Below are 72,089 nucleotides of genomic sequence, written 5' to 3'. Positions count from 1 at the left end.
TTGAGCTTTTGTTTTAAAATTGAATCCACTAACTTTTGGAAGATTTTAGCCGAACTACGGCGTTTTGATCCTTACCTTTGATGGAAGGTACGTAGGCAACGGGTTCATCCGTTCGAACACAAAAATAATTAATTTGTACATTCTTTCCTCATCATCCCAATCATGTTTGCACAATACTTATGTCAGGACAAATAATAATTTTTCAAACAACAAAGTGTGAAAAGGGCTCCCTAGGAGTACCTAGGACATGATGGGTGCCTAACACCTTCCCATTGCGTAATTTACCCCTTACCCCGATCTCTGATCTTTTCATTAGTTTTCTACGTGTAAAACTTCTTAGGTTTTTGTTCGCTTTTTAACCAGTCCTTAGGATAAATAAAAGTGCGGTGGCGACTCTATGTTTATTGTATACTTTGCTTATGATTTAATTGATAGATCATATAGTAACGAATACACCGCTACAGTGTCCCACTAGCAGGATAGCTGACTCAGGCATTCACCGATACGGTACCCGAAGGAATCAACAGAGATTAATGGAAAGCCTACAAGCAGAGCTCGCCGAGATGAAGATTCGCATGAATCAGTTCATGGATTTGGTTCAAGGGGTGGCTCAAGGACAGCAGGAGCTTAGATTGTTGGTGCAGAGGGATCCTCCTATTACTCAACCGGAGACGTTGGTTGATCCTCCAGCTGGAGAGGCTAATGGTCCCAATGGACCGGGGCCTATCCCGATCCCGCATGTCAACCTAGATCAACAACCTATTCAGGATGGTCAGGATGATCAGTTCCCCTTGCTTCAGGAAGACTTTGGCATGGACCCCATGTTTAAAAGATTGGAAGAGAGGCTGAAAGCAGTGGAAGGACAGAATCTTCTGGGAGTAGATGTTGCTGACTTAGGGCTGGTCCCAGGTGTGAGAGTGCCACCGAAATTCAAGGTCCCGATATTTGACAAATACCATGGCAGTTCTTGCCCCAAAACTCACGTGCAAGCCTATTTCCGTAAAATGGTTGCATACTCTGATGACGAGAAGCTACTTATGTACTTCTTCCAGGATAGCCTAGCTGGGGCATCCTTGGAATGGTATATGAGGCTGGACAGAGCCCACATCCGTTGCTGGAGGGATTTGGCGGAGGCTTTCGTGAAGCAGTATCAGTATAATGCAGACATGGCTCCGGACAGAACTCAACTTCAGAATCTGTCTCTTAAAAGCAATGAGTGCTTCAGGGAATACGCTCAACGATGGAGGGATATAGCTTCCCGTGTTCAGCCTCCTATGTTGGAAAAGGAAATGGCCAACATGTTCATGAATACGCTGCCTGGACCTTATCTGGAGCGTCTGGTGGGGTGTAATGCTTCCAACTTTGCTGATGTGGTCTCTACTGGAGAAAGGGTGGAGAATTACCTAAAGACCTGTAAGAGCCAGAGTGGAGGTGGATCCTCATCAGGGGTGAAGAAGCCGTTCATTCAGGGACAGAAGAGGAGAGAAGGGGATGCAAATGCCATATCTTCTTATCAGAACAGGGATAACCGGAGGAATAACTTTCAGAATTATCATCAGCAACCGTATGTTGCGGCTGTGACCATTCCAGCTGCAGCACCTGTAGGTGCTTAATTGGCTGCATTATATGGTAAAACACTAGCTGGTTACTAATGTCTTGACTGATGTCATGACATGTATGTGTGACTACATTGTAGTTACTGCAGGACTAGCTAACACAGGAATTATTGAATGTCAAACTGGATGCTGTGACATTCATACCTGTCAACAAATACTAAGGAATAGAACAGCTAGTGTTCTGTTAGAACTTAGTATGTATTTCCAGTCTGGTTATCAAGGGAAGACCAGACCTGGCATAAGGCCTACTGACTGAATGTCAAATTGGATGTTATGACATTCATCATTAACAGCAGCTACTGAACATTAAACAGAGTGGTGTTCTGCTATGCTTCAGCATGTAACTTAGTTTGTTCTTCGAGAGAATAACAGAACTAACGTAAGGCCAAATGTGTAAATGTTAAGTTGGACACTTTAACATTTATTAATGTAAGCTGTTACTGTAGTATGGTCATTTTGATCATGTACAGGTCAGCAAAATTGTACAGTCTGTTTTCTGAAAAAACAGACTCAGCATATGGACCTTGATGTCAAGTTGAATGTCGTGACATTCATTCCTGACAGCATATGCTATATTGTAGGTTGTTCAGTTTTCTGTTTCAGCTTTTCTTGGGCTATTCTTCAGGAAGTCAACAGCTTAGAGAAAATCCAGGAAATCAACAACCAAGTTACATTTAATGAACCTAACAAATAGCCTATTTGTTAGTAACCTAAATGTTGAATTTATGGGAACTCGTGTGACCTTAAATTCAGGAGAATACAGGTGCAAAAGCCCAGGTACTGCAATATAAAAAGGAAGGCGTTCCTTCATTCAGTTTCGGGGATTTTGAGGCGTGAAGATTAAGTGTGTCCATCATACTTCACTGCTGTATTTTTGTGAGTCTTGTATTAGACATATCTTGTAAGCCAAGCCATTATCACGTTGATGATTGTTTTGGTATAGGGTGTTCATTGAGTTGTAAGTGTCGTGTCACTCAAAGCTTTTAAGCGTGAGTGCTGTGTATCTTGATTAAAGTTGTGAAGCACAATCAAGAGTTGTTTGAAGTGTGACTTCAAATTGTCTTTAATATTGATTAAAGATAGTAATCACTGAGGTGATTGAGGGGGAGTGAGTAGGAACTCTGATCTTAGTGTAAGATTGAAATTGCATTGGGTAGGGATTAAGTGATAAGTTGTAAACGGGTGAGTTTAGCTTTGAATTGATACTACTAATAGTGGATTTCCTCCTTGGCTTGGTAGCCCCCAGATGTAGGTCATGTTGGACTGAACTGGGTAAACAATTACTTGTGTTATTTACTGCACTTACGTTTAAGTTCTGCATAATTCCTGTCTGTGCAGAATTGGATGTCATAACAACCCGTGTGACATCTAAAGTCTGATAACTAGAATTTCAATTGGTATCAGAGCAGGCACCCTGCCTGTGAATTCTGGGTGAGATCTAGGGAAGTTACTTTCTAGTACCATGGACAAGGATATAGGACACTCAAATAGACCACCCATGTTGGATGGCTCTAATTATGATGACTGGAAGCCTCGTATGATAGCCTTCTTAAGGTCTCTAGATAGCAAAGTCTGGAGAGCTGTCAACAAAGGATGGGAACATCCAATGAGGACAGGTGAAGATGGAGGCAGTGAGCAGATTCCTGAAGAAGAGTGGGACAAGGAGCAAGAGGCACTAGCTCTTGGAAATTCCAAGGCCTTGAATGCATTGTTCAATGGAATCAGTAAGAACATCTTCAGGCTGGTGCACCACTGTGAACTAGCTAAGGAAGTTTGGGATACCCTCAAGGTAACTCATGAAGGTACTTCCAAGGTGAAGATGTCCAAACTTCAGATGCTGACCACCAAGTTTGAAAATCTGAGGATGAAAGAGGATGAGACTATTCATGACTTTCACATGAATATTCTTGAAATTGCAAACACCTCTGGTGGACTAGGTGAGAAAATGGCTGAAGAGAAACTTGTAAGAAAGATTCTCAGGTCCTTGCCTAAAAGGTTTGCTATGAAGGTCACAGCCATAGAGGAGGCACAGGACATCTGCAATATAAAGGTAGATGAGCTCATTGGTTCTCTCCAAACCTTTGAAATGGGCTTGTGTGAGAATACTGAAAAGAAGAACAAAAGCGTAGCTTTTGTATCTAATGCTGAAGAAGAGTCAGAAGCAGGATATACTGAAGGTGATGACAGTATATCAGAAGCCTTAGCCATGCTTGGAAGGCAGTTCAACAAGTTCGTGAAGAAGATTGATCAAAGAGGGAGACCTAATGTCAAGAACATCCCGTCTGACATCAGGAAAAGATCAACTTCTGATGAAAAGTTCAACCAAGGCAAGGGAATCCAGTGTCATGGCTGTGAAGGGTATGGACACGTCAGAGCTGAATGTCCTACTTATCTCAAGATGCAAAAGAAGGGGCTAACTATCACATGGTCTGAAGGAGATTCTGAGAGTGAATCTGAAGGAGAATCTGCCAAACATGTCACTGCACTAACTAGTGTTTGTGCATCTGATGATGACTCAAGTGCAGATGAACTGACCTTTGATGAACTTGCTGCAGCCTATAAGAAGCTGTGTACCACCAGTGCAGAAGTGCGTGCATAAGGAGAAAAGCAGAAGAAACTCATCAAGGAACTGGAAGATGAGAGACAGAAGCAACTGTCTGTCATAGAGGGTCTAAATGGTGAGATAGCCCTGCTGACTTCAAAGCTGAATCAGATGACTAAGTCCATCAGAATGATGAATAAGGGAACTGACACCTTGGAAGAGATTCTAAAGGTGGGACAGCAGTCTGGAACCAAATCTGGCCTAGGATTTGGGAAAAGATCCTCAACTGAACACAAACGCCCAAAGGCTAAAGTTCAGAAGGTCAAGCGGAAGTCAAAGCCAATGTCTCAACATCGAGGAACTAGGATGAATGATCATCAAAAGAGGAAATACCAGGCGTGGAGGTGTCACCACTATGGTAGACTTGGTCATATAAAAGCCTTCTGCTATTGGATTCGTGGTTTCCCTAACCAAGCCTCGCATGTCAGGCCTAAGCATAAACCATATAAGCACTATGTTCCCATCAAGAAGTAACAATGGTATGCTAGGATAGCACACACTGCTCTAAGGGCTTCTACCAGAGAAGACTGGTACTTTGACAGTGGATGCCCAAGACATATGACTGGTATGGAAAACCTACTGGTAGATATTCAACCTCACACTACCAGCTATGTGACCTTTGGTGATGGTGCCAAAGGAAAAATAAAAGGTGTGGGTAAGCTGGACTGCTCTGGAGTTCCAAGACTGAATAACGTGCTCTTAGTAAGAGGACTAACTGCAAACCTCATCAGCATAAGCCAGCTGTGTGATCAAGGGTTTCATGTTCAGTTTACTAAGGAGCTATGCATTGTGACAAATGGTGACAATCAGGAAGTTATGAGAGGAACCAGGTCCAAAGATAACTGTTATTTGTGGGAACCTAAAGTCTCTAACTTTTCCACAATATGCTCCTCAGCCAAGGAAGAACAAGAGGTGAAGCTGTGGCATAGACGACTTGGACATCTCCACTTACGGGGAATGATGAAGATTATATCCAAGGAAGCAGTCAGAGGGATCCCAAAGCTGCTTATTGACGAAGGAAGAGTCTGTGGAGAATGCCAGGTGGGCAAGCAAACCAAGATGTCACATCCGAAGCTGGGACATCCTACAACTTCCAGAGTTCTGGAACTGTTGCATATGGATTTAATGGGACCTATGCAGGTTGAAAGTCTTGGTGGAAAGAGATATGCCTACGTGGTGGTTGATGACCATTCTAGATACACGTGGATAAGCTTCATTAGAGAGAAGTCAGATACATTTGATGTCTTCAAAGACCTGTGCATAAGACTTCAAAGGGAAAAGGCCAGTTGTGTGGTCCGGATTAGAAGTGATCATGGTACGGAGTTCAAGAATTCCAAGTTTGATGAGTTTTGCTCATCTGAAGGAATAAGTCATGAGTTCTCCTCCCCTATAACCCCTCAGCAGAATGGAATAGTTGAAAGAAAAAATAGAACTATTCAAGAATCTTCCAGGGTAATGATTCATGCAAAGAAGCTCCCCATGCACTTTTGGGCTGAAGCAATGAATACCGCGTGCTATGTTGACAACAGAGTCACCTTGAGAAAAGGAACCTCCTCCACTCTGTATGAAATATGGAAAGGCAGAAAACCCACTGTGAAGTACTTTCATATCTTTGGAAGTAAATGCTACATTCTCACAGATCGTGAACAGAGAAGGAAGCTGGATCCCAAAAGTGATGAGGGTATATTTCTAGGATACTCCACCAACAGCAGAGCCTATAGAGTGTTCAACTACAGGACCAATGTCCTGATGGAATCCATAAATGTTATTGTGGATGATAAAGAGGAAGGGATCGATGTCATAAAGGATGTTGAAACATTCCTTGACAGTTCAACTGACATTCAAGTCAAGTCTGAAGAAGTACAGGAACCTCCTCCTGAATGTGAAGTAGATGCAGCCACCAAAATGCCATCTATCAGAATTCAGAAAGACCATCCTAAGGATCTTATCATAGGGGATCCTAACAGTGGTGTGACTACCAGGTCACGGGGAATAAGCTCAAATTCCTGCTTTGTATCCAAGGATGAACCAAAGAATGTGAAAGAAGCCCTGACTGACGAGAACTGGATCAATGCCATGCAAGAGGAACTTGAGCAGTTCAAAAGGAATGAAGTATGGGAGCTAGTTCCAAGACCTGAAGGGACCAACATCATTGGTACCAAGTGGATCTACAAAAACAAATCTGATGAGAAAGGAGTAATTACTAGGAATAAAGCAAGACTAGTAGCTCAAGGATACACTCAAGTTGAAGGGGTAGATTTTGATGAAACATTTGCTCCTGTGGCTAGGCTTGAGTCCATCAGATTGCTGTTAGGGGTATCATGCATCCTGAAGTTTAAGCTATTCCAAATGGATGTGAAGAGTGCATTCTTGAATGGCTACTTGAATGAAGAAGTCTTTGTGGAACAACCTAAAGGGTTCTGTGATCCCAACCAACCTAAGCATGTATACAAGCTGAGGAAAGCCTTGTATGGGTTGAAACAAGCACCTAGAGCTTGGTATGAAAGGTTGACCGAATTTCTGACCTCAAATGGATACAGAAAAGTTGGAATAGATAAAACCTTATTTGTGAAGGATGAAGACGGCAAAATCATGATAGCTCAAATCTATGTGGATGATATAGTCTTTGGTGGAATGTCAGAACAAATGGTTCAACAATTTGTTCACCAGATGCAATCCGAGTTTGAAATGAGTTTAGTTGGAGAACTGACCTATTTCCTTGGAATGCAAGTAAACCAAATGGAGGACTCTATGTTTCTCTCCCAAAGCAAGTATGCCAAGAACATAGTTAAGAAGTTTGGTATGGATAATGCTAGGCACAAGAGGACTCTTGCGCCTACTCATCTGAAGTTAACCAAAGACGAAGGAGGCCCTGGTGTTGATCAATGCTTGTATAGAAGCATGATAGGAAGCCTACTTTACCTAACTGCAAGTAGACCTGACATTTCTTATGCAGTTGGAGTATGTGTTAGATACCAAGCAGAGCCTAAGGTGAGCCACTTGAATCAAGTCAAAAGGATTCTCAAGTACATCAATGGGACTTGTGACTATGGGATGCTGTATTCACATGGTTCTGAGCCTGTCCTATCTGGGTACTGTGATGCTGACTGGGCTGGGAGTGCTGATGACAGAAAAAGCACATCAGGTGGATGTTTCTTCTTAGGAGACAACCTCATATCTTGGTTCAGCAAGAAGCAGAATTGTGTCTCTCTGTCCACTGCAGAGGCTGAATACATAGCTGCTGGTAGCAGTTGTTCCCAACTGGTTTGGATGAAACAGATGCTCACTGAGTACAATGTCACTCAAAATGTCATGACATTGTTCTGTGATAATCTCAGTGCCATCAATATCTCCAAGAATCCCATCCAACACAGCCGGACCAAACATATTGACATTAGGCACCACTTCATCAGAGATCTGGTGGAAGACAAGGTGATCACTTTGGAACATGTAGCCACGGACCTTCAACTGGCTGACATATTTACAAAGGCTCTGGATGCTGCTCAGTTTGAAAACTTAAGGAGCAAACTGGGAATATGTCTCTCTGAGACCTTATAGCAACCACTGATGATTGGGATAAATTGTTTAATATCTCTGTCTATTAAACAATTTGTACTAGGCTATGATTGGTCAACAGATCATAGCTATGCTACTTGCAACAAGGGTGGATACAAGAGGGTAAGGAGACACCCTACTGTGAGAAGGCCAATGTACCTGCAGGAGTTCAAGGATGCTGTCCATGCAGGAGTGGTTCTGGATGTCAGAAACAAAATCATGGCATCTGATATGGTGGTACCTACTGTGAAGCAAAAGTGGGTGATTACTTGATCAAAGCTGTGAAGCAAGATCAAGTGGATGCTAACTTGGTTGAAACTGTGAAGTAAAACCAAGTCTGTAACTCTGTCATTATTCTCTGGTTATGTTGTTGGCTTTGGCAACATTTTTGACAAAAAGGGGGAGTAATAACCCCTGACAAACAGAGTGGGTCTCTACAACAGACTCTCATGACAGATTCCCTCCCCTGCAGCTGCTGTGTGTTGAAGTTTAGATGTAACTTCTGTATGTGTGCTGCTTTGTGAAGTTTTTATTTAACTTCCATGTGTGTGAGTGTGCTGCCACTCTGAGTGTATTAGCTAGGCTTATTTCCTGCTAGGTGTGTGATTCCGCTGCTATGAACTCTGTTATGGGGATCAAAGTGTTTTAGCCAAAAATTTGCCAAAGGGGGAGTTTGTAGGTGCTTAATTGGCTGCATTATATGGTAAAACACTAGCTGGTTACTAATGTCTTGACTGATGTCATGACATGTATGTGTGACTACATTGTAGTTACTGCAGGACTAGCTAACACAGGAATTATTGAATGTCAAACTGGATGCTGTGACATTCATACCTGTCAACAAATACTAAGGAATAGAACAGCTGGTGTTCTGTTAGAACTTAGTATGTATTTCCAGTCTGGTTATCAAGGGAAGACCAGACCTGGCATAAGGCCTACTGACTGAATGTCAAATTGGATGTTATGACATTCATCATTAACAGCAGCTACTGAACATTAAACAGAGTGGTGTTCTGCTATGCTTCAGCATGTAACTTAGTTTGGTCTTCGAGAGAATAACAGAACTAACGTAAGGCCAAATGTGTAAATGTTAAGTTGGATACTTTAACATTTATTAATGTAAGCTGTTACTGTAGTATGGTCATTTTGATCATGTACAGGTCAGCAAAATTGTACAGTCTGTTTTCTGAAAAAACAGACTCAGCATATGGACCTTGATGTCAAGTTGAATGCCGTGACATTCATTCCTGACAGCATATGCTATATTGTAGGTTGTTCAGTTTTCTGTTTCATCTTTTCTTGGGCTATTCTTCAGGAAGTCAACAGATTAGAGAAAATCCAGGAAATCAACAACCAAGTTACATTTAATGAACCTAACAAATAGCCTATTTGTTAGTAACCTAAATGTTGAATTTATGGGAACTCGTGTGACCTTAAATTTAGGAGAATACAGGTACAAAAGCCCAGGTACTGCAATATAAAAAGGAAGGCGTTCCTTCATTCAGTTTCGGGGACTTTGAGGCGTGAAGATTAAGTGTGTCCATCATACTTCACTGCTGTATTTTTGTGAGTCTTGTATTAGACATATCTTGTAAGCCAAGCCATTATCACGTTGATGATTGTTTTGGTATAGGGTGTTCATTGAGTTGTAAGTGTTGTGTCACTCAAAGCTTTTAAGCGTGAGTGCTGTGTATCTTGATTAAAGCTGTGAAGCACAATCAAGAGTTGTTTGAAGTGTGACTTCAAATTGTCTTTAATATTGATTAAAGATAGTAATCACTGAGGTGATTGAGGGGGAGTGAGTAGGAACTCTGATCTTAGTGTAAGATTGAAATTGCATTGGGTAGGGATTAAGTGATAAGTTGTAAACGGGTGAGTTTAGCTTTGAATTGATACTACTAATAGTGGATTTCCTCCCTGGCTTGGTAGCCCCCAGATGTAGGTCATGTTGGACTGAACTGGGTAAACAATTACTTGTGTTATTTACTGCACTTACGTTTAAGTTCTGCATAATTCCTGTCTGTGCAGAATTGGATGTCATAACAACCCGTGTGACATCTAAAGTCTGATAACTAGAATTTCAGCACCACTACAACAACAACAACCACAACGTCAACCAGCTCAGTATCAACAGCAGCAACAACCGGGTAACAGACCCGCTTATCAACAGAGGCAAAGGATGATGGACCGGCGTTTCGACACCCTTCCAATGTCGTGCGCTCAGATGCTTTCTAGTCTTCAACAACTACAACTTGTGCAACTGCGCACTCTGGCTCCTCCTGTTGGTAGACTTCCGGTGGGTTACGACGCCAACGCTAGGTGTAGCTTCCACTCTGGGGCACCTGGCCATAATATTGAGAACTGCAAAGCTTTTAAGCACGTAGTTCAGGACCTCATAGATTCAAAGGCCGTCGACCTTGCACCGGCTCCGAATGTCGTTAACAATCCCATGCCCCAGCATGGTGGTGCGAACGTTAATATGATAGAGGGAAAAGCCAAGTCCATTAAGGATGTGTTGAAGTTGAAGACTCCATTGTTGGATATCAAAGGATGCTTGCTGAAGGCCGATGTTTTCCCCGGTTGTGGGAAGGGTTGTTTGGATTGTGCCACTCAGAGTAGAGGTTGTTTGAAGCTACAGCAAGGTATCCAGGCCTTGCTCGACAAAGGTATCCTCCAGGTTGAGGATTTGTCTGTCCAAGAGTTTGTGGAAGGGGTTGAGAAAGAAGGGTTTGAAGATGCTGCTGATGAATTCACAGATGTTGTTCCTACCGTTTCTGTAATCCATAATGATGTAATTGAACTTAATTCCGATGTCTCGGATGCTTGCATTTCAATGAATGAGATTTCTGAGTACGACTGTGATATTGCTACTATCACTATTTTCTACCCAACTAATCAGATCAGTGTGCCAGAAGCACAACCCGTGCCACCAGTGCGACGATCTACTATGACCATCACAACCCCTGGTCCTTTACCTTTCACCAGTGAAAGGGCCATTCCGTGGCATTATGGGGGAAGCGTGTATACGCACGATCATAGGGTGGAACGGCCACTGAAAGTAGAAGAGGGTCAGAAGCCTTAACTTGACGGTCCCACAGTGGATAATATTGGAGGAATCGGGCGATTCACCAGGAGTGGTAGACTGTTCTCACCACCGGTTACCCAAGCTGATAATGCTGATGCTGTGGCAAAAGCCAAGGGCAAGCAAGCCATGAATGGGGGTACCTCTGCACCCCAGGGAGGTTCTGAGCCCACTTTTGCAAAGGATGTGGATGAGCTTCTGAGAATCATAAAGAAGAGCGATTACAAGGTAGTCGATCAGTTGATTCGGACTTCGTCCAAGATATCCATTCTCTCACTCCTATTGTGCTCGGAGGCACACAGGGAGGCACTTCTGAAGGTTCTTGATGCTGCCTATGTACCTCAAGAAATCTCGGTAAACCAACTAGAAGGGATCGTCGCCAATGTGCATGCCGGCAACGGGTTGGGTTTCACTGATTCTGACTTGACGCCAGCCGGACGCAATCATAACAAGGCTCTGCACATCTCGATGGAATGCAGAGACACCGTGCTATCGCATGTTCTGGTGGATACAGGCTCCTCTCTCAATGTGCTACCCAAGAGAGCCCTGTCGAAGTTAGAAGCAGAGGGTTTGGTCTTGAAACCTTCAGATCTTATTGTGAGAGCCTTCGATGGCTCTAAGAGATCGGTGTTTGGAGAGGTAGAATTGCCAATTCTGATTGGATCGCAAACCTTCAACACTGTCTTCTACGTGATGGATATCAGTCCTTCCTACAGTTGCCTGCTGGGTCGTCCTTGGATCCATAATGCTGGGGCAGTCTCTTCAACTCTACACCATAAGATTAAGTTTCTGGTCAACGGACGAATTATCACCGTCTGTGGTGAGGAAGACATCCTGGTCAGTAACCTGTCTACATTCAAGTATGTAGAGGTAGAAGGTGAAATTCATGAGACTCTGTGTCAGGCTTTTGAATCAGTTCAAATCAAGGATGCAGCTCCGGTGGAAGAGGTTAAAGCGGGTGCCTCTATCTCATCCTTTAAACAGGCACGGGCCGTGGTGGATTCAAGTGTTGCTCCCGGTTGGGGGCGTCTGTTGGAATTACCAGTGAAAGAAGATAGATTCGAGATTGGATATCAGCCAGCTCTGACTTCTACAACACTTCAGGGGCCGATCACTTTCTCTAGTGCTGGCATCGTTCAGTATGGTCAAGTCTCTGCAGTCAACGAAGAAGATGGGGATAGTGATTGTGACATTGACAACTGGGTGCGTCCGAGGATCCCGGGTGAAGTCATCAACAATCGGTCTTCTGAAGAGATTATCCAAGTCACTCTTCTTGAAGAGTAATTTTCTTTGTTTATTCATGCATATCCAAGTCTTACGTTCCGCCCAGGGCGTAATGACTCATTGTAGGGCCCGTCTATGTGACACTTGCATTTTTATCATAAATAAAGGACGTCTTTTTGCATTCAAATATTTCGTTCACTGTCTTTCTATTTTTGTAGTTTTTCAAAATAAAAAAAATGGCAATGTTTTGTTTAGTTTTCACTTCTTGTTCACACTCATAAGCACATACCATCACTCATGCAGATGCACGTCACCGGATCCTATTGATAACGGTTCTGCTACGGCTCGCTTCGACTTTGAAAATCCAATCTTTCAAGCTGAAGAAGAGGATGATGAAGACTGTGAACTCCCTGAAGAGCTTACTAGGTTATTAAAACAAGAGGAAAGGGTTATTCAACCGCATCGAGAGTCTGTTGAAGTGATTAATCTCGGCACCGAGGACGCCAAGAGAGAAATCAAGATAGGGGCTGTTTTGAGAGATGATGTGAAGAAAGGGTTGATTGAACTACTGCAAGAATACGTTGACATCTTCGCCTGGTCTTATCATGGATGGCTTTTCTGGCTATAACCAAATCAAGATGGCACCAGAGTACATGGAAAAGACAACTTTCATAACCCCATGGGGAACCTTCTGCTACAAGGTGATGTCGTTTGGTCTGAAAAATGTCGGAGCAACATATCAACGGGCTATGGTAACTCTGTTCCATGATATGATTCATCATGAAATTGAGGTTTATGTGGATGATATGATTGCCAAATCTCAGACAGAAGAAGAACATTTGGTGAATCTGCAAAAATTGTTTGAACGGTTAAGGAAATTCAAACTGAGGCTTAATCCGTACAAGTGTACTTTCGGGGTGAGATCGGGAAAATTGCTGGGTTTTATTGTTAGCGGAAAAGGGATTGAGGTGGATCCCGACAAAGTAAAAGCGATACAGGAAATGCTAGAGCCAAGAACAAAGAAGCAAGTCCGTAGTTTCTTAGGGAGGTTGAACTACATTGCAAGGTTCATCTCTCACCTAACAACCACGTGTGAGCCAATTTTCAAATTGCTGAGGAAAGATCAGGCTATCCGGTGGAATGAAGATTGTCAAAGGGCTTTCGAGAAGATAAAAGAGTATCTACAGAAACCTCCGATCCTTATACCTCCAGTTCCTGGGAGACCTCTGATAATGTACCTGTCAGTGACCGAGAACTCGATGGGGTGTGTATTGGGACAGCATGACGAGTCTAGTCGAAAAGAGCATGCCATATACTACCTTAGCAAAAAGTTTACCGACTGTGAAGTCAAATATTCGCAGCTTGAGAAAACTTGCTGTGCTTTGGCCTGGGCTGCTCGCCGACTGAGGCAGTATATGATGAACCATACTACCTTGTTGATTTCTAAGATGGATCCAGTGAAATACATATTCGAGAAGCCAGCTCTCACCGGACGTGTTGCCCATTGGCAGATGATTTTAACAGAGTATGATATTCAGTACACGTCACAGAAGGCCATCAAAGGTAGTATTCTGTCAGACTACCTTGCCGAGCAGCCGATTGATGATTATGAGCCGATGAAGTTTGAATTCCCTGATGAAGACATCATGTCCCTCAAGATGAAAGACTGTGAAGAGCCAGTTGTTGAGGAGGGACCTGATCCAAACGAAAAGTGGACTTTGTTGTTTGATGGGGCTGTCAATGCTAGAGGAAGTGGAATTGGTGCTGTCATTACAACTCCGAAAGGTGCCCACATACCTTTCACCGCTCGTTTGACTTTTGAGTGCACAAATAATGAAGCTGAGTACGAGGCCTGTATTTTGGGTATTGAGCAAGCCATTGATTTGAGAATCAAGACTCTGGACATCTTCGGAGATTCAGCTCTGGTGATCAATCAAGTGAATGGTGATTGGAATACTCTCCAGCCCACTCTGGTCCCCTACAGAGACTACACGAGAAGACTGTTGACTTTCTTCACAATAGTAAAATTGTATCATATACCTCGTGATAAGAACCAGATGGCAGACGCACTTGCTACTCTATCCTCCATGATCAAGGTAATTCGTTGGAACCATGCTCCCAGGATCGATGTGATGCGCCTTGACAGGGCCGCGTATGTATTTGCTGCTGAACTGGTAGTCGACAACAAGCCCTGGTATCACGATATCAAGTGCTTTCTGAAGAACCAAGAGTACCCTGCAGGGGCATCCAACAATGACAGAAAGACTTTGAGAAGATTGGCAGACAGTTTTTTCTTGAACAAAGACGATGTGTTGTATAAGAGGAACTTCGACATGGTTTTGCTCAGATGCGTGGACAGACACGAGGCGGACATGTTAATGCAGGAAGTTCATGAAGGTTCCTTCGGTACTCATGCCGGCGGACATGTAATGGCTAGGAAATTGTTGAGAGCGGGTTATTATTGGATGACCATGGAGTCAGATTGTTTCAAGTATGCTTGGAAGTGTCATAGATGCCAGATTTATGCTGATAAGGTGCATGTACCGCAGAATCCTCTGAATGTGATGTCTTCGCCGTGGCCGTTTGCTATGTGGGGTATTGATATGATTGGAAAGATTGAGCCGACAACTTCCAATGGGCATCGCTTCATCCTTGTTGCCCCGACTATTTCACCAAGTGGGTCGAGGCAGCGTCGTTCGCAAATGTCACCAGACATGTGGTTGCCCGTTTCATCAAGAAATAAATCATTTGTCGCTATGGGATTCCCGAAAGAATCATTACTGATAATGGTTCTAATCTCAACAACAAAATGATGAAGGAGTTGTGTCAGAACTTCAACATTCAGCATCACAATTCTTCCCCTTACCGCCCTAAGATGAACGACGCTGTTGAGGCGGCAAATAAGAACATAAAGAAGATTGTGCAGAAGATGGTCGTCACATACAGAGATTGGCATGAGATGCTACCTTTCGCCTTGCATGGGTACCGCACTTCAGTACGTACATCGATCGGGGCAACCCCTTACTCCCTTGTGTATGGTATGGAAGCAGTCCTACCTGTTGAAGTGGAGATTCCTTCTCTAAGAGTCTTGTTGGATGTCAAGCTAGACGAAGCTGAATGGATTCTGACAAGGTTCAATGAGTTGAGTCTTATCGAAGAGAAGCGAACGGCAGCCATTTGTCATGGGCAGTTGTATCAAAGTCGGATGAAGAGAGCCTTTGATCAGAAAGTGCGTCCTCGTTGTTTCCAAGTTGGAGATTTAGTTTTGAAAAGGATCCTTCCTCCTCAGACAGATCACAGGGGCAAGTGGACTCCTAACTATGATGGACCGTATATTGTCACCAAGGTTTTTGATGGTGGGGCCTTAATGCTTGCAACTATGGATGGTGAAAACTTCACTTCCCCTGTGAACTCAGACGCAGTTAAAAAATACTTCGCATAAAATAGACCCGCTGGACAGTAAAAAGAATAGTCCAGGCAAAAATGGGCATCCCGACGAACCAAGAAAATGAAAAGGTTCGGGCAAAAATTAGGGATTAAAAATGAAAAGATCGTACACCCGGTAAGTTGAAAACCTGAAAAGGCAACTTAGGCAAAAATGGGTATCCCGGTGGATTGAAAACCCGAAAAGGGCGATCCAGGCAAAAGTTAGGGATTAAGCGAATGACTGCGTTCTGAGTTAGTTCTGAATCTCATCTCATGCCAATGACTGGAAATTTTCGAAAGGTAGGAAACAGTCCAATCACCTTCTCAGAAGGCTGGTCATCTGGAGGATCTTGAAGACGAGCAAGTCATAGCAGAATTGGAACCCAATAGAAATCCATTTCACATTGCCATTAGATTAATTTCTGTTTTTATCTTTTGTGCGGTTACCTCTTTCCAGGGATTGCTTCCTGATGTAAATGCCTATTCAGAGGCCATTCAATCAATAAAATCATGTTATTCAGTATATCTCTGTTTTCATTTTCATTTTACTGTTTTGTTTGTAAAAATGACGTCCGAATTTTTGATAAACATTGCATCATGACACATAAGGGCTTTACAGGTACATGCTTAATAAACATTTAAAATTGCTGTAAATTTTAAGTGCTTTGGATCGTCTATTCAGAACAGATACCCTCGGGGCATTTCCTTAAAATCCCCTGCGGATGATCGTGAATACCTTCCCCAGTGAAGTCGCCAACAGACGAATCTGGTGTCTTATCCCTGCAGAGCTGATCAGAGCATTGGATTCCTCAATCCCCAGCAGGTTCTCACCACTGTACTTCCCCAAGCGTTTGTTTCAGGACATACACTCCCCAGCGGAGTTGACAGTGCCAGACTGTATCTTCCCAGCAGAAGTGGCTGCTCCTTAGAGTTCGAGGTCAGATCGATAATCCCAATGCCAGATCCATGGTTTCTTTCCTTGAAGCAGAACCTCGGTACCGTATCAGTGTTTGCTCCCCCTGCTGAGTCATCTCTCGCAAATCGTGGTTGCCAGAATCATTGTAGCTTTCCTCAGCAGCAGGCTTCCAATGTCATTCTTTCCCCAGTCAGAATCTCGGTATTTCGTCATTGCTAGAACACCGTATGGCGGGTCATTTCCCCACAGAATTCTTTGCGCTGTGCATCTCCAACAGCCTTGCCAGAGTCCAGAAGATGGTGATCATTTCCCCAGCGGATCCCCCTGCCTCAACTTGGCATTCTACCCAGCATTTCGCATCCCTGCATGTAGAATCATATTGCATTGCATCCTCCCAAATCGCGTAGCATTTCCATTTTCATGGAGCATTACGCCATTTAAAAATTCAAACATACGCATTGTAAGCATAAAACATTCTCGGTATCCCAAGTGATAAGCTAGAAGTTGTTTCCAGTACTCAGACTGAAGATTGTTCATGACTTACCTTTGTTATCCCCAACAAGTGTCATTGGCCCATGCGCCAACTCTATCATCATTCTCTATTTCTGCCGATACTGACAGGCATGAATGTTCCGGTATCCAGATCGAAGTGGCGTTCAGGCCAGTTTTTCGATATTCAGATCGAAGAAGTTTCCGACGATCAGGTCGACGCAACTTATGGCATTCAGGCCAGTTTTCCCGGTATCCAGACCAAAGTGGCGTTCAGGCCAGTTTTCCGATATTCAGATCGAAGAAGTTTCCGACGATCAGGTCGACGCAACTTATGGCATTCAGGCCAGTTTTCCCGGTATCCATACCGAAGTGGCGTTCAGGCCAGTTTTCCGATATTCAGATCGAAGAAGTTTCCGACGATCAGGTCGACGCAACTTATGGCATTCAGGCCAGTTTTCCCGGTATCCAGACCGAAGTGGCGTTCAGGCCAGTTTTCCCGATGTTCAGATCGAAGTCATTTCCAGTATTCAGATTGATGAGCGGCATTTAGGCCATGGTTATTTTTGTGTTACCATTTATTTTGGTATCCAGGTTAGCATTCTTTTTCGGTATTCGGACTGACTCTCACCGTACCAGACGGATTCTTCTTTCAAGGAATTGTTACTTCACTTCACTTCAGTGCAAATTTTTGGGCTTTTATTGTATTCAATCCCTTGATACCACGAAAGTGCGAAAGCCGCCGCTATCTTCTTTTCGGGTCCCCAGTTGATTGAATAGGGGCAGCTGTAACACCCCAAAATTTGCCCTCCTCATTTCATGCATTCACTTTTTAGGTCATTTAGCATTTCATGCCATATTGCATCACGTCAATCAGAATTAGCTCCAAGAAGCTCGAACATCATCCAGGACACTTTGAGGGTTCTACTTAGACGGTCAATCAACGCAAGGAATAGACTTGAGGTACTACCAACAGGTCTAATTGGGGCCTATTCACCGTGAAAATTGCCAGACTTGAAGAAGCAAGAATCGGCTGGTGAGCCGTCGTGCTCGCTAGGCGAGCAGATGCTTCGCCTAGCGAAGAACACTGTCATGCTCGCTAGGCGAGCAGATCCTTCGCTGGGCGAAGGGCGCGCATTTCAGAAAAATCAGAAAGCTTTGGGCCTTAGTTGACCTCATTCCAAGCCCATTACCCACGAAATCAGTCTATAAATACTGAAGTTTCAGTAGAGGAGTTACACTTGGAGTTACACTGGGAGAACCACGGGAGAAAGATCTTGAGAGAAGGAGACCTAGGGATTACTCTGCAGCAACCTTCAGGCAGCTCTGAGGAGTTCACTCCGATTCACACGCTCTTTTGCCTCCGCCTCACGCAAACCTAACAGATCTTTACAAATCCAGCCGCGTCGTTCGATCGATCTCTCTCATCAGGTATGCCTTTGTTCCTACTACTTTACGCCTCGAATTTGAATATTATGAATGTATGAGGTAACATCAGGTGTTGCCCACGGGTTTATGTTTGTGTACAAATATATGAACAATGCATCGAATGTTTTAATAATTTTGTTTCTGAGATGAATTCCATAGGGTTTGGAGTCCTTAACATCGTGCAGGTATCAACGAAAAATCCAAAACCCGCAGGCCCTCACTAGCCGCTTCGCTAAGCCTTCGCTAGGCGAAGCAGTCGCGAACGTGACAGTATTCGTTTTTTTTTTGTTCTCTTTATTCTAACTTGTCTTGTGTTTCCATGGCATTGTTTTCTCTTGATTTCATCCTGCTGCTCTAACCCTTTGTCGAGTTTTGTGAGGGCTCATATGGCTTTTGCAGAGACACTCGCGTGGTTTCCCACTTTATTTGTGGGATACCCCCTGAAGTTTTATTCTGATTATTCGTGTTGACTGATTTCCTTTGACGGTCCAGCTTGAGAGATTTCAGGGTTTCTTGCTCCTTTAACTGCTATAGCTTCAGATCTTTATCCGTGTGGTAATTTTTTCCCTTTTTCGTACTTTATCGCTTTCTTAGCTTGAAGACCTCGATATGAGGCAATGTTTGAGCCCCTTGGTGGCATTTTACTTTGAGATACATGTTTTGTGTTTTGTGTTCGTATCCCCATATGTAGCGCGGTTCCTTCGTCAAGGACTGCCTGTTTGCCCTCGAGCATCCCAAACCCTAAAACCCATAACACACGTTTACTCCTTCTACTACAGGCGAGTAAGTCTCCAAAGGTCGAGCATCCGGTAGATTGCGTAGTGACGTTGTTCGTCCAAAACCCAATCCATAACCCCGTAGTTAGCCGAACTAAGGTTTGCTCTGATTCTCATTCCAGATGAGATACGTAGGCATAAGACGCGATGTCTTAGCGAGCACAATTACCCCCAACCCATAGGTCAGCCGAGCTACGAAGACTCTGATTCTCATATTCAGATGAGATACGTATGCAGTGGATGCGACATCCGCGCGAGTCATTTCTCTTAACCTTTTTTAGTAAATAAACACATTAGGTAAACCCACACCCTTTAGACGAAAACCACAAAAGTGGATCCCGTAGAGTACTATGGATGCGTAGGGGTGCTAATACCTTCCCTTCGCATAACCGACTCCCGAACCCAAGATTTGGTTGCGAGACCTTGTCTTTTCCTTTCCTTTTTTTCCAGGTTTACTTCGAGCGTTTCCTTTCCCTCCTTTGGGATGAATAACGCACGGTGGCGATTCTTCTGTCTTTTTCTTTCGCCGGTTGTTTTTTCGCGCACTGTATTTTCCTGGTTGCGACGCGTTGAAACTCATTAAATTGATGGCAAAGATTTGTTTAAGGACGATGAAGAAACTAAATAAACACGCTTATATTTTACCTCGGTTATTACTCAAAACCGAGGTAAAATGTGTTTCTTTTAAAATAAAATAAAAACAATAAAATATGTTCCAACCCAAACGTCACATACCTCCAGATTTATGTTAAAAACCGAGGGGAAAAGTCTCTCTCTCTCTCTCTCTCTCTCTCTCTCTCTCTCTCTCTCTCCACTACAACAAACAAGACCTTAGACAGCGCTTTTTTTAGCCTTAGACAGCGCTTTAAAGTGCTGTCTAAACCTCCGCTGCTAAAGGTTTAGACAGCGCTTTTTTTAAATCTTAAAAGCGCTGTCTAAGCCCCCCCCCCCCCCCTTAGACAGCGCTTTGGCCAAAAGCGCTTTATAAGACCCTCTTATTTTAAAATTTTTAGGTATACCTTAGACAGCGCTTTTGAAAAGCGCTGTCTAAGCCCCACCCCCTTAGACAGCGCTTTGGCCAAAAGCGCTTTCTAAGACCCTCCTATTTTAATTTTTTTAGGTATACCTTAGACAGCGCTTTTCAAAAAGCGCTGTCTAAGCCCCCCCCCCCCCCCCCCCCCTTAGACAGCGCTTTTGCCTAAAGCGCTTTCTAATCCCCCCCTTAGACAGCGCTTTTTACAAAAGCGCTGTCTAAGGTATACGAAAATTTTTGAAGCTTTTGTTTTAAACCACATTTTTTCCGGGTTTGTAAACCAGAATTTCTACCTGTTTTCAACCAGATTTTGACAGACAATTATCACATTTTATATATGCCATTTTGGCCTTTTTTCTACCAATTTTTGACGGTATCCGGTCTACTTAAGATTAAACCTAAGTTGACGGTCGCGGGTGCTAAGAATCCGAATGACACGTCCAAACCATTGGGGCGCATCAATTTGTCATACAAAAACCTAATATAAAAACATCATTAACATAAAGTAAACATCATTCACAATCAAAATAACATCTTCATTGTATATATCTTAATGTCAATTATCATTTATAATCAAAATAACATCTTTAAAATGACCATCATCTATTAAAAAAAATTAAAAATTTAATCTCTTCATCTTCAATGGATTGAAAATCTTCATCAATATCATCATTCATAATCTGCAAAATAAAAGTAATATAATTGAAATAATATTATTATTTGAAGACTATAAAATAATTAGAATGTAAAGCATAAAACAATTCAACCTTACATGATTATTATTTGGAGCATATATTGATGATTCTCTCTTTCATGACCAATACTTGTAGCAAAATGTAGAAAGATCTTCAATACTACATAGCCATCACAGGAGCAACATATCTCATATTTCTTACTTAGTTCTTTTGAGCTTTCTAATAGAATAATATACTAGAGTTGAAGTTGAATATGTCTTCCAATACAACAGGCATAACGGTTACCAAATACATACTAAGAACATTCATCCATATAAGAGTAACACATTGCATCAAAAGGAATTTAGCTAGTTGAAAAGCAAATTATCATTCCCTACAGACTAGTGACCAACCATCAAGTAAATAGTGAATTGGATTATAGGATCATATACCTTAAGTTGCTTCCTTATGACATAAGCATTCTCCTCCTCAGCATCATTGTTGTACCGTAATTTCTTTGTGAAGAAATGAAAAGTTGCAGTGTTGCTCTTGGGGACATGCACTGCCATGTACTCAAAATTAAACTCATCCGACTAACACAATAAAAATACACATAATTAGAATAGAATAGTAAACCCAAGAACATGTGATCAATAAATAGAATCTAAAAAATGCACTACCATGTACTTAGTACCAAAGACCTCTTATGGGTATCAACCACGCTGAGGGAAGTGATAGTAGCATGACACTTACACAATAAAACTAGAGCAGTCCCAAATTTATTTATTCCTATAAGACCAAGGGCAAGCATTCAGCCGTTATTGACATTAAAAATCAAAATTTAATTATACACAATATTTGAAACACATTATTTTAAAAACAAATAAGCCATCATGACTCTAACGAACTCCTCATAGTTGATCTGACCATCACCGTCAACATCAACTTCGCGAATCATCTCGTCAACCTCTTCATATTTCAGCTTTTAGCTGAGATTTGTCATAACATGACAGAGCTCAGCTGCAGTGATGAAACCATTTTGATCCTTGTCGAACACACAGATTAGTATCATGTCATAAGAAATACCAAAAGCTTCTCATCTTGGCATTCTATATAATGAAAACCTCTAACCACCCAAATTTAAAACCAATTTAACACTCATTTTATGTTTCATCCCCTGCATTCAAAACGAAAATATCATGGAAAGAATAGGGAAAGTAGTACCAATTAGCAAGGTAGAGCAAAATTTAAAATAGAAGAAGAAAAATTTATTAAATAAGAAACTAGAGTAGAAATAACCATTTTTTGTTAGGAATAACATTACCGAATGGAAAAAAATAACTTACTAGTAATGAAAGGTTCAAAAATTCTTTGAGGTTTGAGAAATTTTGAACAAACAAAGTCTTTAATAGTTAGGGTTTAAGACCTGCGAAAAAGAAAGGGTTAGATTCATACAGAGAGAACAAATAAAGTTGAAGGAGAGTTTTTACAAGTTGAAGGAAGCTCGTCCGGGGAAGGAGAGCTCGTAATAGAAGGAAGCATGTTTATGAAGCGAGCTATACACAGATTTCAGTAAAGATTAAGAAAGCATTTAGCATGCTTACCATAAAACTTCAGCACCACTTTTAAAATAAGTGTTGCAAGTTCCCCAACTAAACCGAACCAATGTTGGAAAACCGAAGATAGAATGTTTGTGATTTTCTAGCCAAGACTTGGTTGCGGGATCTACATTAACAAAGAAACAAAACCATATTTATTATAATTACAATGTAAATCAATATAATACTCAATATCATATGCGATGTACTCATGACACTCTCACCTGCAGGATATCCAGAACCAAAGTTCCTGTGTATATTATCAGCAGTCTCATCGAGCACCCAATCTCTTACAGCTCGGTCCCTCGTAACCTGAAAGGTTGGATTAAAGATTTTAAGTAAACAATAAAACATTATAGTATACTGATGTAGTTTTAGAAGAGAGTTAAATACCTTTGCAGCTATACTTGCACCACTGACAACAGGATAAAGACTATCAGCTTTCTTAGCAACCACAAATTTGATAGATGGGAAATTTTTAGACATTTTTGCCTCATATTTCCCTGGATCTCCGACCGTATCAATATAAACCTGAAAAGCACAAATCATACATTACATTACATCTCTAATAATTCAATTATCTGCTTAACATTACTACCCAAGTACTTTAACAATAAAAGTTACAAAAGCCTCAATTTTCTCTTTCAGTAGCCGATTTTACCTCGGTTAAAAGCATATGCCAAATTATTAAAACACTTGGGCCTTATTTACTGCATTAACTAAATAAGTTCCTAAAATTCACCAAAGAAAAATAAATATGGGGATGTGAAATTACAATACAGGTTCAAGCAGGGCATTCAGAACAGTTTCTTTTGTGGGCAATGCAGGTATTGCACCTCTCTCAGTCACAGTCAATGCACCACAAGCATTGGCAAACTTGAGAGAATCTCTCAGTTGTTCCTCTTTCTGCAATTTTAAACCACATGATGTTTAGAAAGTTATGTACAAAGAAGAAAAAAATAATGTATATTGAATAAAAATAACCAGGAAGATATCATAGAAATAGTAAGCTAAAATTTTAAGACAGTAAAATGCAATGAAAACTTTTTAAATTGAACACTTCTTTGAGACAGAAAAACAATGCTCACGTGAAGTAATGAAAGATCTGTAGCTAATTGTGATAATATTCCGGCCACAAACGCGTCACCAGCTCCGGTTGTGTCAACTGCATCCACCTTCATTCCCTTCACTCTACCACTAAACTCCTGCAAAGAAATAGATAGGACAGATGTTATTAACGGTGGATATGGGCAAGCTTAAAATCCTTCATAGCAATATGGCAGATGGAAAAGGTTTAAAATCATGGTTGTCGTCTTGTCGATAATACACTATAACTAGAAGCATAAGTGTTATTAGAATTTCAAACTAATAATTTTCACTGCATGATTTTTTTTGTTAGTAATTAATTTCTTAAACATAGATGTCAAACAATGCAGATTGATTAATAACAAAGATAATTAATTACTTTTGCTTAATTGAGGCCGGAAGGAGTAGGGTTTTGGAAGGCATACCTTGGTGTAATATATGCAGCCTTCTGAACCTTCAGTAACAAGCAGTAGCTTGAGGTTTGGATGGAAAAGTTTTCGTACAACGGCGTCATCGTATGGATTTTCACCATTTGTAAGAAATGAAATCTCTTCTTCACTTATCTGAAAATACAATTATCAGATTGGTTTTGTTAGAGAAGGTATTGACATAACCCTGTAATTCGTATTCTAAACAATGGAACGGAACAAGAAAATGGAAACTAAAGAATAAAAGAACCTTGATGATATCTGCAGTCTCCCATATACTCAGAATCCCTTCTCTAGCACTATCTGCAGAAGGCCATAAAGGAAGCCGCAGGTTAGGGTCATAAGACAGAAATACGCCGGCATCTTTTGCTGCCTTTGCAGCAGCTATATGTGCCGATTTGCATGGTTCTGTTATAAGACTGATCGACCCGTAATGAAAGATCTTGGCCTGCCAGAAATAAATAACAGAAGAATTTTACAACAATAATATATGAATTAGGTAGAGTTAAAGTGGAAAACGTTGGAAGAACATAGACTCGACCAATGTTTTGAAGTTTTAATTTTCACCTTTCTGATTAAGTCCAAGTCTAGTTCATCTTCTTGGAGCAGCATATCAGCACTGGGATTACGATAAAACATGAACTCTCGCTCTCCGTCACTCCTTAGTGTAACAAATGCTAAGGCAGTACGTGCACCAGGGTCAAAACGCATCCCTTGGTTGTTTACATTACTTTCCTTGAGTATATCAGCAAGCATATATCCAAATTCATCCTCACCAACCTATTTATGTTGAAAATGAGTTTGGAAGAGAACTTTAAGATTTCTGATTCATGAAACTAAAATACAGTAATGCCAAACAACAAAAATTACTTACTTAGGGGCACCGTCGAAGATTGGTTGTAACCAAAACCAAATATTTACTTACGATTAAATAACACAAAATATCATTGGTGCCAATTTAATTGATTATAAAATAATCAGAAAAAAAAGAGAATGAAGTTGATTGAGAAAGTACCGGCGAAACTCAAAGTAGCTAGGGTTTTCTTGTAGGAGAGAGGACAGTATAAACAGCCATAGACCATAGGACCAAGAACGGGACCTCTTCCGGCTTCGTCGATTCCCATTATGCAAGGCTCCGATGCCCATTCTGGAACCATAGCTTCGGATCCCATTTTCGCACATATAATGGGGTTTAGGGGAAGAATCTTTCACACAGGATAAACAAGCTCTGATTGAGGGTTGGAAGAAGGGGGAGTGGATTTGGGAGAAAGAGAAGCAAGCTCTGATTGAGGGTTTGGGAGAAGAATGTAGGATTTTTAGGATTTGGGAGGGAATAACTTTTTTTTCGTGACATGGAGGGAATAAAGACTTTAGACAGCGCTTTTGGTTTAATTTTTTTTTAATTTAAAGACTTTAGACAGCGCTTTATCAAAAGCGCTGACTAAGGTCTATATTTAAAAGCGCTTTCTAAAAGCGCTGTCTAAGGGGGGGTCTTAGACAGCGCTTTTAGAAAGCGCTGTCTAAGACCCCCCCTTAGACAGCGCTTTCATTATTTTTTTGGAACATTTTCCGTGTTTTATTTTAATTTTAACCTTAGACAGCGCTTTCTTTTAAAAGCGCTGTCTAAGATGCGCTGTTAAAAGTCATTTTGGCGTAGTGCTCTCTCTCTCTCTCTCTCTCTCTCTCTCTCTCTCTCTCTCTCTCTCTCTCTCTCTCTTCTCTCTCTCTCTCCTCTCTCTCTCTCTCTCTCTCTCTCTCTCTCTCTCTCTCTCTCTCTCTATATAATATTATATATATATATATATATATATATTATATATATATTATATATTATATAATATATTATTATATATATATATATTATATATATATATATATATATATATATATATATATAATATATATATATATATATATATATATATATATATATTGTTTACACATAATATTAAAATAAATTGTTTAAATAAATCAAGAGTTTGGCAATGGATTTTTGTAGAACAACTTATCATTTCAAATTTCTGATAAGTTATTTATTCCAAATAAGAAGAAAAAAAATGTACTTGCAATCCATCTCAGGGATATTTTATTATCTTGAGCAAATGTTTTCACGACAAATGCTTTCACATGAAAGAGAACATGAAAGAGAACGTGAAAGAGAAATGAATGATTTGTTTTTATGAATAAATTTTTCAATATTGTCAACCGAGAAAAGCAATAAATTTCTCGATGTTTTCTTAGATTGACAACATAAGAAGGTTATTACAAAAATTTAACAAAAACAACAGTATCATTATGTGAGATAGATTGCAAGGGCAGAACAAATGTTTTGTTCAATATTAAAGATACTTTTTATCCTGCAATCCATCCCATAGAATGATGCATAAGACTTTGGAGCAGCTACATATAAGTTAGGTTTAGGATAAAATCTGATTAACGAGTGTTTTTATAATAAAATATGATAATTTAATTCTTCTATTATTACATATAACCGAAGGAATAAGTCATTAATTTAAAAATTAAAAATAAAACAAAAAGAAAAACCCACTTTTTAAGAAATAAAAACATAAATTGTTGATGTTTGGATTCGAAGCATCTCCTGAAGTATTTTTCCCTCGATTTTATTTAAAAAACAAGAAAATATATGATATTTATTAAAAAATAATATAAAACATGACACTTCTTGACCTTTTACTTCAATTTTAGATAGAATGAGATGAAAGTTTTATCATAAAATATATTATCTATAGTAGTATTTGAACTTAACAATAAACTACCAAGTGTCGGACAATTGCAAAAGATAAATCCGATCATTCTTATTCAACATGAAGTGTGTAAGATATATAATGCATACTCAAATATCTCCTAATAGAATGTTTGTGGTCTTGCCTTGCTACTAACTCAGTCTCAAGTTCCAAATCTTACATGCTTTCAAACTACATTTTAATTTTGAAGATTAGATGCAAATATGGTCCCGAAGAATTGGGAATCTTAATTTTTGAAAATATAATTAGAAAACATGTTTTATTTTTATTTTTTTTAACATTTTTTTGAAATAGATTTTAAAAATAAATAAATAAAAGTTCAAATGACTCCTAGGACATTACTCTTATAATCTAACATTATACTAATTCATAGGCAAAATTAAACTTAAAGACTCACGCTTGAATTCAATAATATTCCCCACAAATATAAATTCTCACATCATATAAAAGGATCCAACATAGGATCTAGCTCTCTCTCCCAAACAAACAAAATTGAGACTCAAATACTACTTATTGAGTGGTTCGAAAAATACGGAAGCACTAACGTGTCCAATACTTTAGTACCAAAAGAGACGCAAGATCTCCATTCAAAACTTTAAAACATTAGAAATATAATTCAATCGTATGAACTAAATTATTTCATTAGAACTAAAAACTCAATTGTCTTCCAAAGGTTTATGCATAGAATTAAAAGAAACTATTAAATTTCAAAAAATTTATGTCCCCTAAATCTACTGGATAACAATATTTATCCCTCAAATAAAAGATATCCGGTGGCATTCTTTTCATTAAAAAAACAACATAGAAACAGCACAACTACACCAAACAAAATTAAATTTTTAAATAAAAAAGTAAAATCGAAAACTTGGAGTTTAAAGATAAAGCATGGTCAATATAAAGAAATATTACAAAGTTATCCAATCATAATATTTGATATTATCAAATTATAACGGTATTTAAAAATAAAAATAAGATGTCAAGAGGTACATGTCACTCATTGGTTCACCGGGTGTGTAAGTATTTCTGGATTCACTTTCTCAAGATTGAATAGCTAAAGCTAAAAGTTTTGGGAATTTAGGAGTAAGAATACTTGAAAATGATATATACCAAAGTGAAGAGATTGAGATTATCAATAAAAGAAGAAGGCTCTAGTTTTTTCGATCACGGATAGATAATAGACAAACAAGCCACTTCAAATGTTTTGAGTTTCAGTTAGGAATTTCATCAAACATGTTACGTGCATCACTTTATACAATAACGCGAAGAAGAAAACTAACATACCAAACTAACAACTAATTCCAACTAACTTGTAACTACCATAAACAATATTCAATTCCTATATACTTCTGTTTTTCTATATGGACACAGAAATTGCTTTCTCAAGATTCCTAAAAGCTTTCTCATATTTTAAAAATCCCATAAACCAAAATTCAGAATCCTCTTGAGTTACAATTTCTATATACTTTTGTTCCTCTTGATCCACATTCTGTCCTTCATTAACTTCTTTTATCTTCCCAACCGGAATCAAAACCTGCATAACAAAACAAACCTAATCGAATCCCTTAACTACATGATTATTCGACACGGGACTCTTAACGATTACATACCTTATACGGTACTTTCCGCCACTCTCCTGTTGCTGCAGAAGAGAAAGTAATTGGTCTTTCACTGCAAAATGCAACTTTTTCTGTAGAGATATAGAGAATTCCGGCAATAGGACCAGCTGTGGTGTGTAAATAGCATTGTGAAGCTTTCAAAACTTTCTCTCCTTCTTGCATTCCAAAAATGTTTTTGAAAATGTTCCTTCTTCCACCTTCTTGTATTATCTTCGCACCCAAACTCAATTTACCCTTCAGAGTTTCCGATAGTTTATGGCCGAGTTTTACTGCAATCCAATATATATATTTATTTCCGACAGATTCATTGAATAACTAATATATCATAACGTTTATGATAGTTTATACCAAATTTTACTGCAATCCAATATACATATTTACTACTGTTATAATATATATATATATATATATATATTATATATATATATATATATATATATATATATATATATATATAATATATATATATATTAATTATTATAAATAAATATTTTATTTATCAGATTCATTGAATAACTAATATATTATGACGTACTATGTTCATGAACTCTAAATGCGAAATTTCCATTTTTTCTGTTTGTTGCTTTTTTGTGCTCCATGTTTGGAGTTGTGGATTCTTTAGCTGAAGTGACAAGAATCATATTAGTATATAGCTTGATATAGATGTTGAAAAGAAGAAATTTGAATTTGAACTTTGAAGATTATCGATGAGAAATTAATAAATTACCTGCAGAAGAATTCACCAGTAGATGGAAATTTCTTGATTTGGTTCTTGAAAACTATGAAGATTTATTTGTTTTGTTTTTGTTAATAGCTGTCCAATGAAAGCTTACAATGAAAATACCAAGATAGAGATGGATTTTCCAAGTTTGATTTATTCCAGGCAAACGCGCTTTTTTGTTTTGGAAATTTCCATATATAAGAAGACAAATTTAATTTAATTAGTTTATTCAATAGATATATGATTTTTATACAGTTCAATTAAACAGCTTTTGTGGTTGTTTTTAAACAATTAACGCATTATAAACAAGTGATTAACTGTGAGGGTTATGGAAAAGGAAATTAGGACAGCTAAAAGATATGGTTAAACTTGTGATTGGTGAAATTACATTAGTGAAGTTAAATTTACTAATTATCTATTTTTAGGACAAAAGATAACTAAGATATAACTGAAATCTTGAAAGAAAATCGTTACGGTAGCAAAATTAAACATGCATCTTTGTAGAGTATAAATCAACTTCTTAATGTATTGGTAGAAAAAATATATTGTTATATTTGTATAAGATTCATTGAGTGAATTAAAGTATTTAAAAAAGTTTATTTTATAGTAATTTTTAAAACAATTAACCTTTTCGTAAAAAAGAATTAGTTAATTTTTTTACTAAAATATATTTATTTAATAGTAAAATAGATTAATATAATAATAAAAAAGAAAAGACTACATAAAACAATACAAATAAAAAGACATGTTTAGAACCAACAAAATTGATACAAAAGTATAGGAAAACAAAATAAGCACGGGCAATACCCGACTATGAGAAAAAGTAGTACAACTCAACAAACAAAATCAACTCAACAACGAAATAAAAATAAGAACTTAAGAGAGAAAAAGTTAACTGCCTTCTGAACAACTGAAGCAACTCATTTCCAAAAGATAAGAGTTGAAAGAAGGCAAAACGTGACCACCTACAAGAAACAGAGAGGAGCAATTGGTCACCTAGCTCGCCCCTAATCTCGAATACACCTGAGTGGATCTTACTCTCACGAAAGAGGGAAGAAATCGAAGCATGGATATAGACTCACTTCCACGCCAAGCTAATAATCAAGTGCGTCCAATGGTTAATTGAGAACTTTTTCTAACATAAAATAACTTTATTCCACATTTTTCAGATAACCCAAACCACATAATCTCATATCAAAATCATACCTTAGCGAGATTACTTACTATGGCCAAACTCCTGAAAAACCTCGAGCACCCATAAAATAAAATAGGGAAGAAGAAGCGGCCTCCCTGCGCACCTAAGCACTTTATACCAAATCAAGGATGCTACCACACACTTGAGAAACAAATGATTTGCATACTCTAATAATTCTGAAGAAAAAAAAACACACATCCTCCCCATATCCTATTGGACCCAATTCCCCACCTAGCCAAACTTTGCATAGTCAACAATATATCTTGAAGGAATTTCCAAGAGAAAACCACCACTTTGGAAAAAGCCCAAGTTTCCCAAACCCTAGCCAACACTTATTGCACCCGGCCCAGCCTACTATCCACCCCCGCCACCAGAGCGTAAAACTTCAAGTAAGAAGACTTCATATAGAAACCTCTTGAAAGATCGGGGAGGCAAACCCAAACATACATCTACCCCTGCTTAACCTCCCCTACAATGAGACAAAGACTGCAAAAACCGACTAAATAAGTCATCTCTGTATAAGTAACACCAATGATTTTCAGGAGTGTAAGTCTATACCTGTTTGTTTTGTATGTTGATTCAATTATTAGCAGTGAGAGAAAAGTGTTGAAAAACTTGAAGAAATCGGAATGACTCCAAAATATATCTTGAACAATTACTTTATCCTCACAAACTCTGTACCTCGAAACATAGTTGTCATCTTCCAAAAGTTTCAAGAGTTGTTGCATCTCAAATATTGGCACTTTTGTCGCCTTGTTGTCTCGAGCAAGCAAATTGTATATTTGCATGATATTTGAAACATTTAGAGGTCTTCTCCATTTCAAAGATATGAGTGTGTTTTTCGACGCCACCATGTTTAATGTCATGTCTGAAACAAGTTCCCTCTCCTCCGGAACAAGGGGACATACAATAGGATGATCGACTCGCTTGTCAGTCAAGACATGATTACGCATACCGGAAATCACATTAAATTTACATGTCTCATCCTCCATACAATATCCGCGCAATTTAAAAGTACACTCACATTTCCTCGATCCAATGTCATCTCGTTTAAATTTTCTAATCATTGGTTGGTATGTGCCACTTCTTTTTCATATCATTGTTAGAAATGCTTATCTTCTATTCAAACCATTGTCGGACCTTCCGATGGCAACGCCAAACCACAATTGTTTTGCATCCATATGAACTTATTATAGCATATGTTCACGAACGATAAACACTTCTTTATTTGTAAATTATGCACGGACATCTACCTCGATAACAACTGATCGAGCACCCGATTTAACATCATTATTCGTTTCATCTGGTTTAACATCATCATTCACTTCATTTGATTTAATATCATGCTTCACTTCAATAGGTTTAACATTCACACTCACAATAGCTTTGGGAAACATATCATGGTGCACAATATCTAATACCATAAATAATAGGAAAATAATATTAAAAATCAAACTAAAAGGACAATCCAAAGATGCACATCCAGACCACGCCAAACATTGTCTGGTTATGCATATCTAGATTCAACGTCCACTTTTTCAGTTCATTAACAAGATTAATGCAAGGAATGAAAGATAAAGTGAATGAACTTTACCTGCAATTTCAGCTTGTTTTCTCCCTTTGATGTGTTAAAATCAAAGAATGATGTTTTGGTGTTGAAAAGTTTATTAAGAATGAGAGAAACTTTTTTAAGAGTTTTGAAAATGAAGTGTTGTTTGAGTATGAAGAAGAAGATCATGCAAGGTGGTGTTATATCCAATTTCCCCGCTGATATGGTTGGCAATGAACCGAACCAACTTGAAAATAGTTCGGAACTCAGTTCGACAATTAAATCTTTCAACTAGATTCATGAATCAAATGAGCTGAATATGAGCGAAAATTAAATTCGTTAACTAAATGAGTTGAACATTAACTATACATAATTTGACTCGTTAGATTCTTGATTCAACTCGATCATATATGAGATGTATTATATTGTCTTTAAGAGTAGGTTTAAAGATTTACTTTAAATCTTAAACCCTATATTGTTTTTATTTAATAATTTTAATTGATAATTCATATTCTCAAATGAGCAAAATACTTCTAAAAATATATACATTATATTTTTAAGAAAATAATTTTAAAAAATCATAACTTTTAATTTATTTCTATATTTTCTATTTAAACATATTAATTTAAAATGTGAAATATATAAATAAAATATTTTTTAAAAATAGCTTTTAAGTGGGTGAACCAAAGGAGTTAAACCTAACGAGATGAATCTAATGAGTTGAACTGAGTTGTTCGTGAACGTATAATGAGTTGAGTTTGAGCTTAAAAAATATTTTTGTCGAATTCGAACCGAAATTTGAGTTGAACCAAATTTTAACGAATCGAGTCGAACTGAGGCTAGTTCGACTCGACTCGATTCATTTTCAGCCCTATCCCCTGGACATTTTCGGATATATTTCTTCAAAAATATCGTTGAGTCTTTAATTTAGACATCTCAATAAATAAAAATACAATAATTAAATTAAATATAAGAATATTTTAGAGATAGATATTTGAATACATTTTAAATATTATACGAATATATATCAATCATATTTTTTTTAAAATAAGGAAAACACAATATATATATATATATATATATATATATATATATATAATATATATATATATATATATATATATATATATATATATATATATATATATATATATATATATATATATATATATTATATATATATATATATATATATATATATATATAATATATATATATATATATATATATATATATATATATATATATATATATATGATGGGGAAAGAGTATTCTTCAAAATATAAATAAAAACATAACACTTACTCAGTAGTACAGTGGCAGGGCCTATATCTAAAATATATTGCAATTTGTTTTAGGTACAAACTATGTTACAAATTTTATTTGCCCAAGTTATACAAGTTGTGTAAAGTAAACGTGTTTTCTACTTTAAAAGAAAAACGTGTTTTCTTGAGTCGGTGGAGGCTACTTTTTGGTCAAAAAAAGTTGGCCAGTACTTTGACTTAGATGTGTCCTATCCTATATATATATATATATATATATATATATATATATATATATATATATATATATAGTTTGAATATTTTTTGAAATATTTTATTTAATTATTGTATTTTTCAATAATATTATATGGTGATATCTTTTATTTTATATTATATTTCAATCATATTATTTTGGTCATATTTTTTATTTCGTATTTTAATCCAAATAGTTATTAATATATTTAAAAGATTTTTTTATTTTTTATTTTGACAAAAAAAAAATTATTAAAATGTACGAAATATCAAAAAAAAGTTGGTCTTCCGTCTTCTCTTCAAAGATATCATTCACATGAATGAGAAAAGAGGTGGTCTTCCGCCTTCCCTTCGAAGATGCTACGAAGAAGAAGTAAAGTCATTAATATGATTAAAAATAACGACAAAAATTGGATTGAAGATGAAGATACCATTAGATATTTATTCCAAGATCATTTTAGAAACCTCTTCACTACAAATATCAACACTACTGACTAGTTTCAGACAGATCAACACTTCCCTGCTTTTGGTATATGTGTCAGCAGAACTTTACAATCTGAGGTCCAAGACTCTGAGATCAAGCAAGCTCTATTTGATATGGCGGCCTGAAAGTCTCCTGGTCTGGATGGTTTTCTTGCGGGTTTCTATCAAAATACTTGGAACCACATTGGTGAGAATATTTGCTCTTTTATTCATCATCTATGGAACAAGGATATTTCCCTGAAAGACATTAATTACACAAACATTTGTTTGATTCCTAAACTTGATAATCCCCAACTGGTTACTCAATTTAGACATATTCCGCTATTTAATACTATCTATAAAGTGTTTATCAAGGTCATTGTCAACAGACTTAAGCGACACATGGATAACATAATATCCCCCAATCAAGTTGGCTTCATCCCCAATAGAAGCTCCCATGATAATATTGTCATTGCATGGGAAATTCTCCATAGTATGCACAAATCAAAGTAGAAAGTAGGCTTCTTTGCCATCAAAATTGACCTTGCCAAGGAATATGACAACATGAGTTGGCACTTCATTAGCAATGTTCGTACTAAAGACGGGATCCCTTCCAATCTGAAAGAGCTTATTATGCTTGTTGTAAAAGTTATTAGTTGATCTATTAACTAACTTTCAAATTCGACAACAATATCTACATATAAGACCATTTTTTTCTTTTTTGTAATATTTTTAACAAAGTTTTAAATACATTAATTACTTATTTGCGAACATACTCTCAATTATCTTGCATTTTTTCAATGATATATATAATAAATATTATAATGTAAATCTTAACTAACTCTTTATCTTGAATAAAAAATTCTACTGGTACAATTGTAAAGACTCTACATGAGACAATACGGAGTTCATTAAGGGCAACCAAATACCACATATCTCCCAAAGTAAAACCCCTAGCCAAATTTCACACTCAAAAAGTTTTATAGTCAAAATATCATTGTATATTTTAAAATAAGTTAATGAAATACATAATAAAAATATCTAGAAAGCATCCTTGTATATTTTGGATCAATTCACATGGAAGACTGAAGGCTGAGTCATCCCTAAGTGTCGAAGAGGGCTCGCCCGCTTTGTCCTCCTTAGAGATTGTAGTCGCACCGTCCTTTATGGATGTGGAAGAATTATTGTCCTCCTTTTGGTTTTAGAGGTGCGACACTCGTTGGGGGCATTACCTTCAGCGTACCTTTTGCTCCCTTTCGTAGTAAGGTCGCATGGGCTCCTCTTAAGATTGTATGTCCCTTGTTCCTGAAGCTCGGCCTTCTTTTTGACCAAACGTTCCTTCCTTTCAGTTAGAGGGATGGATGGAATTTTCTCTGCAAAAAAGTTATAAGAGAAATAAGTATCCTGACGAGTAAATAATCCTAAAATAAGGATCACTATGATCTTAAACTTACTTAAATATTTGTCTATCTCGGTATCATTCCCCCGATCTATTATAATCATGGTACGGGAGTCATAACCTTGAATTCATCCAAGAGTTTAACCACCTCCCTCTCAATAGGTGTGAGTTAGTCAAATTTAAAGCTAGTGAACACCATTGAATTTTTTGTCCAAGTCAAAGGGAAGCAATGAGTGCCATCCGCCCCGGTTGTGACCATGGAAGCACCATATCTCCCACTAACTTTCACGAGCCTATCTTTCCAACTTTTATAATTATTAGAGTGAGGCTTGAACAATATTCCTTCGGATAAATCACTTAAAGTCACCCAACCACCTTTTATATCAGTCTCGGTACCGTAAAAGGAGAAGAACATCCATAAGATAGAGCTAACATCCAGCCGTCAGCAAATGATTTCAAAAACCCTAATAAATATCCTACCATTGGCAGAAATCTGGGAGGGAGCAATGTTGGCAGTCAATAGAACTTCCGCTTACCTAGTAGCATAAGTTTTGTGAGATTATTTATATAGGAAAACTTATTAAAACAACTTATGAAATTATTAATAAGGTGTGTTTTTAGCTTACTTTCATTTTTTTATATTTTTTATTTTAACAGTACTATATGCAATATAATAATAATAATAATAATAATAGTAATAATAATAATAATAATAATAATAATAATAATAATAATTATAATAATAATAATAATAATAATAATATGACAGTAAATAGGCTTAAAAGGCTTTTTTTATGGCCTGCCTAGCCTTTTTAACTAAATAAACTTATAAAAAAGCATATGCCTTTTTTATTTTAAAAAAAAGTATGGTCTGGCCTGAGCCTGTGTAGGCTAGGAATTAGGCCCATGTTAGTTTATCTGGTCTATTCTCACCCCTAACTGGTATACAAAGTCACAAAATCTTCAATATGTGAGTATTTAATGTCTGTAGCTACCATCAGTTGTTGGGATTTTCCTAGTAAAGAACGGGAAGAAATAGAGTCACTATCATAACTATTAGTGCTCTCATAACCTCCAAATACGCCTAAATCTAAAAGCATGTGGTAATGGAATAGTTTTCCCATTAGTCATTCCTTCGGTAGTACAAGTACATTTATGATCATTCTCTAATGTTTGAGAGCTCTATCACCCTACCACTCTTGTTTAAATCCTTAATACTCCTTTAAAATGGAAAAGGGAGGAAAGAGTAACAAACATGTACCTATAAATAGGGGGTTAAGAGTTTGAGCTTGAAAAAACTATAAATTAATTATGTTGTGATCTTGAGGGACTCTAAGGGAGTATATTTGAATGCTTGAGAGAATAAGATATACGAAAAGGAAAATAATGAGGACTAAACCCATTTTATAGGGATTTGAAGGCTAGCTATAGGCGTAATCAATGGCCTTTTACTAGGTTCTCCTACTGTTACAAAAGATTCCCCGTGTCTTTGACACGTGTAAGGAATTGAGGCTGATTTAGATTCCTCATACATATTCATCATTAACCACATTTAATATGGCGCGTGCACCCATCTCAATTGACGCTTGAGGGTTCACCTCGATTGATACCTAGAGATTTACCCCCAAGTTATGCTTGAGGGACTCACCCCTAACTATGTTTTAGGGACTCATCCCTAGTCATGCTTGAGGGGACTCTCCCCAAACCATGCCTGAGAGACTTGTCCAAATGCAAAGGTAGGAGGCGGTCAAACTAAATCACTTCGTCCTTTACAAGCTCTCGTGCTTGAGGGATAGCGTGTTATTATTATTGTAAATAATCCACATGAGGCAATACATATTTCACTAAGGGTAGGCGAATACCAAACATCACCCAAAGTAGAGCCCTTAGTCTCCCAATTATCACAACACATGCCAATTGCATATAACACTCCCTCATTGATGGTATTATTCGCCAATTATTGAACATGGTTAAAATCATTTATTTCTCATCCATGGAACATTGGGATAGACGTGTTATTATGCACTAACAGTATGGATGTACAATAAAATAGGAAATTCATATTCTCCTAAAAGAATAGGGAGAATAACATTTTCACGCTCCTAAGAGGGGTAGAATAACCACCCCATGGGTCCAAGAATACAAGCTTAATAAATCTCTATAAATACCTAAACCACGAAGTTGAGAAGAACATTCAGTTCATTCAAAAACCACCCAGATACAGGACTTCTAACCATCCATGTGTGAGCTTGCTTTAACACCAATAACAACCTTAAAATCCTCAAATAACCCTACACAATTAGAAGTTGTCACTTATTATACTTTTAGCAAGTACAATAATATAGTAAAAACAACTTATAATTAAAAAATATTTTTAAACCTTGATCACTATTATGAATAATTTTAAATTTTAAATTTTTTAAAATATTCTTTATTTAATTCAAAAATATTTTTTATCACAAAGAGGGCACAAGGCCCCAAAGAAAAACAATCAAACAAAAATTAAATGAGAGGTGGATCCCCCTAAGACATCAGTAGATAGAAGAACTATTATCCCCGTTGGATAATCCTCATAGTATTGAATTCCAATTTTGTGATGAAGACTTAAATTGGCCAAAGTATTTGCGTAAGCATTTGCTTCTCTATAAACATGATCAATTCGAACTTCCCACTCCCAATCAAGAATGATTTTTATTCTTTGAGTAAGACCTATCCCGGGTCCTACAAGAGTATAATGTTTATTATAACATAAGAGATAGATTTGTTATCAATATGGAGTTCCACTCTTTTGTAACCCTTGTTGAAAGTAAATTTTAGGCCCTCTAGTACTCCCCAGAGTTTTGTAATGTTGGCGTCATATGATCCAATGTTCTTGGAAAAACCACCATGTCACGTACCATTGTTATCCCCGATTAAACCTCCATACCCAACCCTCATGTCTCCTTTTGAAGTACCATTTGTATTCAGTCTTACCCATTCCCCTAGTGGAGGGTTCCATTTCATGTCAATGAGACTTTGTTGTCTTCTAGTTATCTTCCGACTAAGGTTTATGCTATCTTGATACCTCATGATTACATTGTTGATATTTTCTACTAAGTTACTGGGAAGAATGTAAACTGCTACATGAGCTCTTTGGTTCCTCCGATACCAAATAGAGTGGCGGAAGATGGACCAAAGTTCCTTCTAGTGAGCCTTTTCTCCATGGCCTATGTTTTGTAGTCAATCCACTCCTGTAAACCTACATTAAAGAACTTATTCTAGCATGAAAATATTAGATGGGATATTTTTGGCCATTTCCTTCCTGCCTTTATACCTGTCTAGTCATCTTTTTCCATAACCTCATTAATCATATGGGATAGCTTGTCCATGCAAAAAGAAAAACAAAGAGACGAGGTGAGATTCAATCTCCTTGTCTTAATCCTTTTTTGGGGAGAAATTGGCCAGTACCATTTTCATTCCATAAGACATTCATACTGACAGAGGAAATTGATTCCATAATAATGTCTATGAGCTTATCATGCAACCTAGCTTCAGTGAGAACATCTTTTACAAAATACCAGCTTAAATTATCACAGGCCTTAGCTAAGCCTACCTTGATCACAAAATAGCCTTTTTTACTTTCAATAGATTCTTATTGTGCAACATTTCTTAAGCCACGACAATATTTTTATGCATACTCCTTCTGGGATGAACCCAGTTTGGTAGGGAGCAATAAGCTTATCGATACAACATTTGAGCTTATTCACTATCACTTTACTAAGAATTTTATTTGTTGAGTTGCATAGTGAAATGGGCCTAAATTTACGAATATAATGGGGACTAGGAACCTTAGGAATCTAACAGATGTCAGTGTGATTTGCCTCTCTGAAGCATTCAATATTTCATTGAAATCACTACCTAAAAGCCAACTTCTATCCATATTCCTTACTATTCTTTTAACTCGTTCCATAACTCTTTCCTCCTTGTTGTACCCCAAAATTTTGCCTCTCCTTTTCCTCTTTTTGCTCAACCTATGGCTTAAGATTCATCTATACACATTCATCTGCATTCATGTGCATCATGCATCCATCCTCACAAACATCATAGATTCAAAGCATGTGAATAACATAATGTAGTCTAGCTTAATCTTGGGGGATTGCATCTTGATCTTTCATGCCTAAACCCTAATGTGCTTGGATCTTGTCCTAGATGGATCTTTTGATCCATAAAACCCTAATTGTGGGTGTTCATCGTGGGTGGCTCATTTGTTAACCTTGCTTTGGGCTAAAAACCCTAATGTTAGAGGCAGGTGATTTGAGTTGGTTCTTTGAGCCTTGGCCCTTATTCACCTTATCTTTCACTTTAATCATGGAAACCCTAATCTTGTTGTAATCCTCTGTGTAAGGTATTATGGAACATTTGTTCACCTTTTGACCATGTAGGCTTACAAACCTAAGCCATTGATCCCTTATGGTTTATCTAAACATCTGTGACCTTATGACTTGATCTTTGATTCCCAAATCCTAACTCGGGAGGTGCATCATGCCCTAGCATTAGGGGATTGCATCATGCCTTGTTTATTACTTCAAGGCTTGGTTCTTTTCTTTACATTGTTGGTGCTTGACTAAGTTATGGTCATCCTTTGTTTTACTTATTTGTTCATGCACTTATTGTCACACCATCATGTTGTTTCACATACAAATTTGACTTTTGATATTATCCATAAGCATAACATAATCATTTAGGTAATGTGTGTCTCTAAAATCCAAGCCATTTGGTTGCTTAAGCTTACAAGTTTTGATCCATTCATCCATTGCATTGCATTTTAGGATTTATCACCTAAGTTGACTTTTTGGTCAACCAAGTTGACCAAAGTCAACATACCATTTCTGGATGAACTTAAGTTTAGGCTATGCTTACTCATTTGTCATTCATGCTTGGTAGAATCCATGTACATTCCATTCATTTGAACTTGATTTCACACATTTTTAGAATTAACAAAGACAATTAAATGCATTTAATTCATCAACACTTTCACATACTCAAATTTACATTAATATTGACAAATCAATTTTGCATACAACATGACCACAGTTCATTACATATGGGAATTGTATATATTATAATGTATTTATCTATACAAAATTCCACAAATTCCATACAACATCTACATGACTTATATGCTTTTGTTTGAGTTTAATTGCCAATTCAGGTTCCTCGTGATCTTCCCAAATCTCCTTGCATCTCCACCTACAAAGGCATGAAGCAAAACCATAACATGTTAAACAATCCTTCCAATCATATTTTCATTTTGCAAATCCCATTCAATTATAACAAACAAGTCCATATTTTACAATTCAAACAATTATAAAACCTATAATTTCTATTATCACATCATTCACTTTTAAGCCATTTTTAAAAAATAGTCATCAAACCAAGTCATTGACATTTCATACTAAACCATTGAGCATTTCATAATAACACCACAAATTGCCAATCTTTAACATTAACAACTCAATTTCATAACAATTCCAAGTTCACATACTAACTAAATTTTTAACTAGCTTCTAATGGCTTGAATTAACTAACCTCTAATTTCATTTGATTTTTGCTAAAACCACTTTCTAACTTAATCACCAACAGTTGATGCACTAACTGTTTCTATTAATTTCCATCGATTCATACAAGATCCAAACAAATTATTACTGATTACACCCCCTAGGCCGCTGGATCTCAGCTGAACAAGTTTGATGGTCCTCTGCCTTGAGGCCCATCCAGAATCCATCAATAACACCAAGTCCCTGGGTCTGTACCCCCTTGCTTTCAATCATGTTTTATCTTAGTTTAATTTTCACTTAATTTGTTAAATCTTGGGTTAGTAAGTAGGATTAGCATAGTTAATTTCACTTAGTAGATTAATTATTTGATGGTGGTTAATTGATTACGTTGTTTTAATTAATTGTGAACTAATTAATTAATTTTAATTAATAGATAATATTGATTAATATGTTTTCTTCTGATAAATCGGTCAATTACAATCATTAGAAATTCTAGGTTTAAGTTGATTTGAACTTAGCCTAATTTCTTCGTCATATATTCATATGGTTTTTAATTAATAGTTGGTTTTAATTAATTATGAATAATCTTGATCGTTATTTCCATTTAATCAAATTTGTGCATATTTCTCATTGCTCCCTTAAGGCTTAAAATCTTGATTTTAATACATGTCCCCTTAGCTTAGGGTTTTAATCAGATTTGTCTGATTTTATTTAGTTGATAAAATCAATAGGTCTATTATTATACATAGTTCAACTAATATATTCAATCTCATTGGGTAGTGTTGACCAAAGGGCACTTTGGTCAACCAAATTCTTTGTATTATGCTGAAACCTCCATGCCTAGTCAAGTAATCAAAAGACCCTTGATCACTTGATATAGCAGGTTCGTTGTGCTCAAGCTATTGGATATGCTGAATCTCAGGAGCTCAAGACCTCAAGGTTCAAATGCAAGATCAAGACTTCAAGTCAACATCAGTCAAGCATAGCTAGCAAAGTGGACTACTTCTCAAGCACAACAAAGGTATCAACACTTGACGATCATAATTCAGATTGTGTGGCACGATCCTTAAGAAATAGAGAAGGAATGAGAGTGGAGAATTCCTATCCTCATTTTGAATATCTTTGGGTACAGGACAAATGACCCAGTTGCTCATCGTATTCACCTATATTCATAGACTTTAGCATAATTCAAATTATATAATTGTCAAGTCTTCTTCTACAACAAGATCAACATGCAGGCTCCTATCAGTAACTTGTCAATTCTGATTCAAGTTGCACGTTATGAGCCTTAAAACACAAATAATGATGAGACTGGAGAATTCTTATCCTTGTTTAGGATATCTTTGAGTACGAGACGAATGACCCAGTTGCTCAAGGTATTCGCCTTTGTCCATAGACTTTAGTGCAATTTGAATCATACAATTGACAAGTCTTCTTCAAGCAAGCATCAATCATTCAACATTTCAATAATGAAGCACTGTTGTTATTAGCACCATGTGGTTGTATACCATCTTTCAATCAATTCATTCTTGCCTATAAGGTGGTAGACCTTGGCAATCTTTTCCTGTCTATAAGGTGATAGACCTTGGCATTCCATTTGCATTGTAGGGCTGTGCACCCAGGAAATTCATTTCATTCTTGCCTATAAGGTGGTAGGCCATGGCAGTCTTTTCTTGCCTATAAGGTGGTAGACCTTGGCAACCCTTTCTTGCCTATAAGTGGTAGACCTTGGTAATCTTTCTTTTCCCCGTGAGGTGGTGGACCTTGGCAAACTCTTCATATGCCTATGGAGTTATAGACTTTGGCACTTGGTTATTAAAACCTTGACAATCCCTTTGAGTATCCTTGTAGAGTTATGGACTCTGGGAAATCCTCTTGCCTATCAGGTTGTGGACCTTGACAGTGCTTTCCTTTTCCTTGAGAGTTATGGACTCTGGGATCTGTTTCTCTTTGTCTTTTGAGGTGGTAGACCTTGACAATTCAGTTTTTTTCCTACAGAATTATAAACTCTGGTAGTGATACCTTGCCTAGAAGGTTATGAACCTTGGCACTCCTTTTTCTGCCTTGAAGGGTTGTGTACCCTGGCAATCAATTTATCTTCCTTTGTTTCAGCCTTAGTAGGTTGAACTACGAAAGCTCTGACTTTCTCATTGCATAGTGAGAATACGTAGGCAGGAGAATTCAGATTCTCCGTGAGCTACCTTATTTATTACTACCCTATTTATTAATCCTTCATTCTTCATTCTTCAATCAATACCATCTTTTTGAGATCAAACGTCACTTTTTCTTGGACTCCACACACATCCTTTTATGAAGATATAGTGGCAGTCCACCTTGTGAACCAAGAGTTGTTTGGCTCATACCCAAACATTTAATTCCTTCTTTTTTGGCTAAGACGCTTGTTTACTCTTCGGTTCAGAGTCTATCCCTTCATGGATCCAAGATACAATTCTTCTTTGATTTCAAACTAATTGTTCCCCAGCAAGTGATATATTGTTCCTTGTACCCATTAATACTTTTTTGTGGACCCCGTATATACCCTTTTAGGATGATATAGCGGCAGTCCACCTTGTGAATCAAGATTTATTTGGCTCGTACCTAAACATTTAATTCCTTCTTTTTCGGCTAAGACGCATCTTTGCTCTTCGATTCAAAGTTCACTCTCCTTTGTGGGTTCCCATGTTACCGTTATGTTGGTGCAAGTTTTACTTTTCATCACTATCAATCTTTCTCCTTTGTTTTCGTGGTTCCACGAACTATGAATGCTCTTATTTTCTCATTGCACGATGAGAATACGTAGGCACGAGGGTTCGAATCCTCCGCGAGCATACTTATTTATTTCCTCCATCCATCTCCATGATACATTCATATTCTACCTTAATTCACTTCATGTGATACACCCTAATCTTTGAGTCAAATACATTATCCCTTTGAGCTTTATCATGTGTTACCTTGTGAACCAAGAGATGTTTGTATTGTGAAACCAAACACTTAATTCTCTTTCTTTTCGGTTATTTCAATACAGTGGTACCATGTCTTAGGCCCCTCACTTGTTGGTTCATACTACTTTTACTATTGGGTTCATATTTTACCCCTTGTTGTAGTTCAAACATCATAATCCTTTGGTTCATATCATACTTGTTATCACAACTTTTTTCACCTCCCATCATTAGTTCTATGAACTACATAGCTCTGAATTCCTTATCACACTATAAGGATACGTAGGCATGGGGACCCCAATCCTCACCAAGCACTTTATTTATTCTTTTTTTGTTTCCCTTATCTTTTGCGAGTAATCTTTAGATAGAACACCCAGTCGAGCAAGAACAGTCAAAACGGTTCTCATAGAGTACCATGGATGTTAGGGGTGTTAATACCTTCCCCTTGCATAACCGACTTCCATACCCAATATCTCTTTCCCCGGGTTTTATCGATGTTTTCCCTTTCCTTCGGAAATAAATAAAGTTTAATGGCAACTCTGTTGTATGTTCAAACGTACGATGCGTTTGAATATATTTTTGCTAACTTCACTTCTATCATCATTTGAGCTAGCGTAAACAGGAGTGAACATACACTTTTCACCATAATTCAAAAATATATAATCTAGATAGTTTATCAATTAAATAAATATCTTTGTAAATTTAACTTATCTTTTATATATAATCTAAAAGATGAATTATATTTAATTTCATAATTTTTTAAATTAATAGAAAAATATTTTTTATAATAGTGATTTAAAAGAGTATTATCAACAAATTTAATATCATAATCCTAATCCACTTTATTAACTAATGTTACTCACTCAATATTTTTAGAAACCGAGATAGTATCAACTGTGGTCACGTATTATCATCGTTTTCCCATAAAATATTGGTTATCATGACATATATTTTTACGTATTATAATCTAAAAGATGACGTATTTTATTTGTGTGTTCGGTTTTTACGTTGAATTTTTAACGTTTAACTTTATCTTTCTCTAAACTATTGTCATTGTTTATTTATTGATTCTATCTTGATTTATCATGACCGTATATGCACGCTACTTTTGCTTTTTTTTCCATAAAATATCGGTTATCATGACATGTATTTTTAACGTTTTTCTCTAACTTTTTCCAAACTATTGACATAATTCATTTTCTAATTTTATTATGATTGATTATGCATATTATATTTTTTGTTTTTATTTATTTATTTAATAATTTTTTTTAATGTCTTCACTTACTAGTCTTTTTCTTTCTGTAAGTTCTAATATTTAAAGTCTTGTTTGTTTTTCTATACTCGTTTTATTATATTAATAATAATAATTTATTATTATAATTATTATTTTATAATTTTTGTATTTTAAATATTCTGAGTTCACAAGATTCATGAGTTGGAGTGATGATAGAGTATTCATAGTCACATTTTCTTTGCGTGTCCGGTTTTTATGTTTAATTTTTAATGATTTTCTTTTACTTTTCTAGATTTTTGTCTGTGTTCATTTGATGATTCTAACCTGAGTTGTCATGACTCCTGATACACGCTACTTTTGCTTTTTTTCCCATAAAATATTGGTTATCATGACATATATTTTTAACGTTTTTCTCTAACTTTTTCGAACTATTGGCATAATTCATTTTCTGAATTTATCATGACTGTCTATGCTTATTATTTTTTTTGTTTTTATTTCTTTCTTTAATAATTTTTTCAATGTCTTCACTTGCTAATCTTTTTCTTTCCTTAAGTTTTAGCATTTAAAGTCTTATTTGTTTTTCTTTACTCGTTTTTATTATATTAATAATAAATAATTTATTATTATAATTATTATTTTATAATTTTTGTATTTTAAATATTCTAAGTTCACGAGATTCATGAGTTAGAGAGATGATAGAGTATTCATAGTCACACTTTCTTCATTCCTCAATCAATACCATCTTTTTGAGATCAAACGTCACTTTTTCTTGGACTCCACGCACATCCTTTTATGAAGATATAGTGGCAGTCCACCTTGTGAACCAAGAGTTGTTTGACTCATACCCAAACATTTAATTCCTTCTTTTTTGGCTAAGACGCTTGTTTACTCTTCGGTTCAGAGTCTATCCCTTCATGGATCCAAGATACAATTCTTCTTTGATTTCAAACTGATTGTTCCCCAGCAAGTGATATATTGTTCCTTGTACCCATTAATACTTTTTTGTGGACCCCATATATACCCTTTTAGGACGATATAGCGGCAGTCCACCTTGTGAATCAAGATTTATTTGGCTCGTACCCAAACATTTAATTCCTTCTTTTTCGGCTAAGACGCATCTTTGCTCTTCGATTCAAAGTTCACTCTCCTTTGTGGGTTCCTATGTTACCGTTATGTTGGTGCAAGTTTTACTTTTCATCACTATCAATCTTTCTCCTTTGTTTTCGTGGTTCCACGAACTATGAATGCTCTTATTTTCTCATTGCACGATGAGAATACGTAGGCACGAGGGTTCGAATCCTCCGCGAGCATACTTATTTATTTCCTCCATCCATCTCCATGATACATTCATATTCTACTTTAATTCACTTCATGTGATACACCCTAATCTTTGAGTCAAATACATTATCCCTTTGAGCTTTATCATGTGTTACCTTGTGAACCAAGAGATGTTTGTATTGTGAAACCAAACACTTAATTCTCTTTCTTTTCGGTTATTTCAATACAGTGGTACCATGTCTTAGGCCCCTCACTTGTTGGTTCATACTACTTTTACTCTTGGGTTCATATTTTACCCCTTGTTGGAGTTCAAACATCATAATCCTTTGGTTCATATCATACTTGTTATCACAACTTTTTTCACCTCCCATTATTAGTTCTATGAACTACAGAGCTCTGAATTCCTTATCGCACTATAAGGATACGTAGGCATGGGGACCCCAATCCTCACCGAGCACTTTATTTATTCTTTTCTTTTTTCCCTTATTCTTTTGCGAGTAATCTTTAGATAGAACGCCCAGTCGAGCAAGAGCAGTCAAAACGGTTCTCATAGAGTACCATGGATGTTAGGGGTGTTAATACATTCCCCTTGAATAACCGACTTCCATACCCAGTATCTCTTTCCCCGGGTTTTATCAATGTTTTCTCTTTCCTTCGGAAATAAATAAAATTTGATGACGACTCTGTTGTATGTTCAAGCGTACGATACGTTTGAATATATTTCCACTAGCTTCATCGTTTGGGCTAGCGTAAACAGGAGTAAACATACACTTTTTACCATAATTCAAAAATATATAATCTAGATAGTTTATCTATTAAATAAATATCTTTCTAAATTTAACTTATCTTTTATATATAATCTAAAAGATTAATTATATTTAATTTCATAATTTGTTAAATTAATAGAAAATTATATTTTATAATAGTGATTTAAAAGAGTATTATCAACAAATTTAATATCATAATCCTAATCCACTTTATTAACCAATGTTACTCACTCAATATTTTTAGAAACCGAGGTAGTATTAACTGTGGTCACGTCCTTTTGGGGAAAGAAGAGTAACTAAAGGCTAAAATGTCTCCTTTTATGGGATCATAATTATTTACTATATTTAAAAAAAAATAGATTTGTTGACTAAATCCAACTTAACTCTATTTCTTTTCAAGCCACAGCTTCATTCATTTCACTGGATGAATGAACATGAAGTTAGGGAACATACCAATATAGCAATAATAAAAAAACCACATCTTCTTATCATGTTCTTTTTGAATCATCCCTTTTTCTTCTTCTTAATCAATCATTTGTAACATTCTGGTAAGATTCATCTTTCTTTTCTATCTTTCTTGTTATTGTCACATTGTTCATTCTTTAGTCTTTGTTCATGTATATCTTATGTGTGTTCATGTGTGTGTAATTCAAATACAAAAGAATAATATAGCTTCAATTATTTGAGGAACATTACATTCAAAGAGAACATAATATCTACTTTAAATTTCACTATTAAAAACTTAGGTATGTTCTTTTTTTCCCCCCTTTAAGATGATTTTTTCTATATTAACTACTACTTTTTATGTGAAAAATTTGTGATCATAGGTAAAAACATAAAGAAAATGCCCAAGGATTACAATGGATCACCAAAGCATTATAATCAACTTGAATCCAAGAGAAATAGACTCACATGGATTTTAGGTGTAAGTGGATTATGTATATTGTCCTATGTAATGGGTGCATGGAGAAGCACAGGAACACCAAACCAATCTGAGACATACTCAAAAGTAGATTGCAATGTTGGAACAAACACAGGCTCGTCCTCGTCTTCGTCTTCGTCGTCGACTTTAGATTTTTCAAGTCATCATTCGATCGAAATAAGTACTTCTACAGGGGTACCAGAGTTTCCAGCATGTGACATGTTGTATAGCGAATACACACCATGTCAAGATCCAAATAGAGGTAGAAAATTTGACAGAAACATGATGAAATATAGAGAAAGACATTGTCCTTCAAAAGAAGAGCTTCTGTCTTGTCTTATACCCGCGCCGCCGAAATATAAGACACCTTTTAAATGGCCTCAAAGTAGAGATTTTGCTTGGTATGATAATATTCCACACAAGGAACTTAGTATTGAGAAAGCTATTCAAAATTGGATTCAAGTTGAAGGCGATCGGTTTCGTTTCCCCGGTGGAGGTACCATGTTTCCTCGCGGAGCGGACGCGTATATTGATGATATAAATGAGCTTATTCCTCTTACAACTGGTAATGTCAGAACTGCAATTGATACCGGATGTGGCGTAAGTTCATTCATCTATATACTTTATCTTAAATTTTGAGACCTCGTATAGGTTAACCACATTTCAACTGTGAAAAAATAAACTGAGATTCTATTTGATCACAGTTTAACTGTTACAAATTTTGGGCTCTATACTGTTTCATAGATGGCTATGCTAAATTTGAGTGTTAAGATTGTGTAAATGTTGCTAACACTTTATGTATCTATATGTGAATCTAATTGTAAAGGTGGCAAGTTGGGGTGCTTACCTATTGAAAAGGGACATTGTAGCAATGTCATTTGCACCAAGAGATACACATGAAGCTCAAGTTCAGTTTGCATTGGAGAGAGGAGTTCCTGCTATGATTGGTATCATGGCTTCACAGAGACTTCCATATCCAGCAAGAGCTTTTGATATGGCTCATTGTTCTCGCTGCCTCATACCATGGAACCAACATGGTTGGTATTCATATTTCTCATACTATTTTTATCGGATAAACGATTTGGAAAATTTCTGACACGAGACACTCTGACACTTTTCATCGGGGCCACCGACTCTTTTCATAGGGCGTGCCCTTGGTGAATTACCCCGTCTGACATCCGTTTTGTCCGTATTTTTTCGTGGGACGGACCAAGGTTTTAGCCTCGCACCTCTAATATGTTCATCTCACCCCGTTTTTTTGCGGGCACGAATATTAACAAGAACTTTTACAACTTTTAGCCTTTAGAGGTGCAAGGCACGCATGCCCACCCCGCCCCACTCTCATTTTTTTTTGACACGGCACCCTCAACTATGTCTGTTCCGCTCTTTTTTATAGACTTTTGCGAAACGGACCTAAATAAAATGGATATGCCTGTTCTTCGCCCCTACTTTTAACCCTCGCAAATCTTTGAGAAACTTGTCATTGTTAGAGATTTTTGATAATTTGTCAGAAATTTCTAGATTTCGCTCCTGTTAAATTAAATTGGCGTAAAGTGTAGATAATTAAGTAATAAGAAAGCTTTGTATTTTTGGCAAGTTGTTAACATGAATCTAATGTTCATGGCACAGATGGTATGTATTTGATTGAAGTAGATAGAGTCCTAAGGCCAGGTGGTTATTGGATTCTCTCTGGTCCACCAATCAGATGGAAGAAATACTGGACAGGTTGGGATAGAACACAAGAAGATTTGAAGCGAGAACAAGATTCCATTGAGGAAGTTGCGAAACGCATATGTTGGAAGAAAGTTATCGAGAAAGACGATCTTTCCATTTGGCAAAAGCCTAAAAATCACCTCGAATGCGCGCAACTTAAACAAACTTATAAAACGCCCCACGTTTGTCAGTCTGATAATCCCGATATGGCTTGGTAAGTACTCTTCATATCGTTATTACGTATTCATCAGACACTAACGATCATTTTACAACTATTTCTAGAGGGTTTGAACTTCGAACTTCGAACTTCATCGTCTTTAGTTGACATTTGATTTGATTGAAAAAGGTACCAAAACATGGAAAAGTGCATAACTCCATTACCTGAAGTTAGCAGTTCAAGCCAAGTAGCCGGAGGAGAGCTAGAAAAATGGCCAAAACGCGCGTTTACAGTCCCTCCAAGAATCGCGAGTGGTTCGATACCAAGCATCACCACGGAGAAATTTCAAAAGGATAATGAGATATGGAGGGACAGAATGGCACATTACAAGCGTATTACTCCTATTGCTCAAGGAAGATATAGAAACATTATTGATATGAATGCTTATCTTGGTGGATTTGCAGCATCCTTAATAAAATTTCCGGTTTGGGTTATGAATGTTGTTCCATCAAATTCAGCTCATGACACTCTTGGTGCAATCTATGAAAGAGGTTTCATTGGTACTTACCATGATTGGTGTGAAGCTTTCTCAACTTATCCTAGAACTTATGATCTCATTCATGCAGCTGGTGTTTTTGGAATATATCAAGATAGGTTTGTATTTTCACATTATCTAACCATTTCTCAAATGTATCTTTTGCGTTAATAACGTTTTGATTCTTGGATTTTGAGTTCGAAATCGGTCTTTTTGGTCACCAAATGTCCGGTTTGATGTCTTAAAGGACCGGTCTGATGTCTTAAATGATGTATCAAAACGTTATTAAGACTAATCATAAAGACGAAATGCCGCATTTGACCTACTATTTATAGTATGTTTTTGACATGATGAATTGTTATATATATGGAAGGTGCAACATTAATGTGATACTATTGGAGATGGATAGAATACTAAGGCCAGAAGGAACTGTGATATTCAGAGAAGGAGTAGAGCTTCTTACAAAGATTAAAGGTGTTACAGATGCAATGAAATGGAAGAGCACTATAATAGATCATGAAAGTGGACCCTTTAACCCAGAAAAGATTCTTATTGCTACAAAAACTTATTGGACTGGTGAAGTTAAAGAAAGTAGCAACTAGTATACATAGTTTTTTGTTTTTTTTTTCATTTTGCAAATTGATTTTGTTCAGATGTTTTGTTTCACTGACTTTACATTATTATTTTTGTTGCCTAATTTTGTATTGTAAAAGGCAAGGACTTTATTAATGCAACAACTTTATAGCAATTGTAGATTTATTATAAGATTTTTTTTTATCAAAAGTTTTATAGTCAAAATAAATCTCTTTGTATTTTTTTTAAATATGTTAATGAAATACATATTAAGAAAACATTTATAATTATCTAGAAATTATAAATTTTTAAGTTTTATAGTCAAAATATCTTTATATTTTAAAATATGCTAATGTAATACATAATTAAAAAAAAACATTTATAATCATCTAGAAATTATAATTTTTCAAGTTTTATATTCTTGTTTTTTTTTATAAATATGTTAATGAAATACATAATTAAAATAATCATCTAGAAATTATGAATTTTCAAGTTTCATAGTCAAATTATTCTTGTATTTTTTAAAGTATGATAATGAAATATATAATAAAAATATTTGTAATCATTTGGAAATTATATTTTTGAAGTGTCATAGTCAAAATATCTTTGTATTTTTTAAAATTTTCTAATGAAATATATAAAAAAAAAAAAAAAAACATTTATAATCATCTAGAAGTTATCATTTTTCAATACTAACTTGAAAAAAGCATTTCAACCGTGTGGTTGTTAAAATTACTTTCATAAAAATAATTCTAATTAAAAGTAATTTGAAGATAGAGTAGTTAATTTCTAGACACATCTATATAAAAATTAAATATGATCCATTAGTTATAAATTTCAAAAAGGTGATTTTTTTTGTATTTTCAAAAAATAATATCTATAAAATCTTCTTCAAAAATAATAAAAGTTATTTCAAAATTATTTTTTATAAATTAAAAGAGTAATATTAATACCCCATAACTTGAGTATTTATTATTAAAATTTAGACAAAATCAAAATCACAATAAAAAAAATAAAAAATAGGTCTAAAAAATTATTTTAATGAGTAATTAAATAAGTCTTTAAAATTTTAAAATTTTGACATCTAAACAAAAGTCCTAAAAACAGGATGAAATATTTAAAATAGAGTTTTATAGTAAAAAAAATAGTAAAATAGGATGAAACAGTAAGAAAAAATAGTAAAAGCTTTGAAATTTTTCATTTGAAACTTAAAAATAAAAATAAAAAACCTTTGAAATTTTTTTAAACAAAAATATTTAATATTATAAAAATCATTTAATAAAAAAGACTAAATCAAATGAGCCTTAAATGACAGATTTAAAATCATTTCTCAAAGTAAAATCAATTCTTCTCAAGAATACTCAAATATGCCAATAATTTTATGCTTCAAAAATTAACTTTACCTTCCAACATACACAAAATGTATATAGATAGATAGATTGGTATCAGCAGTGATCACCTTGAAGTTATGAACCAATGCTGATATTTAACCAACCACAACCTGCATAATATACTAACCAATGCTGATATTTAACCAATCACAACCCTGCATAATATACTAGCCAATCACAACACTGCATAATATACCTATAGTTAAAAACACAAACTTTGATGACTCGAAAACCGACATCCAGCCACAAGGAGGCGGGTCGTTGTAATGCAACCAAGCTTCATACACAAGAAAACTTATCGACAATGATGTTCAATCCATCTTGCCCTCAGAAGCTATACATAACTGTAATACATGCAAGTATAACATACATCATCATCTCTTTACTAATTCAAAAGACGGTTCGGTAAACATAAACCAAATCAATAAAAGGTCTTCAGATAATATTTTCAGAAGAAAGAAATAAAACACACAATAAACAAAGCTATTATATAGTCAGAGTCTCTCTCATCTTGCCCCCATATCTTCTTCCAGTCTATGTTTTATAACTTTCTTTTTTTTTCATATGCTTTTAAGACGATCACTCCGCGGTCATTGGCTGGGTTATGCAACACCTGAACCTCGCCTTCCGAACGGTTGTCATGACCTCGATCTCTGCATTTTCAAGCATTGCTACAATCTCAGGAAAGGGTGGCCTGACGTCAGGGTTTGGATCCCAGCACCTTGTCATGATCTCCCGGAGAACAGGCAAACAGTCATGGGGCAGGAGTGGGCGAACATTCCTGTTGACAACCGCAAATGCTGCCTGTACTGCTGTCATGTTCTGAAATGGAAGCATGCCTGTTATGAGCTCCCACAGGACAATCCCGAAGCTATATACATCCACCTTCTGTGTGTATGGCCTATGCTGGATCATTTCCCTGCACAGATCAAGAAAGTTTGATCTAATTAGGCTACATAAATATGATATAAATCCTCAAATGGATTCTAAAGATAGAAATAACATGAAATCATGATGATGGCTCTGGTGCGGACATTACTATATACGTCTAATAAAATGAGCCGTCCCTAAATATTCTAAACATGGATTTTCAAATGAATTGCATAAATATCCGCACAGTTATTGTCTTTTTTAATACTAACTTGATCCAAAAAGCCAACATCTTTTTCATTAGATTGATCAAGTATTGGAAAAAAATAAGCAAGAAAATGGTAAAGTTACCATTAGAAGAAAGCCCCAAAAGGAAGGTAAAAACAAAAAAGTTAAAACAAAAGAGCACTGCATTACTATTAACATAGATAATTACTAAAACATGTCACTTAGCATCTATGATAAATAGTTACCAAAACAGTATATCATCACATGTTTCCGCAAATGGCAGTATGATTAAAATATATTCTATCTCAAACTAAAAGACAGCTAGTACTCGGGATCAAACTTAAACCAGGAAACACAAAGTGGTTAAGAACGAACGATGACAAACTAAATGTTCAACTATGATTTGCAACAGAACCCAACCGAATTATCATGCAACAACTATTATCCATCAAACAGGGTTTTCAGAAACATGAAGCTAAAACGTATATTAAATTAATACCAAATGAGAAAGAAAAATAAATAATCTTACGGAGCCATCCAACGATAGGTCCCAGTCTCGGGAGTCATTCCTTCAGTTTGCACCTCAATCCGGGCGACTCCAAAGTCAGCAATTTTGATTGATTTGTCACCAAAAATCAACAGGTTGTCGGACTTCAAGTCCCTGTGGATCAATCCCAGACCATGAACATACGACATGCCTCTTGCAACATCCAAAGCTTGTTTGATAGCCAGTTTGAGGGGAACAGATCGGTTTTGGCGCTTTGTTAAGAACTGTCGAAGTGATCCACCCTTAGCATACTCAGTAACGATGCACCAAACCATAGGCTTACGGCATGCACCGATGAAGCGAACAATGTTGGGATGCTTCAGTGTAGCAAGCATCATGACCTCCTGCTGGAATTGTTGTTCCATCAACAGAGCCTTCGACGTATCATTTTCAGGCCTCTCCAAGATCTTGATAGCGACATCCTCCCCAATGTAAGTACCTCGGTAGAGTTTCCCGAAAGCACCTTGAGCAAAAGCCTCGCCCATATTAAGCTTCCTCAAATCAATTGTCCACTCTTCAAAATTCTCAAGCCCCTCAGTCGGAGAACTATTGTCCATCAGAGCTTGAGCTAAAGCATCGTCGCTCAACGCATGAGTGACTCTTCCCCGGCGATTCGCACTGTGAGCAACAGAGTAGTTATCATTGGCACGCCTCTTCAACCCTTGATGATCCAACATGCGGGTATTGGAATCATTCGACCCAACACTGCTGTTATCAACCGACATTGCAACCGACCCTCCTCCATTGCTTGTCTGCAAACTCCCAACACTGTCAATCGACATATTCGTACCCTCACCAAGCTTGTGGTAAAAGCCTTGAGAAAAATCATAAAAGTTATTATTTTTGTTGAGATCTATCGGGAACTTAGCACCACCTTCCAACATTTTTTTTTTCACACGCAAAAGCAAAGCCTTCAAACTTCGCTACTTCAGCATCAAAGATTGCAACCAAACCACCTGAAAAAAAAACCATCGAACCAAAACAAAACAGCAATTAAAAATTAGCAACCAATCTTATAAATTTCAATCACAACCATCAATCCAACATTTATACATGAACATAAAAAAAATCAAAACTTGAGAGCTTCCATCACCAATACTCGGGTTCCACGACAAAACACACACACACAAAGAACTTGGTCTAAACTCTAATCAACATCACTAAGAAAAAAAACCACTTTTATAATCCAACATCATCATCACCTTTCTAAAAACTCATAATCAAATGCACACGAACCACAACGCCGAAATAATCGAACCGATACAATAACATCAACAACAACAACAGCAACAAAAAAAAACTTGCTACACTAATTACTAATTAGGTTATGCAAATCAAACCAACAAAAAAAAAGTTGAAAACAAAAATCAAACTAAAACAATTAATTAGAGTTAACAACCTTCAGTAGCTCCATATCCCTCACACCAAATGCAAAAAGAATCAAAATTTAAATCGAATTAACCAAATTAAGACACAAAAGAGCTAAAAAAAATCATGAAATTAAAAAACACCAAACTCTAAACCAGCTTCAGAATCAAATCAAAACCATAAATTAACCCCAAAACCCCACTGATCTTACGTCAAAAACTTTAAAAAACCAAAAATTTGAAGAAAAAAAAGAACTAACCCTAAAATCTGAAGTCAAGAAAAAGTGTGATAAAGAGAGAGGAATTGAAGTACCTGAAGAAAGAGAAGTTTGAATTGAGAATGAAAAGATGGTGAATTTATAGAGAGTGAGAAGAGATCGAAGAAGTGAAACCGAAAGAGAAACAGATATAGACAAGATTGAGTTCTTCCCGTACCGAGGAAGCCACACAACAACACAAAACAGCAAAGAAGAAAATGAAAACGGATGACTTTCTTTTTTGGTTTTTATTTTTTTCTTTAATATTTTTTTTTAAATTTTTTTTTTAATGCTTAGTCTTCACTTGCTAGTCTTTTTCTTTCTTTAAGTTCTAACATTCTAAAGTCTTGTTTGTTTTTCTTACTCGTTTTATTATATTCATAATTAAATTATTTAGTATTATTATTATTATTATTATTATTATTTTTTTTTATTTTAAATATTTTGAATTCCTAAGATTCATGAGTTAGAGAAATGATAGAGTATTCATAGTTATTTTTTTTTTCGTGTATTGTTTTTCCATTGTGTTTTTTTTTGCTGATTTTAATTTGAGTTGTCATAACTTCTGATGCATGCTACTCTTTGTTTTTTTCATAAAATATTGGTTAGTATGATATGTGTTTTTAATGTTTGTTTTTAACTTTTTCCTAAACTATTGTCTTATGTTTATTTATTTATTCTTTTTTGAGTTATCATGACCACTGATACACGCTACTTTTACTTTTTTCCATAAAATATCTGTTAGCATGACATGTGTTTTTTGACATTTTTTTTTACTTTCTTTAGACTGTTGTCATATTTCATTTGTTGATTTTATTCTGACTGTTATTGTTGATGTATGTTATTTTTCCTTTTTTTTCCATGAATTAGTAATAGTAATTACTATGTGATTTCGTAACTGTTAAGATAACTCAATTTATGTTGATATTTACTTGGTTTGTGTTATTTTAATTTATTTACATGTTTTAATTTTTTATTTATTTATTATAACAATGTCTTAAAAGTTAAGAGTATTTTGTTTTTAATTTTAATTTTTTGAATGATTAAATCATTTAATAAAAAAATTAATTATATATTATATTATAATATAATTTATGTATTTTAAACATTCTTAGTTCGCTTATACTTGAGCTAGAGAGATCCTAGTGTATGTAGTCACATGTTTCTTAAGTGTTTGATTTCTAGACAATTATCACTATTTGTGAATTTTATCATGAGTTATTATGATATTTTATGCATGCTACTTTTACTTTTTTCCATAAATTAACTGATACTATGATATGTATTTTCGTCACAATTAAGATAACTTTTAATAAAATTTATATTAATATTGACTTGATTTGTGTTTTTTATATAATTATATGTTTTTATTTTTTCATGACCAATGTCACAAATGTTAAGAGTATATTATTATTTTTTTAATTTTTTAAATGAATAAATTGATTGTTAAAATAAGTTAATAATTAATTTTTATTATTATTATTATTATATTTTAGTTTTTTAGTATTTTGAGTTCACAATATACTCGTGTTAGAGATATGATAGTGTATTCATAATCACATTTTATTTGTGTGTCCGGTTTTTACGTTGAATTTTAACTTTATTTTTCTCTAAACTATTGTCATTGTTTATTGATTCTATCTTGATTTGTCATGACCGTATATGCACGCTACTTTTGCTTTTTTCCATAAAATATCGATTATCATGACATGTATTTTTAACGTTTTTCTCTAACTTTTTCCAAACTATTGACATAATTCATTTTCTAATTTTATTATGATTGATTATGCATATTATATTTTTTGTTTTTATTTATTTATTTAATAATTTTTTTTAATGTCTTCACTTGCTAGTCTTTTTCTTTCTGTAGGTTCTAATATTTAAAGTCTTGTTTGTTTTTCTTTACTCGTTTTATTATATTAATAATAATAATTTATTATTATAATTATTATTTTATAATTTTTGTATTTTAAATATTCTTAGTTCACAAGATTCATGAGTTGGAGAGATGATAGAGTATTCATAGTCACATTTTCTTTGCGTGTCCGGATTTTATGTTTAATTTTTAATAATTTTTTTTTACTTTTTTAGATTTTTGTCTGTGTTCATTTGATGATTCTAATCTGAGTTGTCATGACTCCCGATACACGCTACTTTTGTTTTTTTCCCATAAAATATTGGTTATCATGACATATATTTTAAACATTTTTCTCTAACTTTTTCGGACTATTGGCACAATTCATATTATTTTTTTTGGACTATGCATATTATTTTTTTTGTTTTTATTTCTTTCTTTAATAATTTTTTCAATGTCTTCACTTGCTAGTCTTTTTCTTTCCTTAAGTTTTAGCATTTAAAGTCTTGTTTGTTTTTCTTTACTCATTTTTATTATATTAATAATAAATAATTTATTATTATAATTATAATTTTATAATTTTTGTATTTTAAATATTCTGAGTTGACGAGATTCATGAGTTAGAGAGATGATAGAGTATTCATAGTCACATTTTCTTTGAGTATCCGGTTTTTACGTTTGATTTTTAATGTTTTTCTTTTACTTTTTCTAGATTTTTATCTGTGTCTATTTGATATTTCTAACCTGAGATGTCATGACTCTTGATGCACGTTACTTTTGCTTTTTTTTCCCATAAAATATTGGTTATCATGACATGTGTTTTTAACGTTTTTCTCTCATTTTTTTTCAGACTATTGGCATAATTTTTTTTCTAATTTTATCATGACTGTCTATACATATTTTTTTTTGGTTTTTATTTCTTTCTTTAATAATTTTATTTTAATTTTTTTTAATGTCTTCACTTGCTAGTCTTTTTCTTTCTTTAAGTTCTATCATTTAAAGTGTGGCTTGTTTTTATTTACTCATTTTATTATATTAATAATTAAATAATTTATTATTATTATTATTATTATTATTATTATTATTATTTTATAATTTTTGTATTTTAAATATTCTGAGCTCACGAGATTCATGAGTTAGAGAGATGATAGAGTATTCATAATCACATTTTCTTTGCGTGTCCGATTTTTACGTTCGGTTTTTAATATTTTTATTTTATTTTTTCTTGATTTTTGTCTATGTTCATTTATGATTCTAACTTGAGTTGCCATGACTTCTAATGCACGTTACTTTTTGTTTTTTTCCCATAAAATATTGGTTACCATGACATGTATTTTTAATATTTTTCTCTAACTTTTTTCTAAACTATTGTCTATCTCCATTTGTTGATTCTATCATGAGTTATCATGACCGTTGATGCACGCTACTTTTGTTTTTTTTTCATAAAATATTGGTTACCATAATATATGTTTTTTATGTTTTTCTTTAACTTTCTCTAGACTATTGTCATATTTCATTTGTTGATTCTATCATAATCGTTAGATGTGTATAACCTGTATTCTTATGCTATATATTAACCATTATTATGACATGCAATTTCGTCTCTGTTAAGATAATTCTTGATAACATTTATGTTAATATTCACTTGGTTTATGTTCTTTTTGTACACTTCCATAGTTTTATTTATTAATTTTTTGATATTAGTGTCTTAAAAGTTAAGAGTCTATTAATTTTAATTTTAATTTTTTTAATGCATAAGTTATTTAATAAAAAATTTAATTATTAATTTATTATTTATTATATTATAGTTTTATGTTCTGAATTCACAAGATGTTTTGAATTAGAGAGATGATGGTGTATGTAATCGCATTCTTCTTAAGTGTTTGATTTCTAGACAATTGTCACAGTTGGTTTATTTTATCATGAGTTATCATGATAGTGGATGCATACTACTTTTACTTTTTTTTTCATAAATTAATCGTTATTATGACGTTTGTTTTCGTCCTTATAAAGATAGCTCTTAATAAAAATTATTAATATTGACATGATTTGTGTTTTTTACATACTTACATGTCTTTATCTTTTATTTTTTGATAACCAATGTCATAAATGTTAAGAGTATTTTTTTTAACGAATAAATTAGTTGATAAAAAAAATAATTATTAATGTATTATTATTATTATATTATAGTTTTTTTTTTGTATTTTAAGTATTTTGAATTCCCGATATACTCGTATTAGAGATATGATAATGTATTCATAGTCACATTTTCTTTGCGTGTTCGGTTTTTACGTTGAGTTTGTAACATTTATCTTTAAATTTCTCTAAACTATTGTCATTGTTTATTTGTTGATTCTATCTTGAGTTATCATGACCATTGATACATGTTATTTTTTATTTTTCTCTATAAAGTATCGGTTACCATGATATGTATTTTTAACGTGTTTTTCTAATTTTCTCTAGATTATTGTCATATTTCATTTGCTTATTCTATGATAATCGGTGATGTATGTTATTTTTGCTTCTTTTTTTTCCACAAAATAATAATTACTATGACGTGTGATTTCGTCATTATTAAGATAACTCTTGAAAAAATTCATGTTAAAATTCACTTACTTTATGTTCTTTTTTTATACTTACATTTTTTTATATCAATGTCTTAAAAGTTAAGAGTATATTAATTTTAATTTTAATTTTTTAAAATGAATAAGTTATTTAATAAAAAAGTTAATTATTAATTTATTATTTATTATTTATTATTTATTATATTAAAATTTTATGTATTTTAAATACTTTGAATTCACGAGATCTTTGAGTTAGATAGATGATGTTGTATGTAATCACATATTTCTTAAGTGTTTGATTTCTAGATAATTGTCACTGTTTATTGATTTTATCATGAGTTATCATGATCGTTGATGCATACTACTTTTGCTTTTTTTCATAAATTAATGGTTATTTTGACACGTGTTTTCATAAATTAATTAGTAATATTGACTTCATTTGTGTTTTTTTAAATACTTACATGTTTTTATTTTTGGATAACCAATGTCATGAATGTTAAAAGCATATTTTTTAATGAATAAATTGGTTGATAAAAAGATTAATAATTAATTTATTATTATTATATAGTTTTTTTTGTATTTTAAGTACTTTAAATTCACAATATACTCCTTATAGAGATATGATAATGTATTCATAGTCACATTTTCTTTGCGTGTTCGGTTTTTACGTTGAGTTTTTAACGTTTATCTTTAATTTTCTCTAAACTATTGTCATTATTTATATGTTGATTATATCTTGAGTTATCATAATCGTTTATGCATGCTACTTTTGTTTTTTCCCATAAAGTATCGGTTACTATGACATGTATTTTTAACATTTTTCTCTAACTTTCTCTAGACTATTGTCATATTTTATTTGTTGATTCTATCATGTCCGATGATGTATGTTACTTTTGCTTTTTTCCCCATAAATTAATAATTATTATGACTTGTTTGTCATTATTAAGATAACTCTTGATAAAATTTATGTTAATATTTACTTAGTTTGTGCTCTTTTTGTATACTTACATATTTATTTATTTTATATCAATGTTTTAAAAGACAAGAGTATATTATTTTTAATTTTAATTTTTTAAATGAATAAATTATTTAATAATAAATTTAATTATTAATTTATTATTATTATATTATATTAAAGTTTTATGTATTTTAAACATTTTGAGTTTACAAAATACTTGAGCAAGAGATATGATAATGTATATAGTCACATGTTTCTTAAGTATTTGATTTTTAGATAATTATCATTATTCGTTGATTTTATCATAAGTTATCATGCATACTATTTTTACTTTTTTCCATAAATTAACTATTACTATGACCTGTGTTTTTCCATTATTAAGACAACTCTTAATAAAATTTATGTTAAAATTGACTTGATTTGCGTATTTTTATATACTTATATGTTTTTATTTTTTTTATTTTTTGATAATCAATGTCATAAATGTTAAGAGTATATATATTTTTTTAAATGAATAAATTGGTTGATAATAAAAGTTAATTATTAATTTATTATTAATTTATTATTATTATAGTTATACTTTTTGTATTTAAGTACTTAGTTCACGATATACTCGTGTTAGAGATATGATAGTGTATTTATAGTCATATTTTGTTTGCTTGTCTGGTTTTTACTTTGAGTTTTTAACATTTATATTTAATTTTCTCTAAATTATTGTCATTTTTTATTTGTTGATTCTATCCTGAGTTGTCATGACTGTTTATGCATGTTATTTTTACTTTTTTCTCATAAAATATTGGTTACCATGATATGTGTTTTTAACGTTTTTCTCTAACTTTCTCTAGAATATTGGCCTAATTCATTTTTTGATTCTATCATGATTTATCATTATTGGAAATCCACCACAACCTATCGAGAATTTTTATCAATCTTGATGAATAAGATTGTTATCAACCATGCAATAACAATGAAAAAAGAGAAGAATAATTGAGAAAGAAAAGAAAAAACGTTGGAGAAGAAGAAGAATATTTTCTGTAGAGTTTTCTCTCTACCCACAACCTGTGGTAAACTTCTTTATTCACTTTGCAACAACAAAATTCTGTAAATACAATGTTATAAGTTCTTTCTTCTCTTCATACAAGAATAAGGGTTACTCCCTCTATTTATAGATTTAGGTTAGCTTACTCACTAAGCCAAATCCTAAAACTATAAATGCCCAAAATAGTTAACACTACTAAAAATAAGCCTAAGTCAAAATCCTATGTGAAACAACATGCTTCAACACTTTGACACACTAATACAACTCGAAACATCATTGTTCTATCGAGCAACCTGCTTCGACACAAGGAATTACAATTCAACACACCACCTAATTCATTATGGCTAACCTATCTACATTCATTATAGCTCTTAGTCTTCTGAATACTTCGACTGCACTCCCTTCGTCATGATGTTTGTAATATGATTCTCAGTTTTGTAGTGTTCCAAATTCATTTTACCATCTGCTACCTACTCTCGAAGATAATGGAACCTCATTTCGATGTGCTTGCTTCGACCATGTGTTATCGGATTCTTTGCCAGATTGATAGCTGGCATGTTGTCGATCTTCATGGTAATTGCTCAATGACTCTTTGTTATTATCTCTTTGAACAGATTCACCATCCATGTTGCTTAACATGCACAAAGGGAAGCAGTTATGTATTCTGCTTCGCAGGATGATAGTGTCACTACTGGATCCTTTCTTGAACTCCAAGCAACTGGTGCACCACCTAGCATAAACATATAGCCAACTGTGGATTTTTTATCCTCAACATCACTACACCAACTTGAGTCGGTGTATCCCACTAGTTTGCATTCTTTTCCTTCATCCGCTGCAAGAAACAAAATGACATAGTCGAGAGTTCCTTTCAGATACCTTAGTATCCTCTTCGTTGCTGCTAGATGTGATACCTTTGACTTCTGCATGAATTTACTCATCATACCTACACTATGTGCTAAGTCAGGACTTGTGTGACAAAGGTATCGAAGTGACCCAATAAGTCTTCTATATTGGGTTGAATCGATATCATCTTCATCTGAATCTTTTGAAAGTTGTAATCTGGGCTCAACTGGAGTCAAGGTTGGGTTACAATCTTGCATCACAAATCTCTCGAGTATTTCACCTATATACCTTATTTGATGCATCATCAAACCTCTACCATTCTTGTAGAATTCGATGCCAAGGAAATATGAAATGTCACCCAGATCTTACATTTCGAATTCCTTGTTGTGATCACCTTTGAAGTCTTCGATCTCTTTCTTACAGCTACCTGTTATCAACAAGTCATTGACATAGAGACATAGTATAAGTAATCCACTATTACTTCTTCTTACATATACTTCATATTCAGTTATGCACTACACAAATTCCTCTTCCCTTAGAAACCATCTATCTTCTTGTTCCAAGCTCTTGGAGCTTGTTTAAGTCGTACAGGACTTTATGCAGTCTGTACACCTTTCTCTCTTCGCCTTGTTTCACAAACCCAGTTGGTTGTGCAACATAAACTTCTTCTAATGGGCCATTCATGAATGCATATTTCATGTCCATCTGACACATCTGCCAATTGTTCATGTTTGCTAGACCAACAACGAACATGATTATTTCGATCCTAACAACTGGTGCAAAAACTTCGTTGAAGTGGATTACTTCTTTTTGAAGAAAGCCTTTCGCCACAAGTCTCGCCTTGTGTCGAGTCACTTCTCCTTTAGGATTCAACTTCGCCTTGTATACCCAATTCACATTAATTGCCTTCTTGTCTTGGGGAAATTCAACAAGTGACCAAGTGTTGTTGACTTTGATTGACTTCAGTTCTTCGTTTGTTGCTTTCACCCACTTCGAATCTTTCAATGCCTCAGTTGCATTGACTGGTTCGACATCTGTGTAGAAATCATAATGTATCAACTCACCTTCTTCATTGACCACATCATATGATGTAATCACACATTCTTCCAACCTTGCAGGCACGTGTCTTGTTCTTTGAGGTCTACTTGGGCCTGTTTCACCTCTGACTTCTTGTTGATCTTCTCTTTCGACTTCACTAGCTGGTGTAAAACCCTAATTTTGACCCTAAGATCCCGCATGCATTTCATCATAAGCATAAGCATTGGGATCATATCTTGGCATCCTCTTTACCCCTTTTCATTGGGTTTGTTTTTGGAGAGATCACCAAGCACTTTGTGATTATATCATACTTGTATTATATCATTTCACTAACCAAAATACCAAAAATATGTCTTTGCATTTGTTTAACTCTTTTGTAGGTAGGGCATGATCTTATTGATTCATCAAGATCACATCTAGGGTTTGAGACCCTCATGAACAAATAGCACAACCAAGAAATGATTCAAGAATGGTTATGAACATCATATTTGAGTCCCAATTATCTCTACATGTTATATTGATCAAGTTCTCTTCAAGTGTTTGAGGGTGATTTGCCTTGGAAACCCTAGTTTGACTAGGTATCTTGAGTAACTTCTCCAACAAGCTATCTCACCAATTGATCAAATTTCTCAAGGGACACTTCAAAATTCATCATCTTATGCATATATGACCTACCATGAGCCAAGAAAGTCAAGAGAATTGAAAATTAGTAAGTTGGTTGATGGTGGTTGGCCAGATGAATTCATCTGATCAAAACTGGGTCTCCCTAGACCCTATATCCTTCAATTTTCACAATATGAAAACTATTCCAAGATAAAACTTACTCTAAATGACATTCCAAACAACTTTCATATTGAGACCTAGATCTAGTTTTTCTTGGAAAATCATTTTCTATGTTTAAACATTATAGCTCATTTTGTCTAAACCCTAATTTGAAAGTCAACTTCCCAAGGCCATAACTTGCTCAAATTTTATGAGATGAAATTTTCCAAGTTGCACAATAAAATTCAATGTGTCTAATTCTACTTTGATGTTTGGAGGGGGATCTAATTCAACTTTTTTGAGCATGTGATATGAGGTTACATTATAGGTCACTTTTGACCTATACCATTGATCAAGTGATTTTTCCGAACTTCAAAAATGCATAACTCTATCATTTCAAATCCAAATGACATGGAATTGGTGATCATTTTGAAGTTCTTTGAGAGAGATACAACTTTGATGAAGACTCTTTTCTCATTTGAAGATCATATAAAAAGTTAAGCAAGGTGGAATATTGAGACATATGGCTTAACACTTAGAAAAAAATTGATATGTCAAATTTTTCCAAACTTCCACCCCAAATTTCTCCAAGTTCCAAGATCCAAATGAAAAAGTGTTCAACATCAAACTTGTTCCTCTTGATCTCACTTTTCCAAAGAGCTCAAATTCATTCATTTTTGACTTGAAATGCATAGGCTGCGTATGGTTTAAACAGGTTGATATCATTTGGCATGGATCCAACTTCAAGCATCAATGTTCAGTTGCCTTGCAATCCAATCAATCTCCAAAGCATCTGATTATCAATTTGGACCTTCAAACCATCATTTCATGGGCCTATGCACGCCCATGCAGCATGGCATCATCATTTTCCAATTTTGGAAAGTGGAAGTGAGTGTGCAAATATCACTTGATTCCCCTATAAATTAAGCTCCATTTGCTCAGAATTAACACGCATTGCGCCAACTTTGATCCCTCATTGAAAACCATTCACTCTCATAGGATAAACCTGATAAATTCATTTGAATTTGAGCTTGAATCTCCACTATTTTGGAATTCAATTCTCCAAGAATCCATTGCTTCTAAACCTTTCCATTCTCTTCCTGCAAGCAATTGAAGTGAGTCCAAGCACAAGCCAGATCAAGATTCATCGTGTTCAGACCTCCATTGAAGGTAATTTGCAGAAATTTTAAACTCTTTGATTCTCTTAAATTCTTGCTCAATTCCATTGATTCTTTGGTTGTCTTAAGTCCTACTAATGTAGGCAAGAAGATTGAGTTGCTTTGAGGTCAAATCGAAGCAACTCAGTTCATGTACCTTAGATTTCAATTCCACATATCTCTTAATATATTTGGAATTGGAGCAAGTGGAGGTTAGATTCGAGCTCAGTGCCATTTTCTCTTTAAGATCATGTCCTTGTTTCTTTTTTTGGTGATGGTTCATCTTGACCAGTCCGGTGAGTGCCACTGGAGAAGATGACCGGAGCTCTGGCTCCGGCGATGAGGTGTCTTACATCTGAACCATAGGATCCATATGCCACGTTTTAATCTTGAGCGTTTATTTTAAATACCATGTGTGCAACGCTGTTGACCAACATCCATGTGGAATGCGCGTTTTGGAGCATCAGATCTGCCACCTCAATTAATGAGGGAGATCTGATGGTCCATGTAATTTAGAATTTCTGAGATTTTATATTAATTGCATTTTCTTCAATAATTCATATTAAATTTAGTATTGATCCAAAAAATATGGGACTTTCACAAAAAAAAATCAATTAATTTTCTCTTTCATATTCTGAATTAAAATTATTTTTTGGATCATTATTAATATTTTTCATGAATTAATTGATTTTGCATTTGTTTTTAATTATTTAAAAATATTTTTAAGTGTCCAAAAATTATGAAATTTTTTCTCCAAGGTCCTTTGACCTTGTTTGACCTATGATAAATCTCATGGCCATTTCTTTGGTGTTTTGATGAGATTTTAGGATTTGGACAAAACATATTTGAATTTAATGCACTATTTTATTATTTTTAATTGAATAAATGTCATTTTAATTGTGTTGACCATTTGTATTGACTTAATTGAGTTTGATTGTTTGTTGTTGGACCTTGGTCAAGGTTGATTTTACTTTGTCAAATTAATATCATTGGATTTAGGGGATTGATGGAATGTACATTCCATCTCCCAAAATGAATGAATGGTATTAATTTGGTTAAAGTCCTCCTTTGACCAATTTGTGATCTCATTCATTCCCTTCCCTCTTCATCTAATTCCCCTTCTTCATTCATTCATTTCCATTTGGCCTATGACATCTCAAAGTCCTAATGCTAGTTGATTGAAAAATTGACATGAGTATGGATGAGATTAGGCCACCCCTTTTTGCATATTTTTTGTGTGTGATATGTTTCATGAGCATAGTTCATAATACTATGTCTCCAACATTCATTAACACCAAAAGTTTATTGCCCGACCTCAAATAGTTGTTACTTCTACATAAGTCTAATTACGATTGCTTAACATAGCGATAAATCTGTGACACAAAAGGCATAAGCATTCTAGTTAGTGAGATTGTAAGTCTCCCCTCTTTCATGGTATTGTGTGGAAACTTGACCTTCTTTCCTTCCTTTGGAAGATGTTTTGGTTCAAGGATCCATGCTTGTGATAAGTGGGTTGAGTGTTCTCCAAAGAATGTCTTTAAAAGCAAAGCAAAATTAACCTCTAACCTATTAACTATTGACTTTTAATTTCAAGTTTTTTTTATCTTAATGCAATTTACTTTTAGCACTTTATTTCATTTGCCATTATACATATCATTCTAATTGTTTATGTTAATGCAATTTCCACTTTGTCCATTTGGACCATATTGTGTGATATATTTTGTTTGTATATATTTTGTTTATGTGGTCTTTGACCATTTAATGTACATAATAAAAAACAGAACCCTAAAAAACTTTTGAGTGGACTGTTGGTTTGATCTTGAACAAATGGACTTAGAATCTAGGCAACCTCCCTGAGCTAAAGGACTTGACCAATGCCAACTTGTTGAAGAACCAAGTGCTTGCAATTTGAAATTCATCTGATACATCTTTGAAGATCTCTCTTAGTTCATCTGCAACATGGTCATTGTGAAGTTGTTATTTTGAACCTGTGACTTGTGAAGTTCATCTGTTACATGGGCTATTTTTGAAGAATATCATGGAATGGATAAGCTTGGATGAGGCCATCTTTATTTGATGCCTTTGCTCTTCAAGATAATATAATTGTGCATTTGTGAGTTGCTTGATTCTAAAAGTCCAAGGGAATTTTGTGTTTCTATTGACATTTTTGTCTATTGGATTGCTACCCATTAAATCAGATATTTTCAACTCTAAACTTTTAAATTTTTATGCATAGGGTAGTCTCTTCATCTTCTCCCTATTTCTTTAATTTCAAAATCCCTCCCTCTATTTTCCAAAATCTTCTTTGTGTGAATTACTTTTGTTCTAAACTTTGACCACTTTTGCAAAAAGATAGAAACTTTGGTCTTATGCCATTGCATTTTCAAACTTCTTTTCTTAAATCAAACTTGTAAATATACTTAACTATACTTGACTTAAACTTTCAAAAAGCCAAAAAGAACTAAATCATTCAAACCATTTTTAGGCCTTTGTGTCTTTCAATCTTAAATTTTGTTAAAATCAATGCATCTATTTTGAAATTTGTATCACGAATTACGAGGTTTTGATCCCTCATTTTTATGTTGGTACATAGGCACAAGACCGAAGGTCTTATCAAACACAAAAAAAATATAATTAGTGAATTCTTTTCTCATCCCCCCATTCTATTTGTTTGTAAATATCACTTTGTACAAAAATACATATGCACATAAAAATGGCTCCCTAGAAGTACCTAAGACACTTTGGGTGCTAACACCTTCCCTATGTGTAACCAACCCCCTTACCCGCGATCTCTGATTTTTATTAGTTTTTATTTGAAAACTTCTTACTTATTGGGTTTTGTTCGTACTTTTCCCTTTTCCTTTGGAAATAATAAAAGCGCGGTGGCGACTCTTGTTAATTGATCTCTAGCTTGTCAATAGCTTAATGATCATGAATTCTCCGCTACAGAAATTAAGTGGCGACTCTGCTGGGGAGTAGTCTCCAGTGGGTTTAGCCTACTTTTTGTGTGAATATATTTGTATTTATGTGATGTTTGTATATATGTATGTGTGATATAATCTGCCTGTTGTGCTTGGTGATCCCTGGGTGGTGAGATAAGTTCTAACCCGAACTTGAGTGCAATTAAGATAGGAGGATGGTATAGTCATGTTCGACTTGTGTGGAGTAGTCCTTAACAAGTTAGCTTGAGACCCATCCACTCAGTGGAGATTCTTTTGGATTTGGGAATGTCACACAAGTATTTGTGGTTAAGCATTGCTAGTTCTAATTGGGTCTGAGAAGATGAGGACCTTAGAACATTTAACCCATCTTGGCCTATTTAGGACGTAGTGCGTAAACTGTTCAAGTGTAGACTTGATAACAGTTGTTACGCGATACTACACTCAGAAGAGTTTATCTTGAGAATTTTATGGGTCGATGAGTCAGTCATCTTAACCTGTAATATCCGATAGATGGAATTAAGACTCTAGGAACTATTTTAGAACATGATCTGTAGGTTTTTACCCCTAGTTCACTCCTTTGGGATGGTTCTTACCCAGACTCCATGCTCGTGACTTGCAACAAACCCTTGATTCTTGGTTGATCCAATCAAGTCTTGTCAATATCAATGGAACTTGGATGTTGATAAGGTGTAAACCATAATCCACCAAAATGGATGATTGATCTTGACAATGACTTGATTCATCCCTTGACCTTTGTTTTCCTTGTGTGTGATCACTTATTTGTGATTGTTGCGTTCATGCATTCATGAGCATCATAACATTCATCACACGAAATTTCAAGGAACTAAGGTATCATTTGCAAATATTTTTAGACCATGGATTGTGGACGAAGGAACACTAATAAGTACAGTTTCAAATGTCCCGACTTGAAAGAGTTAAGGAAGCTAGCATCTTTTGTATTAGATCCCTTGGACTTCAAACAACGTCATGGGAAGCTTCTGTCTATCTTATCCGCTGATGTGGTTGAAGGACTTTTGAGTGTATTGGTGCAGTTCTATGATCCTCTCTACCATTGTTTCACTTTCCCATATTTTCAGCTTGTGCCTACGTTGGAGGAGTATTATCATCTTTTGGGGATACCTGTTTCTAGTAGAGTGCCTTTTAGTGGATTAGAGGAGATTCCCCAATCTAGTATTATTGCTGAAGCTCTTCACTTGAAGAAGTCTGAGATAGAGGCTCATTGGGTGAAGAAAGGAGGGTTATTTGGGTTATCATCTGATTTCCTCATCAAGGAAGCTACTACTTTTGCTCAAGCCGGTAGTGTGGACGCTTTTGAAGCTATCTTTGTGTTGATCATTTATGGATTAGCTTTGTTCCCTAACATTGACGGTTTTGTTGATGTTAACGCCATTAGACTTTTCTTGATTGGGAATCTTGTGCCTACTTTGTTGGGTGATATGTATTTCTCTTTGCATCTAAGGAATTCTAAAGGTGGTGGAACGATTGTCTGTTGCATTCCTCTTCTGTATAAGTGGTTTATTTCACACTTGCCTCAGACACTTTATTTTGTGGAGAACAAACAATGTCTAAGGTTGTCTTAGAGACTTATGTCTCTCACTAATGATGATATAGTTTGGTATGACCCATCCTTAAGAAGTTTGGAGATTATTGATAGTTGTGGTGAATTCTCTAATGTGCCTCTCATTGGTACACAAGGAGGAATTAACTACAACCCTGCTTTGGCTCGTCGTCAACTTGGGTTCCCCTTGAGAGACAAACCTAATAACATGTTGTTAGAAGGTATTTTCTATCAAGAGGGTAAAGATCCCCAACATTTGAAGTAGAAGATTGTGCATGCTTGGCATAATGTGCATAGGAAATGAAGATCCGAGCTTGGTCCGTGCAATTGTGTAGCTTTGGAAGCTTACACTCTTTGGGTGAAGAAGAGAGCTATGGAGTTGAAGATGCCTTATCCTTGTGAAAGACCTATATCTATGGTTGTGGTTGAGCCATTAACTCTCCCTAACCAAGATGTATAGGAGTTAGAAGATGCGCTCATCAAGATGAAGCGAGAGAAGGATATGTGGGAAGAGTGTTTCCATGCTTTGAGCAAGAAGTATGAAGAGTTGTAATTGGAGTCTAAGGACAAAGATGCACTGATTGAGCTACTCGAAGATCGAGTGACGAAGAGACAGAGAGAGCCAGAGGTTTTGTCTTCTAGCATGCCTCAGCCTTTCGTTGCTTGGAAGAAGATTATTGACCAGCTTGTCCTCGAGAAGACCTAGATGAAGGCTTCTTTTGAGATCGAGATCCGTCGCATTCAAAGGAAGTACGCGCCTTCAGCCAGATCTTCTGACATTGTTGTTAGGGATCCTTAGGATGACTAGTCTCCTTTTCTCTTGTATTTTTTTTAATTTGGTTTTTGAAATTGTACTCAGTGTAATCCTTCCAATTTATATAAATAAAAAGAGATTTTTGGTCATATCAAATTATTGCAATTGCCATTTATATATATATATATATATATATATATATATATATATATATATATATATATATATATATATATATATATATATATATATTTGCAAATGATATAGTAAGTTCCTTGAAAATAAAAATAATCAAGCATTGCATTTCATGCACCATTTGCATAAGCAGGTTTTTGCAAGGTGTCTGATTGGTGTTTCTTCTGTGTTTTAGCCAAGCTGCCTCACCGGTACAATACCAGAGCCAATCATCCAAGAATTATGTAGCACCTTGAGCAAGAGAACCGAGATTTAAAAGAGGAGATTTCCTGGATGACTGCCATGATGGAGTCAGTTCTTGCTGCTCAAAGCCAAGCTTCTCCAACGCCTGTAACTCCTCCCATGAGGTCAGTTATTTCTGAAGTGGTTACCTCTACCGTGCCTGCTGCCACCGTCCACTTCGTGCCAAACCTGTCTGCCGGATTCCCATGGGGAATGCCAGATAATTTTGTGCATGAAGGCTTTGTGCCTATCCTTGCTTCCATGTCGGCATCTAGCCCGATCATGTCTGTGCCACCTCCAGTTGTGCACACTTTGCCTCATGTAGAGGACACCATCTATCATTCTGAGCCGTCTGAGGGTCCGGATGTCTATGAAAAGATGGATGAAATGAAAGATAAATTTCTTGAGTTGCGCAAGGAATTGAAGACGCTGAGAGGCAAAGATCTGTTTGGGAAGAGTGATGTTGAAATGTGTCTAGTGTAATACCTCAAAATTTGCCCCCCTCATCCATGCATTCATTTTTAGGTCATTTAACATTTCATATTGCATTTTATCATGTCAATCGGAATTAGATCCAAGAAGCTTGAATATCATCCAAGACACTTTGTGGGTCCTATCTGGGTGATCATTCAACACAAGGGAATGGCTTGAGATACTTCCAACATGTTCAAATGGGGTCTATTCATCAGTCAAAACGTTAATCTTGAAGGAG

At 35.4% G+C, this 72,089-nt stretch overlaps 5 protein-coding genes across 7 annotated transcripts; 1 reads left to right on the top strand and 4 right to left on the bottom strand.

The window, feature by feature from the left end:
- Nucleotides 1–21,423: 21,423 nt before the first annotated feature.
- On the bottom strand, nt 21,424–23,075 carry LOC127107328 (ribonuclease H2 subunit A). Of its 2 annotated transcripts, XR_007795683.1 has the most exons (4): nt 22,813–23,075; nt 22,644–22,731; nt 22,168–22,546; nt 21,424–21,998 (listed from the first exon to the last, which is right to left on the bottom strand). XR_007795683.1 is itself a non-coding variant. In XM_051044621.1 (3 exons), exons 1-3 carry the CDS (start codon nt 22,966–22,968, stop codon nt 22,422–22,424), a joined length of 369 nt encoding a protein of 122 aa, XP_050900578.1. In that variant the 5' UTR covers nt 22,969–23,075; the 3' UTR covers nt 21,424–22,421. The 2 variants fall into 2 exon arrangements, 1 of the variants encoding a protein (XP_050900578.1); XM_051044621.1 differs by having other exon boundaries at nt 21,424–22,546.
- Nucleotides 23,076–23,093: 18 nt separating this feature from the next.
- On the bottom strand, nt 23,094–24,707 carry LOC127107329 (probable fructokinase-6, chloroplastic). Its single transcript, XM_051044622.1, has 5 exons — nt 24,501–24,707; nt 24,184–24,381; nt 23,931–24,068; nt 23,508–23,624; nt 23,094–23,325 (listed from the first exon to the last, which is right to left on the bottom strand). The coding sequence occupies exons 1-5, from the start codon at nt 24,687–24,689 to the stop codon at nt 23,191–23,193; spliced, it is 777 nt and encodes a 258-aa protein (XP_050900579.1). The 5' UTR covers nt 24,690–24,707; the 3' UTR covers nt 23,094–23,190.
- A 3,124-nt stretch (nt 24,708–27,831) lies between these two features.
- On the bottom strand, nt 27,832–35,258 carry LOC127101881 (putative GEM-like protein 8). The gene is made up of 7 exons (XM_051039314.1): nt 35,210–35,258; nt 34,988–35,128; nt 31,484–31,644; nt 29,042–29,093; nt 28,850–28,936; nt 28,306–28,583; nt 27,832–28,229 (listed from the first exon to the last, which is right to left on the bottom strand). Exons 1-7 carry the CDS (start codon nt 35,256–35,258, stop codon nt 28,053–28,055), a joined length of 945 nt encoding a protein of 314 aa, XP_050895271.1. The 3' UTR covers nt 27,832–28,052.
- Nucleotides 35,259–47,328: 12,070 nt separating this feature from the next.
- On the top strand, nt 47,329–50,961 carry LOC127100470 (probable methyltransferase PMT18). Of its 2 annotated transcripts, none has more exons than XM_051037677.1 (6): nt 47,329–47,457; nt 47,737–48,431; nt 48,658–48,868; nt 49,461–49,758; nt 49,891–50,355; nt 50,610–50,961. In XM_051037677.1, the coding sequence occupies exons 2-6, from the start codon at nt 47,754–47,756 to the stop codon at nt 50,836–50,838; spliced, it is 1,881 nt and encodes a 626-aa protein (XP_050893634.1). In that variant the 5' UTR covers nt 47,329–47,457; nt 47,737–47,753; the 3' UTR covers nt 50,839–50,961. The 2 variants fall into 2 exon arrangements, with proteins under 2 accessions (XP_050893634.1, XP_050893633.1); XM_051037676.1 differs by lacking the exon at nt 47,329–47,457 and adding an exon at nt 47,519–47,655.
- A 1,534-nt stretch (nt 50,962–52,495) lies between these two features.
- LOC127100473 (serine/threonine-protein kinase STY13) lies at nt 52,496–55,718 on the bottom strand. Its single transcript, XM_051037678.1, has 3 exons — nt 55,526–55,718; nt 53,828–54,801; nt 52,496–53,119 (listed from the first exon to the last, which is right to left on the bottom strand). The coding sequence occupies exons 2-3, from the start codon at nt 54,727–54,729 to the stop codon at nt 52,780–52,782; spliced, it is 1,242 nt and encodes a 413-aa protein (XP_050893635.1). The 5' UTR covers nt 54,730–54,801; nt 55,526–55,718; the 3' UTR covers nt 52,496–52,779.
- Between the last annotated feature and the right edge of the window lie 16,371 nt (nt 55,719–72,089).

This window comes from Lathyrus oleraceus, chromosome 7 (genome assembly GCF_024323335.1).
Source record: "Lathyrus oleraceus cultivar Zhongwan6 chromosome 7, CAAS_Psat_ZW6_1.0, whole genome shotgun sequence".
In the NCBI taxonomy this organism is placed as follows: Eukaryota; Viridiplantae; Streptophyta; class Magnoliopsida; order Fabales; family Fabaceae; genus Lathyrus; species Lathyrus oleraceus.
The sequence above is the reverse complement of the archived record's forward strand: the minus strand, read 5'-3'. Positions and strand labels throughout refer to the sequence as shown.

Coding starts and splice junctions, on each gene's coding strand:
- LOC127107328 (XM_051044621.1), bottom strand. CDS start 22,968: ATGATTTGTGCTTTTCAGGTTTATATTGATACGGTCGGAGATCCAGGG. Junction 22,732..22,812: donor GTGCAAGTATAGCTGCAAAG/GTATTTAACTCT, acceptor CCAACCTTTCAG/GTTACGAGGGACCGAGCTGT. Junction 22,547..22,643: donor TGGTTCTGGATATCCTGCAG/GTGAGAGTGTCA, acceptor TTGTTAATGTAG/ATCCCGCAACCAAGTCTTGG.
- LOC127107329 (XM_051044622.1), bottom strand. CDS start 24,689: ATGCTTGCTGATATACTCAAGGAAAGTAATGTAAACAACCAAGGGATG. Junction 24,382..24,500: donor ACTTGGACTTAATCAGAAAG/GTGAAAATTAAA, acceptor TATTTCTGGCAG/GCCAAGATCTTTCATTACGG. Junction 24,069..24,183: donor AGACTGCAGATATCATCAAG/GTTCTTTTATTC, acceptor TTGTATTTTCAG/ATAAGTGAAGAAGAGATTTC.
- LOC127101881 (XM_051039314.1), bottom strand. CDS start 35,258: ATGATTATAATAGATCGGGGGAATGATACCGAGATAGACAAATATTTA. Junction 29,094..31,483: donor CTCGATCAGTTGTTATCGAG/GTAGATGTCCGT, acceptor AAATCTTCATAG/TTTTCAAGAACCAAATCAAG. Junction 28,937..29,041: donor ACTGGTGAATTCTTCTGCAG/GTAATTTATTAA, acceptor TTGTCACTTCAG/CTAAAGAATCCACAACTCCA.
- LOC127100470 (XM_051037677.1), top strand. CDS start 47,754: ATGCCCAAGGATTACAATGGATCACCAAAGCATTATAATCAACTTGAA. Junction 48,432..48,657: donor CAATTGATACCGGATGTGGC/GTAAGTTCATTC, acceptor CTAATTGTAAAG/GTGGCAAGTTGGGGTGCTTA. Junction 48,869..49,460: donor CATACCATGGAACCAACATG/GTTGGTATTCAT, acceptor TTCATGGCACAG/ATGGTATGTATTTGATTGAA.
- LOC127100473 (XM_051037678.1), bottom strand. CDS start 54,729: ATGTTGGAAGGTGGTGCTAAGTTCCCGATAGATCTCAACAAAAATAAT. Junction 53,120..53,827: donor ACCTATCGTTGGATGGCTCC/GTAAGATTATTT, acceptor TGATCTGTGCAG/GGAAATGATCCAGCATAGGC.